This window comes from Medicago sativa, chromosome 3, assembly GCF_051527215.1.
Source record: "Medicago sativa cultivar Bolivia chromosome 3, Bolivia_mono, whole genome shotgun sequence".
NCBI classification, from domain to species: domain Eukaryota; kingdom Viridiplantae; phylum Streptophyta; class Magnoliopsida; order Fabales; family Fabaceae; genus Medicago; species Medicago sativa.
Window position 1 is genome coordinate 79113181 of NC_140751.1, and position 72089 is coordinate 79185269.

The 72089-nt window shown below is 30.3% G+C and overlaps 6 protein-coding genes and 1 pseudogene across 6 annotated transcripts; 3 read left to right on the top strand and 4 right to left on the bottom strand.

Moving 5' to 3' along the window:
* Window positions 1–11132: 11132 nt before the first annotated feature.
* Window positions 11133–12820, top strand: LOC146940586 (bidirectional sugar transporter SWEET4-like). The gene is made up of 5 exons (XM_085757979.1): window positions 11133–11297; window positions 11492–11528; window positions 11634–12012; window positions 12125–12244; window positions 12330–12820. Exons 1-5 carry the CDS (start codon window positions 11255–11257, stop codon window positions 12555–12557), a joined length of 807 nt encoding a protein of 268 aa, XP_085614105.1. The 5' UTR covers window positions 11133–11254; the 3' UTR covers window positions 12558–12820.
* A 737-nt stretch (window positions 12821–13557) lies between these two features.
* LOC146940587 (triacylglycerol lipase 2-like) lies at window positions 13558–15468 on the bottom strand (annotated as a pseudogene).
* Window positions 15469–16750: 1282 nt separating this feature from the next.
* On the top strand, window positions 16751–18813 carry LOC146940588 (putative E3 ubiquitin-protein ligase RHA4A). Its single transcript, XM_085754261.1, has 4 exons — window positions 16751–16826; window positions 16915–17201; window positions 17358–17443; window positions 18198–18813. The coding sequence occupies exons 1-4, from the start codon at window positions 16751–16753 to the stop codon at window positions 18493–18495; spliced, it is 747 nt and encodes a 248-aa protein (XP_085610387.1). The 3' UTR covers window positions 18496–18813.
* A 9731-nt stretch (window positions 18814–28544) lies between these two features.
* On the bottom strand, window positions 28545–31004 carry LOC146940589 (triacylglycerol lipase 2-like). The gene is made up of 9 exons (XM_085757980.1): window positions 30828–31004; window positions 30528–30635; window positions 30296–30436; window positions 30079–30189; window positions 29833–29976; window positions 29686–29726; window positions 29460–29542; window positions 29273–29368; window positions 28545–28889 (listed from the first exon to the last, which is right to left on the bottom strand). Exons 1-9 carry the CDS (start codon window positions 31002–31004, stop codon window positions 28570–28572), a joined length of 1221 nt encoding a protein of 406 aa, XP_085614106.1. The 3' UTR covers window positions 28545–28569.
* An 11235-nt stretch (window positions 31005–42239) lies between these two features.
* On the bottom strand, window positions 42240–45326 carry LOC146940590 (triacylglycerol lipase 2-like). Its single transcript, XM_085754282.1, has 9 exons — window positions 45099–45326; window positions 44820–44927; window positions 44451–44591; window positions 44192–44302; window positions 43957–44100; window positions 43575–43615; window positions 43371–43453; window positions 43155–43250; window positions 42240–42710 (listed from the first exon to the last, which is right to left on the bottom strand). Exons 1-9 carry the CDS (start codon window positions 45285–45287, stop codon window positions 42388–42390), a joined length of 1236 nt encoding a protein of 411 aa, XP_085610408.1. The 5' UTR covers window positions 45288–45326; the 3' UTR covers window positions 42240–42387.
* Window positions 45327–56298: 10972 nt separating this feature from the next.
* LOC146940591 (DCD domain-containing protein NRP-A-like) lies at window positions 56299–58858 on the top strand. The gene is made up of 5 exons (XM_085754283.1): window positions 56299–57036; window positions 57776–57876; window positions 57970–58053; window positions 58320–58430; window positions 58532–58858. The coding sequence occupies exons 1-5, from the start codon at window positions 56406–56408 to the stop codon at window positions 58601–58603; spliced, it is 999 nt and encodes a 332-aa protein (XP_085610409.1). The 5' UTR covers window positions 56299–56405; the 3' UTR covers window positions 58604–58858.
* A 6196-nt stretch (window positions 58859–65054) lies between these two features.
* On the bottom strand, window positions 65055–65456 carry LOC146940592 (uncharacterized). The gene has a single exon (XM_085749884.1). The coding sequence runs from the start codon at window positions 65454–65456 to the stop codon at window positions 65055–65057; it is 402 nt and encodes a 133-aa protein (XP_085606010.1).
* Window positions 65457–72089: the final 6633 nt, after the last annotated feature.

The window sequence follows — 72089 nt, forward strand, 5'->3', positions numbered from 1 at the left end:
TCAGTAATTATTTCACCCAAAAAGAGAATCAATTAAAAAAATATCACATCATTTTTAAATGTCTGATAAATATGTAATTTGTTAATTTAACATAACACGTCTACATTTTTATATTACTAGATCCCACCAAAAACCAAAAGTGAAGGTATTTAAAATAGTGGAGATTGGATAATTTTTTTCTTTCATGAAAGTGAACATTGAAAAACTTATATTTAATATAATAAAATTAAATTATGAAATCCAAAAACTAAAAAAATAGTTCATCATAGTGTTTGGAGTTTTGAGTGAGCTTATAATGGATTGATTATCACATTTAACTAACAGAAACCCCAAAAATGAGATTGACACTACATCTTCATCAAAACCTGAAAGACATTATATATATTGGTCATCTCACATTCATGTTTCTCAATATATACTTTTGCTTTGAATGTAGAAGTTTAACTCACACATGACACATAAACATATCACTATTATGTGTGAGACAATCCGTATTTCTGATCTGGCGAGAGAGCCAAAAAAGATCAAAGGCATAACATGTTAAAAAATGTGGGTTGGTAGTGGTTTTATAGAGAAATATTTTTGTTCCTTTCTTTCATGAGAAAAAAGAAAGTATATTAGAAAAAGAAAGAAGACGAAAAAGGAATTTGAACATGAGAGAAATGAAAAGAGAAACAAGTAAGGAGTTATTGTTTTTCTCTAAGAGTATAAAGTATATAACGAGTTACTGATACTTTTATACATTATTGAAGGAGATAAGAATTAATGTTCAATTAATTTACCAAAATATTAGACTCATAAAAAAAATGCCACGACAATTTAAAATGTCTAATAAACATGTATGTATTTTTTATGTCAGCAAAACACATCTACATTTTACTATTGTCAGATCTTATCAAAGATCAAAAGTGAATGAATCAAATATAACAGAGGTTGAATAATTTTTTGACATTTGAAAACTAAAATTTAAGATAAAAAATTAAACAAAACGACATTCAAAAACTAACAAATAAAATTATCACAACGTTGGAACTTCTGTGAGAGTCTGAGTTGAGTTGTATGCTAACATTAGGCTAGGGTGTTCGCGGTGCAGTTTGGTTCGGTTTTGAGGCTAAAAGTCATCTGAACCGCAAGATAAAAAAGCATGTGGTTTGGTTTGGTTCGGTTGACTTTTAAAGCACAATCCGAACCAAACCAAACCAAACAAATACGGTTTGAGTTGGATCGGTTGGTGCGGTTTTTTTGAGACAATACAATTTTTTGTTTACAACATTAAAATCGAGTTAAAAAGGTAACACACAACATATTTTCAGCAAGGTTCCAACAATGTTTTTAATTTCATTCCACATTAAATTTTCATTTTCACCAAACAACATAAACCAAATTAAAAATGTGGACAAAAATTAATTCTATTATGTAGAAAATGTAAAATACTTATATTTTATCATTCTCTAAAAGTTCAAGTAGAACATAAATACATTTTTGAAATAAAAAAGCAAAGAAGAAACTTAACAAGAGAAAAAATATGTCATTTATAAAAGTTTTCATTGAGTTTCTATGAGTATTGGTCTAGGTGACATAGATTTTAATTAGTGTTTTTATTATGTTGCAGTTTGGTTTGGTTTGGTTCGGTTGGTAAAATGAAAACCGCAAACCAAACCAAACCATGTGGTTGAGTAAAAAAGTGATCCGAATACATCCAAATCAAATGCAGTTTTTTGCAGTTTCGGTTTGGATTGGTTCTGTTTGTGGTTTTTGTATTGGATTGGTTCAGTTTTGAACACCCTTACATTAGGCTAAGAGCAATCACACGAGTGAGATTAACATCAAACCTTCATCCAAAGTCTCAAGGCATTACAACATGGATCATATTATTTATATGTTGTTCACATCTACTCTTGCATACAATATAAAATTTTAACTTACACTTAACACATTAACATCTCTCCATTAAGTTTCAGATTCTCCATGTTCGTGATCCACCACCTAGAACACTCCCTCTCCCCTACAACATTGAACCAGGATATCATACCACAGTTGGACTTTTTGGTGGAGCCAACAATAATGTGGATCAACACATCGGAGAAAGGGCAACAACACAGTGAAAATGAGACTACAGTTTCATCCAAAACGTTAAGGCTTAAGTATGAGTTTTTCACTCTTTTGATGTTCAACCTGCACTCTTTCATCTAATGTTGAACTTTAACGGACTTCTGCTACATCACAATATTATCTCCCTTAAGTTTGACGGAATTCTAGCCCGTGCTTGGCACGGGTGTCCATGCTAGTATAATACAAAAGCATACATCTATGAGCAATAGTACACGTGGCGTCTTCATATTCTCCATCTCATTTAATGTTTTTTCATCAACCAATCAAAATGGATCTTTACTCATTCATTTTCTATTAGCCAATCAAAATGAAACATATGACTCATTTATTTTTCATCAACCAATCAAAGTTGATTATCACATATTCTTTCCTATATATAGACAATTTGATTTTCATTATTTTCATCTACCTCTTTCTTTCATAAAAAAATCATTTCTTTCAACCCCATTCTCTTTTATTTTATTTATTTATTTATTTCTTATTTTTTATTGTTTTATTGTTTAATTTATTTAACATTTCTTATTCTTATGTTACATTATATTGTGATTTCTTATGTTGTTGTTTTCTTATTCATATTATCTCTTTTCAATTTTTTTTTGTGTTTATAAGTTTTTTGATTTTGACCAGATCTTTAGTTTGGACATGGAAGTCAATCAAGAGAAAAGAAGAAATGCATCACATATCAATCAAAAAATTTATCGAGGATTTTTATAACCATTTTGTTTTATTTTAATCTCTCGATACTCAACACCTTTTCTATATATTTATGTTTCTTGGTTAAACTTTTCTTATATTTCTTATGTTTTTATTTTACTTTTGATAATTCGCTCTTTTGTATTTTACTTTGGTGATTATATTTGATTTTTCTCTATTTTTCCTACTTTATAATTGAGATGGAAACCAAATAGACAAGAAGAAATGCATCTCATTTTCACAAAACAGGTTGAATTGATAGCTTTGGAGTGACATCTTTCAAATGATCTTTTTTGAGAGGAAAATGATACTTTTCTGTATATGTCAAAAAAGAAAATCGTTTTTATGGCATCTTTAATTTATTTTTTTGGGTAAAAAGTTCATTTTTCTTTAACTAAAAGGGAGCAAGGTGCTATCCTAAAATTTTAAGTGCATTTTAAAAAATAATAAACCCAGTAATCATTTATGTTTTATTTCTTTATCCAAATTAAATATATAAATGAATTCATACAATTATTAAAATTAATATCCTAATTAAAGATTATTAAATTATTATGTTTTTTTAGAGAAAAATATTAATTGTTTTATTCAAATCCATATTTTTGTATTCAATGCATTCATTCTATTATTAAAACTAATAATCACAAATGCTTTAAAACCGACTCCATATTTAACTCTTTCCATAATTTTCGCTTCATCCATCATTTCTACAAAAAAACAATTCTTTCACAACACTTCTACAAACTTGAAAAATTAAATTGATTTATTTTGAAATTGTAATTACTATAATTTAATAAAGTGAAAATCAGGTATTTTGGCTCAAGTCGTTTATTAACTCCATCAAATAAATAATTTTTTGAGAGAATCTGAATTTTAGTTACTTCGCGATTGAAATTTGAATTAGTAAAGTCATTTCTCCTAGGAACTGTAGGATTAACACACACAATAAAAATATCAAGACACATAAATACCAATTTTTTTAGGGAATAAATACTCATTATCTTTTTTCCTATAAATAATCAAACAATATGATTTCCACTAAACGTGCATTATTACTTTTCTAAGAATAATCAGATTAAATATTTCATCATATTTTACACCAATTCCTTTTTTCAAAAATGATATTGCAAAGGTATGTACTGCAAATTTGATTCTATTTAATGATGGTTTTTTGGTTCATGCTATCTAAACGTGTATTTTTTATCATGTAATATTTTAGTTTTTTTATTTGAGAAGTTTTTTGACAGACCACAAGAAGACATCTCTATTATATGCAAATGTCTTCCTAAAAATTAAAAGTACATCTGACATCTTCACATTCTAAAGAGCATTAAACACTAATACACCTCATAAAAAAGTTTACACATGTGATATATTTGACAAGATAATGTGTGTGTAAACATGCATTAATATTTTTATTAATTACCTTATTTATAAGCGGAAAGTTGTAGAAGTATTATAATTGACAAAACTAAATGAATTTTTGATTACTTATTAACCATGTTTCAATGGCAGCCATCAACTTATCATCATTTTTTGATTTCTCAACCAATCAAATGACGAAAGCCAAATGTAAATTTTGTTGGTAGAACAAATATAACTTCCTAACAAGCAAAATGTTAAATGCTTTTCCTCTCAACTTTCAACAATAACATAGCATGTTGACGTGACACTTTTTCCTTGATCTTTAATTTCCATTTTTTTCTTTTCTCAAATAAGAAATGTACAATTGATGTCATTGCAACGACCATTGATATGAGTCTATGTCATTGCAAGGACCATTGAATTGCTTATAAAATTGAATTAATTCAAATTATTAATGGTCAATTTGTTTAAAAAAAAACGGATCCTAAAATTATGTCAAATTATTCATTATACAATTGATTTAATTATAATGTTATGAGTAGTCTCATTTTATTGTTTTACAAAAGATGCAAAATCATGTTAGCATTTAATTGTAATATCAATTGTCTAATTCAACGTATTTATTGCTTTTCTTTGATTGTGTTTTTTCCATGATTTTAGAGGTGTATGGTACAAACTTGGACAAAGAAGAAAAAAATTAATTTTTTTTATAAAGAAAAAATTAATCTAACAACTAATCTCTCTATTAACAAAAGCCTTTCCATATTTCAAAAGTACACATGTCATCTTAAATTTCTAAAGAGTATTAATTATTTCTTCGTGTCATAAAAAACGTATAGCTAAAAAAAACGTATGTTTTAAAATAGATATTACGGGTATTTAAAAAAAACGTATAGCTAATAATTTATTAAATCATCACCTTTTATTATTTAAACTAATTCCAATGTAAGATGTGTCATTTTTATATAATAAGTCAATCAAATGACATGCTTTTGTATATTTGCATCATATTCTAAGTTATTACAAACATCATCACATAATTTCCTATTTTGTACATTATTGAACACGTAATTTTTTTTTTGAAGAATGAACACGTAAATTATTTTTCTTTACTCTTTATATAATAAACATTTTTCTTACTTCAAATCAAAAATATATGTGACATCTTCACATTCTCCATTTTATTTGATGTTTTTTTTTATTTGTTTAGTTTATGTAATTTATAAAACATGAAATGACTAAAAGAGAATACTAAAAAAAAATTATAAACTCATTCAAATCTCAATTCACAATAAATGAAAATGGTACACTCCTATAATACGTGATTTCTTTTATGGGAAAATTGATAACAATAAGCATCAAATAATATAAAAAATCTCACTTTAATTTGACGTGATATACATGGAACTTTTGTTCAAAAAAATTGCATTTATAATCAATTATCATTGATTAAGTACTGTTAGGTGAAGAAAAATGTCTTGATCATTTTTTTCAACCAATCAAATCAAACCATATATCCTTTGTTTTAATTTTTAACTGGTCAGAGTTAAGCAAATCATCATAAGTTTTTATATGTTGAATTGTACATTACACAAGTGAACCAATAAAATTATAGCATAATACCAATTTTAATATGTAAATCAATTAGAGTATAACATGCGTCACTTTTTATGTTGTGAGCAAATTAAACATTTTAGAATTAACCAATTTCACATCATATTTTTTATTTGTTTAAAATGTAACTTGCTTCCAATATTTTCCTATATATAGTATATGTTTCTTTCATCATTTTCACATGCATATTTCTTCCAAAGAATGTTGTCAAACTCCAAAAAAATGCCATTACACCAAGATCCGATAACTTCTCTGAGATCAATTTGGTCATAGAATCATGAAGCAAAGTTGTTCGAATCATTCATGCTTGGTTCGTTCATGATGCCATCTGTGACACACATCCGTTCTATCTAGATATGGTTCTCATGGATGCATCAATATGTATATTATGAATGTAATTTTATTTTCACTTTTTAAATTATTCTAATTTTTGAATTTTTATTTGAAATAATTTTTTATATTTATTAAAAAAATTAAGCAAATGGAAACAAAAAACTAGCAAACCAGTTCATCATAAAGTTCAGAGTTATAAGGGAGTCTCCAATGGGTTGGATCATTATATTTGGTTAAAAGAAACCCTAAAAAATGATATTGACAGCACGTCTTCATCAAAAAACTGAAGACATTAGGTATATTGGTCATCTTACTTACATGTTGCTCAATATCTACTCTTGCATCTAATATAAAATTTTAACTCACACATGACAAATTAATATCTCTCCCTTAAATGTGAGACTCTCTGTGTCTATGATATGGTGAAATAGCCAAATAAGGTGTCAGTACAACATGGTAAAAAAGTAAGAAGACGAAAGAAATGATGAGGGAAGATAGTAAGTTACAAAAGATGTTTTGCTCTTTTCTTTCATGAGGGAAATAAATGACGAGGGAAGAGAAAGTAAATTACAAAAAAGAAAGAAGACGAAATAAATGATGAGGCATGGTAGTAAGTTACCGGTAATTTTATATGTTTGTTGAAGGAGTTAAAGATTATTGAATAATTACGCTACCATAAAATCAGACTCATTAATAAAATGTCACATCAATTATAAATGTCTAAGAAGCATGTATTTTATCAACTCAACATAACACATATTTTGTCAAATTTCATATTGACATCACATTTTCATTTAAATTCTTTAGATCCATGTATGTTGATAATCTCACTTATATATTATTCAACATCTACTCTTTCATCCATTGTATAAGTTTTACTCAAATTTGACACATTAACATCTCACCCTCAAGTGTGTGACTCTCCGCATCTTTAATTATGTGACATAGTCAAATAAGGTTAAACGAAGAAACAACATGGTCAAAAAGGTGATTTGATTGTAATCGAATGGAGGGAGGTTTATGTTCTTTTCTTTCGCGAAAAGAGAAAATGAAAAATAGAAAAAGAAAGAAGATGAAAAATATATTTGAGATTGAGAAATATGTCTATTGAAAAAGAAACTTTAGATTGAGCGAATTATTGGTGATTTTATGGGTATGTTGAAGGAGTTGAAGATTTATGGGTTATTAATTTACCAAAAAATTAGACACAATTAAAAAAATGTTTGAACATTTAAAAATGTCTAATAAACACGTATTTTGTCAACTCAGCATAACACATCAGCGTTTTTATTTGGTTAAATTCTAACAAAGATCAGAATCGAAAGAATTTAAATAATAGAAATTGGTTAAAAAATGTTGCATTAAAACGGATGACACCCAAAAAATTAAATTGGATATAAAAATTAAACAAATGAAATCTAAAAACTAACTAAACTGTTCATAGTAATGTTCAGAGTTCTGAGGGAGCCTACAATGGATTGTATCATCACATTAGGTTAAGAGCAACCACACAAATGAGATCGACACCACATCGTCACCAAAAACCTTAAGACATTGATCATATCATTCATACATTTCTCAACATCTACAATTGAATCCAAATAAAGTCAAATAAAGTTAGACCGAGGCACAACTTGGTAAAAAAAAGGTGAGTTGGTAGCGGTTTCATAGATAAATGTTTTTGTTCATTTTTTTTTTTTAGGGATTGTTCATTTATTTCATGAAAAGATAGAAAGTAAATTAAAAAAAAGAGCAATAAAAAGAAATTAGAACATGAGAGAGAAATGATAAGGAAAAAAAATTAAGGAATGTTAGTTTCATTCGCGAGAGTATAGGAAATAGTGAGTTATTGGTAATTTTACAAATTTGTTGAAGGAGTTGGAGATTATTGGTATTTATGCTACCAAAATAGTATACTTATTAAGAAAAAAATGCCACATCAATTCAAATTATAAATAAACATGTATTTTGTCAACTCAGTAGAACACATTTACACTTTTCCATCGTCAGATCCTACCAAAGAACAAAAGTGAAGCAATTTGAAATAATAGAGATTATTTTTTTTTTTTGCATGAAAGCGAATGACATCCAGAAACTAAAATTTAAACAAATCCCAAAAACTAACAAAATAATTTATCATAATGTTGAGAGTTCCGTTAGAGACTAATGGGTTGCATAATCATATTAGGCTAATAGCAACTACACAATTGAATCATATTAGGCTAAAAACAACTACACAATTGAGATTGACATCACATATTCACCCAAAATTTTAAGACATTAGGTGTATGGGTCATATCATTTATATGTAGTTCAACATCTACTCCTACATACACTGGAATTTTAACGCACTTGATACATTCACATCTCTTTGTTAAATGTCAGACTATGTGTGTTCGTGATCCACCACAAAGAATCACGCCCGTGCACTCTCTCACAATGTTAAATTGAGATATCATACAATTGTTAGGCCTTCTGAAGGACCAACCACTGGTGTGAATCGACACATTTGAGAAGGTTCAACCACACATGTGAGAATGATACCACATTTTCATCCAAAATATATTTTTTTTGACAAACTTTTAATCCAAAATATTAAAACTTAAGTATGAGTTTTTTCATTTATTTGTTGTATATATTGAGCTTGAACTGCATTTGATATATCACAATATCCTCTCTCTTAAGTATGACAAAATTCTAGCCCGTGCTTGGCACGGGTTTCCATACTAGTTAAAATATAGGAGAATGCTAACTAGTGCCCAAGGGCATTAATTAAGCAACTAAAACAAGCAAGTTTTTAATAAAAATTAGTATAATTATTACTTGATCAAATGTAACATCTTACATTTCCAAGACAAAACTTTTACTTCTGGATTTCTTAACCATTGCCTTTAGGACACTGGTTAGCAAAACCCTAAAATATAAACCCAACTCTCCAAAATCCACCTCCCAAACATGTCTAATTTGAAATATTTGAAATTTGATTCATATTATTTGTCTTTTTATAATTTCTTTGTGTTTTTATAATATCAACAATAATTTCTACTACAAGGTCCATACCAACTGAGTTAAACTCGCGAGGACAGAAAAAACTCATTTAACTACTTTACTAATTTCTTCTTAAAAAACTACTTATTACTAATGACTAATAATAAGAGTATTTCAGTATATAAAACTGATTTCTTCTTAAAAAACTACTTATTACTAATGACTAATAATAAGAGTATTTCAGTATATAAAACTAATTTTTATCTTAAAAATTAGTGCACTAAATTTTTTTTCTTAAAAAATATATATAACCTCAAAACCACTTGACTTCACTTTATTTATTTATTTAAGGAAACCTCAAAAATTCTTACACTTGATTTGATATCGAGATATAATATCATTCAAGTGGTTCAAAATAAATGTTCGTATCAGCACGTACATGATAAATTTTCTTGAAAACGGCAAATGAGAGAAAATTAAGTTCTAGTGTATAAAAAATGGAAAATGGTAGAGTTTTTTTTAGGGGAAAGAATGGCAGAAAATTAATTGCGCTCAATTTATTGTCCTTATGTTGGTTAGTGGACTGAGAAAGAAAATAAATAATGGCTAGTGGACCCAAAACGAAAATTTTGTTTCAATAAAACGAGGTGTCATATTGAATTCCATCCAAATATTTTTAAGAAAAGTTATACTCGAAGCACACATTTCAATATTTTTTTTATATTTACTTTACTGTTAAAAAATTATGTAGGAGTCATATGAATTTTAATTAATAAAAAAAATGTGTTCAGATGTGTGTATTAGAAAGCATGTTGCTAACACTCTTATTTTTACACCATCAAAACTAGCTATGTCTCCTAATCTGTATTAGTTGTCGTTAGTTTTTTTTACGTTCTCTCTCTCACACACAGAGAAGTTATCCTCTAGAACAAATGCAAAATTGAAACAACAAAGATCATCTTCAAGGAACAAAGGTGTTCCATAGTTGGTTCCCCTATAAACATCTTATAAACATAGTATCATCTGCATATTATAGACGGAAAATTGTCAATCCCTCATCAACCGCCTTAAAACCCTAAATTTATTGAGAGCCTCCAACTTAAAGACCATCCCACTCAGACCCTATACCACCAATAAATAAAGAAATCAAGCAAGGAGATCATTTTGCATAAGGCCCTTATGGATGTTTACCTCCATTTGCGACACCTATTTATCGAAACACACGTTACATGAGAAAATGCAAGGAAAAATTCAAAATCGCAACATATCATCGAAGAAAAACCTACCCACTATGCAATTCAAAAACACCAAGCTAAATCATAGGATTTTTCGAAATCCACATAAGGGGCATTATAAGGTATTTAATGCGTATTTGCGACTTTTGTTTTAGAAGAACAAAGGTGTCCACATTCAACAAGAAAAAAGTCGCGACAGAGAAGCATAATCATGCTTCACTCATTTTAACATTTTAGAGTATGAGGTAAGATCTACACTGTCGACGCACCTCTTATAATAGAAATTCACAGTCTTTCTTATCGTTTCACTAAGACGATGACTTAATCAACGTTAATTTTTCCATGAAATTAAAGAAAAACGAATGAACGTTGAGCTTTTACGATTCGTTTTCTTTCATTTGTTTTTGGTAAACTAGAGCCAACAACTCATCATTTCATGCGTGGAGAAGGGGTGCATGTTTATACTTATGACGTTGTAGTATTGAACGATTTTAAGTATATAAATTCATACATTCTTTCAAAAAAAGTACATAAATTCATATATATAAATTCATATATTCGTTGGAGTATATTTTAGATTAAGGGGGAACGTAGCATATGCATAAAAATCAGTGCGAAAAACTGTGACAGCCATGTCTATGACTATGAGATATGGACGTTGGCGGCTCTATCCTAGTGGGTAGTAGTAGATCAGTATCTTAAACATAGTGCCAACTGCCAAATCTCAATCAAACTTTTCTCTATTTATAGGACGAACACCGTACATACTCCCTCACAATTAGTCACAAGTCACAATACATGCAATATAGATGATATACCAAATACTATATTCTCACGCATCGATAGTGAGAGTGTTATAGACTCAAAATTGCATTCATATATATTTGTAATTTCAGTTGCAAAATCTAGGAAAAATGAGTACTGCAGAAATTGCTCGAACAGTAGTGGGTATCATAGGTGGGTCATACTAATATGCATTTTAAGTTTTCAATAAAAAACATATGTACTCATTACTTCATGAATATTTTTTCTTTTTCTTGTAATTTACTTTTTGGTTATAATTTCCACCTTATTTTTGTTTTTTTGAAAAAAATAATTTCCACCTTATTGATTTATCACTTTTTGCATTTTTTTTCCTCTCTTGACTACAGGAAATGTCATCGCCGGATGCATGTTCTTGTCTCCGGTGTAAGTTTATTTCTCGATCTCTTCCCGCATTTTTCAATTTTAACGTAAAATTAACAATACCAACATTTGTTGTTAATTTTTTTCTTCATGTTCTTAATTATGCAGGCCAACATTTGTTGGAATATGCAAGAAAGGATCAGTGGAACAATACTCACCCGTACCATACCTAGCCACGTTGATGAACTGCATGGTTTGGACTCTCTACGGGTTACCAATGGTGCACCCTCACAGTTTCCTTGTGGTGACCATCAATGGTGCAGGATGTGTGGTTGAGATCATCTATATCACACTCTTTCTCATATATTCTGATCGTAAAAAGAGGCTCAAAGTCTTCCTTGGTTTACTCTTGGAGCTTATTTTCATTTTCCTTCTCTCATTTATTTCATTGACAATGCTTCACACCGTTAACAAACGTTCTGCTGTTGTTGGGACCATATGCATGCTCTTTAATATTGGCATGTATGCTTCACCTTTGTCTATCATGGTTAGTACTTAATATATATATCATGTTTAATTTTTTATTTAAGATAAAATTGGTTAATATGGATTGTTGAATTGGCTTAATCATATGTGATCTTAATAATCTATGGTTGCAGAAACTAGTGATCAAGACTAAAAGCGTTGAGTTCATGCCGTTTTTCCTATCTTTAGCTTCATTTGGAAACGGTGTTTCTTGGACCATTTATGCGCTCATCCCTTTTGACCCATTCATTGCGGTAAGGAATGCTTAATTCTTTGCTTAAAATTATTAAGTGTAAGTGTTAGACTAATATTGTACTAAATGGATTATATCTCAATCAGATACCAAATGGGATTGGGACAATGTTTGCAGTGGTACAATTGATTCTATATGCATCATATTACAAGTCAACCCAAGAGCAGATAGCAGCAAGGAAGAATAATGGAAAAGGAGAGGTGAATCTGTCAGAAGTGGTAGTTGGCATGAGTAACGCTACTGTCCAAGACCACCCCAGCAACAACAACAAAAAGATAACTGCTATTGATCATTCTTCTCCAAGTGTCAAATGACTATTAATGGCACTCATGCATCCTCTTCCTCTGCCCAACCCATTGAGTCATTAATTAATTATGATCTTATAGTTTTTGGATTGATTCTTGTAATCTTATTTCTATTTCCAGCTTAATTTTCAGTTGTTAGTTACCCTTGTTAGAGACCAACACATGAATGTATGTGTTGTTTTGTTACTCTTTGCCTTTTTATTTCTAGTCTATGTCACCAATTATTAGTCCCATCATATTTTTCAATAAAATTCCATTATGGTTGAGTTCTATTTTTCTTCTTTAATTCAAACCCTTCTCTCATTCTTTCTTAAATATTATTATTTTTAAATACAAAAGAGAAGTGTGACACAACACTTAATGGGGTTTTCCAAAATTTGCAATAGTACATAAAAATATAAAGGCTTGGGAAGGAAGCAAAGTGTGACACAAGTCATAATATCCTTATCATCTTAGCCTTACTTAACTGGGTAACATTTTGTTTGATGAAGTAATTAATAAAAAAAATTATACAACAGTTTACACCTATGGTTTTGATTTTAAACGAATTAGCAACTCCCTAACAAAAGCGCAACACAAAATTTTAAAGGGAAATGTTGGGACACTTGTTAACATTTTCTTAATAATATTTTAGGGTGAATTACACACACCTTACTTAAAGTCTCTTTAAATAACTCAAAGATATGTTCTAGTGTTTTACTCGACATTAACATCCCTTGTTTATTTCTTCATTGGACACTCATCCCTCTTGAAAGGATAACATGTTATAGTTTTATTAAGACAATCATAGTTGGACATTAGCATATCTTATTCATTTGAATTTTCCATTACATTACATCATTTGCGAATCTTTACTTGAAATATCATCTTTAGAAGCACCCATAATCTAAGATTCCTTATACAATTTACTTAAACATAATAACCACTAACTGGGGGCTCGGGTTAACAAGACCCATATTATTAATAGATAGATAGTAAATATATTTGAAGCACAATAATAACTGTAAACTCAATGAGCATTGAAATAAGCCATCGTATAGGATCATAAACGACTTGTTTAGCATTGATAGCCGCAATGAAATCTACATGTGCATAATTATCCTTCAACAACACCACTAGCTTGTTAGAATCATGATCCTTGAGGTCATTAAGCAATAGATTCACATCTTGCACATCAGATAACATATCTTGCCCTCCAACACCTAGAGAAAGAGAGAATTCGGTAAGGATTTTGGTAATGTCATAAGTTGGAGGAGTTTGATGTCCATAGTGCAGTAGATTTTGTGCTTGATGAACATAATCATACTTTGCGATTGTTCCGATTCTTGACACTACTCATTTTATAATACAAAAGTCAATAAAAAAATTATTAGTCCTAATTAGAAATGCATAAAAATGATATTGAGATTAATTTCTATACAGTGATCATATAAATTTTTGATACATGCATCCAATTAAATTATACCATAATGAGACGTAGTTGTATGTATGTATAAAATTGTATTACACATATATATTGTACATACAAATTAAATCCAATGATATTTAGTCGCAGTAAGCAAACACAGTTAAAAATATAAGTGTTAGTATACTTACTTTGAGAGAAATGGATCAAATTCTTATTGTGGTACATGTCCAAGATAAACATCCATTCTAGAAGAATTTAAGCAACAATTCGGACCTATAAAATTTTAAGATAGGGAACACAAAAATAAAACCATTAATTGTGGTAATCTTTTTGATATATAAAATTTACTAATCATTCCATCAATCAATAACATATAAAGTACCTGTAAACAATGCTAAATGGTTTGTGAGGTCGAGGTTTAGAATGTTACATATGTCATTCACAAATTTTGTTGCAACATACATGCTAATCATAAAAACATGTGATATTATTACTACAATAGTTTTTTAGTTTTACATTTTTATTTTGCACTAAAACATTTTAGCAAAGATATAGTAAAAGTAGATAAAAAGATTATTTATTCTCTTACACGTTAGGAATGAATTGATAAAGGACCGGTCAATATACTTCCTGTTATATTAAAAAAAGAAAAACATTTTCATAATTGCATTCAATAAATATTCAATACATATTACCCCAAAATTATAGTTAAATAGAGTGTTATTTTTTTCGTGTGTCTCACATTAGCTAAAAAGAGGCCAACAACAAGACTTATTTCCTTTGAAGGATTTAGATTCATATAAATAATTGGACTAAATAATGCAGCTGATCTCAATGTATTCAAAAGTTTCCCTTGAGGCAAAGCAACAAAGCCATCAAAGTTCCCTGAAAAACCTATAGCATTGTTACACACTAAAAACATAATAATAATAATAATAATAATAATAATAATAATAATAATAATAATAATAATAATAATAATAATAATAATAATAATAATAATAATAATAATAATAATAATAATAATAATAATAATAATAATAATAATAATAATAATAATAATAATAATAATAATAATAATAATAATAATAATAATAATAATAATAATAATAATAATAATAATAATAATAATAATAATAATAATAATAATAATAATAATAATAATAATAATAATAATAATAATAATAATAATAATAATAATCAATTAGGAGTGAACTAACCTGAGAATGACCTTCATAGTGGATTTTTTACCGGTATGATTGTAAACATATTGGACGGAAGCATGAAGATCATAATTAGCCAATTCATCCCATGATCAATCCCAATAACCCTATATACACATGATATAAATCAATAATTAGTTATAATTTTTTTATCAAAATGTTAATTAAATTCTAAAAAACTTTTTTAACCGGTATGGTTGTAAAAAGATATTATCACTACTCTTAACCTTGGTTTAGCTAAAAGATCACTGGTCGATTTTTCTTCACAAATAATACGACGAAGAGTCATAACATCTTGTAAAAGCAATTTCACATGTTTTTTTTTTGTTTGGTAAATTTGGTATTTTCCGCGAGTAAATGTGCAAACTAATCATCCGAGTCTTATATCTAAAAGGAAATTTGGTATTTTCCGCGAGTAAATGTGCAAACTAATCATCCGAGTCTTATATCTAAAAGGAAATTTGGTATTTTCCGCGAGTAAATGTGCAAACTAATCATCCGAGTCTTATATCTAAAAGGAAAAATTTAAATGTGTTGCATACTCAAGTATAAGTTCGAGTGCAAAGTCTTAAAGATCCGTCCCAATCCAAGGGTTTCTCAATCAATTTTCTCCCAATTTGATTAATCAATGAAACATTACATAAAGGGGTGTGCCACAACCTTTTAGGGAGGTTTTATTCCTTTTCGAATTCACGAAACTTAAATTTCGCGAAGATGATCTCATTGGAACAATTTGATTGAGTTGAGCAGTTGTAGCAGTAGTAATAACATATGCACTTAATTAATTAATCAATTTTTTTTACAAAAAGTTAGCACTAGGAACGAAGTAGAGAGAATGCAGCCCAGATTTTTGGCCTACGAGATTACAAACAAGAGAACGGGCTTACGATGGTTGACGTGAGGCTATATCCTCATAGTGGAGTGGAGGATCAATGGATTATGGCCTTGTCCCATCATATGAAAAAGATAGAATATGTACCACTGCCACTTTATTAATTAACGATGCTAATTAATTGCTATACAATACCCCTCTCAATCAATCACTAATTAATTTTTTTTATTTTATTTTTAAATCTATCGGCAAAACTCACACATTAAAAAAATTAGGGTTCGAACCCACGTTCCACCTAGAGCTATCAATTTACGCAACCCTACAAGTTTGTCCTCAATTCATGAAGCCCTTGACCCAAATCCACAAAAATAAACTAACATAACTAGCTAAGGCAAAATAATGTTCTTTCAACGGGGAGTCATAATTAAAGGACTTAGCAAGAGGCTTAACGTGTGTTTGGTTTCCCGTTTGCAATACACAAAAGTACATTTGTATGCTTTCCACTACGTTTTTGCTGTGATTTCCAAAAGCTTCAAATACTAGTTTCTACGCTAACGTGATTTTTTATCGTAATTTTCATCAAATAAACACGCACTTAAATGAGTCATAAAAATTTGAGGCACTTAAATATATTCCATATTTTGAATGTCTATTCAGTCTTTTATGGAATAAACAAATTTAATCAATTTAACAAATAACAAATATAAATATTCGAACACACAAGTTTACTATACTATATATGATGTTTCTGTCTCTTTTGGGAAGTTGGAGCAAAACTATTTGTCCTGTTAACCAAAGAAACGCGACACTGTTTGGTAAGCATATGCATGCCTCAACTATAAAGTTTCATTCATCCAAATATATTGGTCTTGCTCTTATAACTTGTATTTATATATGAGGCAGTGGCAAAAGGAATAATAATTATGAATGTAAAGAAATATGATGTGATGATGAGTAGTGTTCCACAAATTTCAAGTTCTCCTCCTACTCTTCCACATATGTATTCAGAAGAACTTCAACTTAAGCTTTACCAAGCTTTCATATTCTCAATTCCTATACTTTTTTCCATTATTCTCTTTCTCCTTTTTTACTTGTTCTACCTCAAGAGAAGAGCTTCTTCTTTCTCTCCACACTTACTTCCAAGGATCAATATTCCTCCAACTACCTATCGTTATTATTCATCTTCCTCAGTAAGTTCTTTCATTATTACTTTTCATTTGGTTTATTTAGTTTCTAATAATACCAAAGTGGAAATATTTTCATGTTAGGTTTCTTTCTTGCTTAGTTATTTCTTTGCACCATATAAATTAATTCAATCATCTTATATGGTTTTAATAATCTCATAGCCTCGTCGATTGGATTTGACCGTGCAATTCTTGGACAAACTTCCTAGAGTTTTGTTTGATGAGGATTTACAAGCAAGGGATTCACTGTAAGTTTGTTTTTTCATTTTGTTTGAATGTTTCTCTGGATTAAGGAGTTTTGTTTGAACTTACTATGCTTTTATCTTTATCCATTCAGAATATTTTCTGTAGATATAGCTTTGTAAATTGGATGTACTACATAATATTTTTGAGTTGTTATAATTTCATAAGTTCTTGGTTTGTCTTAAAAATTATACATTCAACGAATGTTTGCTCTTTTTGACGAAACGAATGTTGTTCTTGAAGCTGAAAAACTGTTTAGAGAATCTTCAATTCATGAATTACTGGTTAGAATATATTTAATGGCATCCACTATTTTATTTTATTTTTTAAAAAAAAAAAAAAGGTGCTACATGAAAAGAAAGGTAGTAAAAAAGATAACTAGAATATAACTAATGATTTTGCTTTTCTTTTGACATTAGATAAAATAACGGATACTGTATGTTGCACATGTGACCCAAGTTGATAAGAATCAAAATTAAGCAAACAAAATTAATATGATAGAACTTCATTTATTTTTCAAAAAAAAATATTCAATAAAACCAAGCAAACAAAATTTAAGGCCTGAAGTCTTTTTCGGTTTGGGACACATATAGCACTTTGGAAGGTCTAACTAACTTGGAATCCACATGATGGGCCCTTTTATATGGTTTGAAAAATTCCAATATTCAATCTTTGACTTCTATTGATTTGATATGATATACTATACTGTATGATTGTTGGGTTATAAATATGAAGCTAATCAATAAAATGTTGAAACAGATGTTGTGTTTGTTTGGGAGAATTTGAGGTGAAGGAAGAGTTGCTTCAGATTCCATATTGCAAACATGTGTTCCACATTGATTGCATACATCACTGGCTACAATCAAATTCAACTTGTCCACTTTGTAGATGTTCCATCATTCCCACTATCACAAAATTCCTTAATCCTGCACCCCCTATTAATATTATTATATCAGACCCACCTCACCAAGATGCTATCAATTTGGATTCTCCATTACCAAATTCATCATTGCCAGATCAAGCTGGTGCTTCCTCAAATATCATGTCAAGGGAATGATACATAATTCTTTTATTTTAATTATATATGGTCTTTGATTTGAAGGGATGAATTTAATTAGCTATTTTAGCTGTTTAATTTCATTCAAAAATCAAAAACCAATAAATTATGAAATAACATTTAGTCCTTCTAATTTGTAACTTTGAAAATTCACTTAGTTTGTGGAATGCAAACACAATTTCTACTTGAGAATTGTTCTTTTTTTTTCCTTTATAAGAAAGGGTAAACTTGTGAAGTGTACGAGAACGAATAACATGTGCAAATAGAAAGGGATCATTCAGTTTTGTTATCAAATAGTACTATTTGTACTATATCAAATGTATGTGTTTTTTTTTTTTTTAGTTCTTTGACTTCTTTCGCTTATTATCTCATGTAAGAATAACACAAAATAATGGTTGTTTAAAAAACTAGACATCGTTCTTACCACTTTATTGAGTCCTAAGTTACAGTAGTAATCAATAAAAATATGATTTACGAAAAATGTTCTTCCAGCTTTGATTGAACCTTAATTAATTATGGGAAGGGTAAAAGGAATTCGTGTGGTACAATGTAAAAAACCTCTTTGGTGGTATTATTGCATTGGATATCTTGTTTACCCGTCTGATTTCACTGACAAACCATAATTTTAGTCTTTAAATGTGTAATGCGCTATTATATCAATCTCTAACCCACACAAAGATACAAAATAATCATCTCGTATTCACTTTGTTAGTCATTTTCATCCCTAACTTAAGCTTGGACGTTAACTCTATGAAAATTGTTGTTGTGACAATTTGAAGGGCAAGTAACTCTATATGTTTTCAGGGACCAAAATGAAAAGAAAGAAAATTGCCTTGAATCTCTTAAAACCGCCCATAAGAAACAGAAACTTTGATTTCTTCTTGTTCCATTCCATTGACCTCTAATTTTGAGGCGTTAAAAGACACTAAAGTGGGTACATATCCCAATCGTTATTCGAATTTTAATTTGGCATGGTGTAGAAGTCCAACCCCTTCTTATAGATCCAATCCATGTTGTTGTATATAGTTAACCGCAATGAAAGTGTGAGGTTAGTGAAAAATGGTAGAATTCAACCGATCTAAGTTGAAAAAACAAGACAACTTTTGTGATTAAATATGGAGAAGAATAACACATTCTATATTCTTTTTATTTTAATTTTAATTTTGACGGAAATCTAACATATACTAAGTTGAGAAAGATCCTTTCCAAAAAAAAAAAAGAGAAAGAAAAAAAAACATTCAAATGAATCTCAACTTAATGAAAAAAAAACTACTACTATATACTACAATACATTATTTGAAGTACAATATAATGTATTATTAGGAAACAAGAGAAAATGAAGAGAAGTGTATTATTATTGATGATTGAATGAGTACATTGGTTATATATACACATAATAAGGAGCACCATATCCTAACATGAACAAGCTATAACATATAGTAACCCTAATATCTGTTACTTGCATGACAAGTAAGAGAGTTAAACTAACTATTCTCATCAGATGTAATAGCCCCCCACAAGTTGGTGGTTGATAAATGTTAATCAACCCTAACTTGGATAAAAGAACATTGAAAGTCTTGGGAAGCAATGCTTTTGTAAAGAAATCAGCCACTTGATCTTGTGAAGACACTGGCAGAAGCTTGAGGATGCCTGATTGCAGCTTTTCTCTGATCAAATGGTAATCAATTTCTAGATGTTTGGTGCGTTCATGGAAGACAGGATTGGCTGCAATGTGAATAGCACTGTGATTATCACAATATAACACTGGCAACTTAGAACATGTAATGTGTAAATCTCTGAGAAGATAAAGGATCCACTGGAGTTCATAAGTTGCAGATGCTAAGGCTCTATACTCAGCTTCAAAAGAGGATCTGGATACAGTGATTTGCTTCTTAGTTCTCCAAGAGATCAAGGAATTGCCTAAAAAGAAGCACTGACCAGAGATGGATCTTCTTGTATCAACACATCCAGCCCAATCTGCATCTGAAAATCCCTGTAAAGTGATAGATGAACTTCTGGGAAAGAACAAGCCTTTGCCAGGACAACTCTTGAGATATTTGAGAACTCTAAGAGCTGCTGAATGATGAGCTTGTGTAGGTTTGGAAAGAAATTGGCTCAACTACTGAGTAATAAATGTAATATCAGGTCTAGTATTGTTAAGATAGAGCAATCTTCCAACCAATCTTCTGTAAGCAGGAATATCTTCAAAAGGGGCACTGGAATCTGAATGAAGCTTGATGGATGAATCACAGGGAGTAGATATAGGTTTGGAACCCAGAGTGCATATATCATCCAGTAAATCCAAACAATATTTTCTTTGGCATAATGAAATTCCCAATTTGGAATGTGCCACTTCAATGCCCAAGAAGTATTTCAATATGCCTAAGTCTTTGATTTTGAACAATGAATCCAGAATAGACTTAATGTGATCAAATTCAGTGAGTGAATTTCCTGCAAGGATGATGTCATCCACATATACCAGAAGGATGGTGAATGATGTGGAAGTTTTCTTAACAAAAAGAGAGTGATCAGATGCAGCCTGAGTATATTGTTGATCATAAAGCATTGAAGTCAGCTTCTCATACCATTTTCTGCTGGCTTGCTTTAAACCATAAAGGGATTTGGTTAACTTGCAGACTTGATTAGGTTTGGTGGGTTTGATGACAGGAGGAATCATCATATACACATCTTCCTGCAGATCTCCATGTAAAAAGGCATTATTTACACCAAGTTGATGAATATGCCAATTATGAATTGAAGACAAGGCAATAACAAGTCTGACAGTAGTTAATTTGGCAACAGGAGAGTATGTATCAAAGTAGTCCAAACCCTCAATTTGATTGCACCCTTTTGCTGCTTGTTTTATCTTGGTTTTCGGGTGTCAAACATTGATTACGTTTGAACCTTTTTAACCGGTGATATCTCATTTTTTCTTGGGAAGGGAAAAAATAAGCAAAACCCTTGAGAATCGAGGTCCGGGAGTTGTTTTCGCTATGGGAAGGTGTTAGGCACCCATAACGACTATAGTATCCTATAGAAACCGTCTTTACTTTCTACGCGCGCGCTTTATTTTTAAATGCTATTTTGAAAGTGTTTATTTAAACCTAAGAGTTTACTAAGTGAAGAATTGGAGGGAGAAGAAAGTGTTTGAATTTTTATTTTACTTGAATTGAAGGAATTTTGATTCCTTGCCTACGTACCCTTTTAAGGGATCAAATCCACCGTAGTTCTCTTCCAAAAAATGTTTTTGTTTTTTGTTGGTTGATTTTAAGTTTGAAAATTGGAGTTTGAAGAATGAGAGAAAGGCCTTAAAGGCATGAGAATTTAAGAAAAGGTGAGGTTTGATTAGTTATTTTGGAAAAAAAGTCAAGTATGATTAATTTTCATTGAAATTTGATTAAGAAAATAAAAGAGAAAATGCAATGGGATTTTGATCCCAAGGTTTATTTGGAAAAAGGTTTTCAAGTGATGTTGTTCAAGTTTTTTGGAAAATTGATTTTTCTAAATGTAAATCCTAAACATTCATCTAAACATGCAATCCTAAACATACATCTAAACATGCATATCCTAAGCATATATCTAAAGTAACCATGTGAGGTGTGTGCTAGTGTCGGTGCTCGTGTCGGTGTACATCATTAGAGTCCATTGTCCTTTACATCATGCCCTAATTACATGCTATGGTCTTGCAAGAATTTAAAATTGCATAAAAGTAAAGTACAAAAAAAATCCTAAGTGTTACATTCTAATTTTTGCATGAACTTTAAAGTGTAAGAAAGATAAAGACTAAGAATATAAGATGGAGGATGGGATGCCTTATGGAATGCATGAAACATGAAGTAAAGTGGTTAGTGATAAAAGGCATAGTATGGTAAAAAAAAATTGGCAAAGAAATAAGGCATAATAACATAGTAAAATGGCAAGAAAAAGTGGCAAGAATGCACTTAATAGAATACCAAAATTCCAAAGCAAGCAAGAGACCCATAACTCTCACATTTTGACATTTTTCAAAGGGTTTTATGTTCAGCCCCAATGTGAGAGTTATGAGAAACACAAGTCAAAGACTATGGCATTTTATTAAGCCTATTTTGCACTAATTCACATGTTAAAGAATCAAGTAACTTGCCATATAAGGAATCAATTATCACATATCACAAACCAGCACCAAAACACCAAATCAATCACCAAACAATACTCCAAAATTATTCAACAAACCACAATTATTATGAACCAAACAATTAGCATTAAAACATGCAAAAAACTTCACAAAATTGGACAAAACGACACAAAATTCAAACAATTTCTCCATGTATTTTCTCTAACAATTTTCATCATACAAAATTAACAAGAAACAAACCTAAATCAATCAACACAAATGCAAAAAGAACTCACCAAATTTTACAAGCTTTTCATCAAGATTTTTCAACAAAAAGTAAAAGAAAAAGCATTAAACCAAGGCAAAATAATTTTCTAGTATTTCTTGATCAATCTTGACATGCAATATATCAAAATTGATCAAAATATACTAGAAAAATTATAGGAATTTTCTTGGAATTTTTCAAAGAGATTTTAGGCATGCAAATGTGTATTCAGCAGGAAGTAGCGTAGTAAACAGCAAGAAAAACATAGGAAAATAAAGTCTGTGTAGAAAAGAAGCCCAGGCCCAAGGTGAAATGGATCTTGGATCATCCAAACGCCTTAGGAGCGTTGGATTGATCCAGCTAGATCTAACGGTTGAGGAACAAGAAGAAGAAACCAAAATGAACCGGTCCGATTCAAGCGAACCGAACCGGTTCGTTTACACCTATAAAAGCCATTTTCGGTTCAATTCTCTCATAATTCCTTCTTCTTCCTCTCTCTACAACTTCTAGTGAGAGAAGGTTTGCAAGTGCAGCCTTCTTCTCCGGTCAAGCTCCGCCGGTCCGGCGCGGTGGCCGACCACCGCGTCGAAATTTTTTTTTTGCCCGATTCAATTTTTTTTTAGCTTTTTAACAATCCTTTTTCGTTCTAATCACGAATCCGGGCTTAGTTTTTCAAGAAAATCGACGGTGAAGCGTAGATCTAAGTTTGAAGTTTGAGAAATTTTGAAAGAAAAAGTGACAAAAAAGATGGTAAAAAGCTTCTAAATCCTTACCTCAAGTGGAATCCGATTCGCAAGCGTTCTTCCCTCTCCGGTTAAGCTCCGACCGCGAGTTTTTTTCCCCTCCCCTTGTGGTTGCCGCGCGCGTCCTCCTCCTCTTGTGGTGGCCGAAATCGGCCTTGCACTTGTAGAGGGAGATGAGTCCGAAAATGATTTTTCCGGCGGTGAATAGTGATGAACAGTGACGAGTTTGTTATGTATGAGTGATAATGGTGTTGTTTGATGATGATTTTTGTGGTTAGTGTTCTTGGAAAATTAGATGAAAGTTTGAATGTTCATGTGAAACTCATGTGATATTCATGGTGTTCTTGGGTTTTTTGTGACTTTGATCCAAAATTTTGGAGAGAGAAAAGTGAAAATCTGTTTTTTGTGTGATGTGGCAGAAAATGAATAGTGAATTGTGACTCAATGATGAGTTGGACTGCTTTTATAGGTGCCATGCAGTAATTCCTGACCAATGAGAAAATGCCATGTGGACTACAAGTGTAACAAACTTTGACTGATCTCTAACTGCTTTGACTTTTGGGACTTTTCTGCAAAAAAGGAAAAATACAAGGACTGGACTGCAATTTTAACAAACTGGACTAAAAATGCAATTTTTAGAAACTTTAGGACTAAAATAAAAATAAAAAATAAAATTGAATTAAAATTGGTAAACGGAAAATAACGTAAAGTGAAACGATTAAAAATAACAAAACGGACTAAAATGAACCAATTACTGAAATGAGGTACTTCAAAGTAACCTCTCTCCGTCAAAATTTCGTGTGAAATAACCAAAATGCCCCTAGGGACTAAAATGACTCGAAACGACTCAAATGCAATTTTAAAATGATTTTTAACAAGGAACTAAAGCAAGAGTTTATACAAGCAAATTAAAAGACTCAGAGACAATTTTTTTAGGGATTAAAAGGAATCTTAACACAGGAAATGACTAAAATGCCCCTAGGGGCTAAACTGACTCAAAACGACTCAGATGCAAATTCTTGAAATGGATTTTAACATGGAATTAAACAAAAAAATCATTCAAACCAATTGAAAGGACTTAGGGACAATTTTTCGAAGATTGAAAGAAATTTTAACATAGGAAATGACTAAAATGCCCCTAGGGGTTAAACTGACCCAAAATGACTTTAAACGTAATTTTTGAAATGGATTTTGACATGAGATTGAAACAAGGACTTATACAAATCAAATGAAAAGACACAAACAATTTTCAAGGACTAAAATGAATTTGAATGCATGAAAAGACTAAAATACCCTTCTTCATGAATTTTGCAACTAACATTGAAATAATATGCAGAGAAAAATGCAATTGATCAGAAACATATCAAATGACTTAAAATGCAAGAAAGATGTTCTGAGCTAGTGTTTTTAGGTCCAAAATTAGGGTATAACACTGCTAGTCTGGCCTTATATCTTTCAACAGTACCATCTGCATGAAACTTTACTTTGTAAATCCATCTGCAACCAATTGGCTTCACATTTGGTGGTAAATCCACTAAATCCATCTGCAACCAATTGGCTTCACATTTGGTGGTAAATCCACCAGTTTCCAAGTACCAGTTTTCTCAAGGGCCTGACGTTCAACTTGCATGGCATGCTTCCAACATTCATGCTTGCTTGCCTCAGCATAGGTTTTTGGCTCAGGTTGAGTATGGAGAGACATAACAAAAGAGGAATGACTGTTAGATAAATGATGATGAGAAACATAATGTGATATAGGGTATGTAGAAGCATGCACATTATTACAAATATAGTCATTAAGATAAGATGGAGTAGTAGTAGTTCTAGTTGAATGTCTGGGAATATTGAGTGGTATGGGTGGTGGAGGAGAGGGAGGGTCAGATGAAGGTTGAGTAGGAGCAAGAATATCATCAATGATGGGTGGAGAATGATTAGTGGTGTCAACAGGTGAGGAATGAAAGTGTGAATAATACTGCCAGTCAGGAGAAGTTGAAGAAGGAGAATGTGGATAGGGAAGGAAATTTTCATGGAAAGTGACATGTCTAGAGATAAAAATTTATCTAGAATGAAGGTCATATAGGGTGAATCCTTTGTATCCTGACTGATAACCTATAAAAATGGATTTTCTAGCTCTAGGATTCAATTTGGTTCTGTGAGAATGTAAAGTGGATGCATAACAAAGACATCCAAAAACTTTGAATAAAGAACTATCAGGAAGTTTGTGATGGAGGACAAAATAAGGAGACTGATTATTGAGAGTAGGTGTGGGGACTCTATTGATGAGAAAAACAGCATGTTGAATGGCATAGAACCAATATGAAGGAGGAAATTTAGACTGATATAGCAAAGCTCTACCAACATTGAGGATGTGTTGGTGCTTTCTTTCAACCCTACCATTTTGTTGGGGAGTCTCCACACAAGATTTTTGATGAACAATACCATGTGAAGAGTAAAAAGAAGATAACATGAATTCAGGATCATTATCAGTTCTTATGAATTTGGGAGTGGTATGAAAATGGTTTTGAATCAGGGTGATAAAGTTCTTAACATGAGCAGAAACTTCAGCTTTGGTTTTAAGGAGAATGATCCATAGAAATCTGCTATGATCATCAAGAATGGTTAAAAAATATCTGTGTCCATGAACAGATGCAGTAGAGATAGGCCCCCAAATATCAAGGTGAATGAGTTCAAAACATTTAGAGGCATAAGAAGTGCTAGAAAGAAATGGTAAATGTTTATGTTTAGCAAAATGGCACAAATCACAAGCATGTTTATTATTATCAATCTTGATAGATGGATACAACAGAGACATAGTATGTTGTCTTTGAGAAGACAAATGCCCTAATCTGAAGTGCCACAAGGCATTAGAGGGAACAAAAGATTGAACTTTATTACAAGGGAAAGATAACATAGCATTACAAGCTTTATTATTGAGACTAGAAAGTTCTAAATTGCATTCACTGCTAGATGGATAAAATTTGTATAAGCCATCCAATTGCTTAGCAAAACCAATCATCTTCAAAGATTGTTGGTCCTATATGAGACATTTGTCAAGAGAAAAATGAAAGAAACATGTTAAAGACTCACACAATTTGGCTACAGAAATGAGGTTTAGCAAAAAAATGGGGTGAATAAAGAACATGATTAAGATAAAACTTGGAGTCAAACTCAATTGTGTCAGCATAATGAACCAAAACAATATTTCCATTAGGCAAAGATACATGGACAGGTTTAATCTTATAGAATGATGTAAAACAAGTGGAATCACAACAAATGTGCTCATTGGCACCTGAATCAACAAGCCAATATGAAGGTTTTTGTGTGGAAAGAGAGGAAATAGATACAGGTATGCCTGCAGAAGATTCAGTGGCTGAAATGCTGGTAGAGAGAAGAGGACTAGCAGCAATGTGATTGGAAGTTGCTTGGGAAGTGGAAGATGCAGGGACAACCAAGTTTGTCTGTTGGAGCATGGATACAAGTTGAGACAACTGGTCCTGAGAAAAACTGATATTGGAAGTTGCAGAAGCATGTGAACCAGTAGAGGAAGAAGTAGCAGCATCTGAATCTTCTTGTTTAGTAGCATTAACACGAGGTTGATTCATACGATTATTCACATTGGGATACACATGTTTCATGTAGCAAAAATCAACAGTGTGATTGGTGCGGTTACAAAAGGTGCAAAACCTAGAAGGTTTAGTTTGTGAAGAACTCTTTCCACGCCCTTGAGGTCTTCTAATATCAGTAGCATTAATTTGAAGAGAATTATCATCAGTAACACTTAAAGATGGAAGAGAACCATGATTACTCTCTTCTTGAACAACCAAAGAGTAAACCTTGTTCAAAGAAGGAAGAGGATCAAGGATAAGCACTTGAGTGCGAACCACAGAAAACTGATCATTTAAACCAGTGAGAAACTGCATTATCTGGTCTTCATTCCTATGATTCTTAGCAGTTCTAGAAGCAATACAACGACAAGGATGAACACAAACGCAATTTGGAATTGGTCTGTGTGACGATAATTCCTCCCAAAGGGACTTCATTTCAGTAAAATAATCCAAAACACTCTTAGAGCCTTGCTTCAGATTATTGATAGATGAACGCAAATTAGCTATGCGAATACGATCAATTTTTGAGAAACGTTCTTTCAAATCACGCCAAACCTCAAGAGCTGTATCACAGAAAACAATAGTTGGTGCAATAGATTCTGAAACAGAATTGATGAGCCAAGATTGCACAAGATGATTACACCGTTCCCAAGCTGCACGGTTCAAATCATCCTCATCGGGCATAGGAATAGAACCATTGATGAAACCTTGTTTATTCTTCGTTCCTAAAGCACGTTCAACTGTACGGCTCCATGCAATGTAGGTGGAACCGGTGAGTTTGGGAGTAATAGAAAGAGAATTAGGATTCTCACTAGGATGAACAAATTAAACTGATTCAGTATCAGGAGATGAATTACGAGGCGCCATAGAAATGCAGAGAAGAGTTCAGGTAGTAAAACAGAGTATGAAAAACTTCAACGAAGAAGATGAAGTTAAGCAAGAAAATATGGAACTATAAAGAAAACAATGGCGAAAAAGGTTGAATCAACCACAAGAAAGCAAGAATCACGGTGGATAAACAAGAATCAACACCGGAAAACAAGAATCAATGATCAAAAAGGTGATCGGAGAAGAAGGTGCAGCGGAGAAAAACGGTTACAAAACCGTTATGGATCGTAACAACCTTTCCCTTATTGAGAGAAGGCGCTCTGATACCATATTTGGAAACAAGAGAAAATGAAGAGAAGTGTATTATTATTGATGATTGAATGAGTACATTGGTTATATATACACATAATAAGGAGCATCATATCCTAACATGAACAAGCTATACCATATAGTAAGCCTAATATATGTTACTTGCATGACAAGTAAGAGAGTTAAACTAACTATTCTCATCATTATGTAATATGTATCGTGGTAGTAAAATCAACGAGAGTTGAAAAAAGCTATCATGGGATCATAAACGACTTCTTTAGCATTGTCACCCGCTATAAAATCAGCATGTGCATAATTATCCTTGAACAATACCACGCGGTTTTTAGCATCTTGATCACCGAGATCATTGAGCAAAACCTTCACATCTTGTACATCAGATAGAAAATCTTTCCCTCCATAGCCAAGAAAAAGAGGGAATTCACTTGGGATTTTTGTCATGTCATATGTTGGAGGAACCCTTTGTCCATAGTGTTGTATATTTTGTGCTTCATTAACATAATCATACTTTGCTATTTTTCCTCTTCTAATCACTGCTCGAATTTCATAGTGTATAAGAGCCAGGTCAACAAGGAAAATAATTCAATTCATAAGTGCATGAAAATAAAATGAAATAAAAATTGTTTGGTACTATCGAAATTAAGTAAAAATGTACTTCAAAATAATTAAATATAAAAAAATAACATGTTATTATTGGATATTGGGTAGGATATCCAACAAAACTCTAAAGTGCTTGAATATTCACCTTTTTTTAAATGAAGAAGAGAGAAATTATTATTAATTAAAGTGATATTTATGATTATTTTACAACAATTTAAAGGAATTCAATAATACTCTTACCACTAAACAGACACCTCGCGTACAAAAATAAAATATATTTATTCACAGATAAAAATATTGTTTTCAGTAGACTTACTTTGAGAAAAATGGATCAAGTTCTTTGTCGATGTTGGATGTGGTTCGTTATCAAGATAGAAATGTATCTTAGAAGAATTTATGCAGCAATTCGGACCTAAAAAATAATCAACAATTGTGGTAATAAATATATATACATTAAAATTAAGTGAAATTTTCTCATCATGCCATTATTAACATCTAAGTACCTGTGAATAATGGCAATAGGCTGTTTGCGCAATTGAGGGATAGACTGTTGCATATGCCATCCACAAGTTTTAGTGCAGCATTCCTGCTTATTAGAATGAGCAAAAATATATATTATTTCTACTGATATTTTTTTTTTGTTGATGCAGTTTTACCATTTTATTTTGCTCTCAAATATTTTTAGAAAAACATAGTAGAATTAGAGGAAAGAGTTATTTATTCTCTTACGCGTTAGGAATGAATTCACGAAGGCCTAACCAATATAGTTCCTGATATATTAAAAAACAAAAGGAAATCATTTTCATAATTGTAATCAATTAATAATTATATACATATATAGTTTATCTAAATAGTGTTTTTTATTCTATCACTCACATTAGCCAAAAAGAGGTCAGCAGCAACTTTTGTTAACCCTGCAGGAACTAGACTCATATGAGCAATTGGACTTAGTAATGCAGCTGATCTCAACATATTCAGAAGCTTTCCTTGAGATAAAGCAACGAAAGCTATTAAAGTTCCCTGAAACATTTATATCATTTATTTTTTTTATATTACATTTATATCATTTATTGTTACACACACATACACTGATTAAAAATATACAAAATAAAACCAACGCACCTGAGAATGACCTGTATAGTGAATTTTTTGACCCGTATGGTTGTAAACATATTGAACTGAAGCAGGAAGATCATAACTTGCTAATTCATCCCATGACCAATCCCAGTAAGCCTACACGTATAATGAAATAAATCAACTATAATTACTATTAAATAGTGAAAATTAAAAAAGATTGAAATATTGCATATGTACTGTGTATATTGTAAAGTACACAAACCATTTCATTAGAATTTAGTGATGTGTGCATGGTGCTATATTTTGTGCCGCGGCCATTGACAAGCCACACATCAAATCCAATGTCTGCTAAAATAAATCCTAGTGATTCTTCTGGAGAATTGAACAACCATATTGCTGCATCCTGAAATATATATCATACGAGTCAAATTAATAACATGCTGACTTTGCATATACAATAATATTATAATTTGCATCCGTAGTACAAAACTTACACAAAAGAGACCATGTTGGATTAACACGGGTGGTTTGTCCGCTTTCTTACCGGACCGCCCTGTTGGGATCCTCTGGAGGCTCAAGATGTAGCCATCCTCAGTTGTAACCTGAGTTAGCACAAAAACATTGATGGCAACCATTTTATTTTATAACCGAGGAAATTTAAAATTCATTAGAGCTTACAATTTTATTTTATTTTTGACAAAAGAGGTTACAATTAATTTTTGACAAAAAAAAAAAAAAAAGAGGTTGCAAAATGGCATGTGGAATGCAAACATGCTATAGTAAATATTATTTACCTTATGTTCTTCACATGGGTAACCTTGTGGCTCAGCCAAAGTCTTGCAAATGCCATCACCGGTACCTGGAGAGACTGTTGAAAAATCATTGGTTGTGTAAAGTGTTTTTCTTCCTTGTGTTGTTGTAATGCAAAGCAAGACTATTGAGATAAGACTAATTAGTACTCTGCTAGCCATTTTGACAATGTGGTTATGCCTCTCTATAGAAGATGAAACTAGTGGTATTTTATAGATTTCTATGGAGGGCAAAGACAAATTGTTGAGGATAATATTGCATTTTAATGCATGGTCGTAACAAGGTAATTGTTGGTTGTGTTTCTAACATATCTGAGTGTTGAAAGGTTATTTGCATTGATAAGGTAATTACTAATGTGATTTAATTACAAGTAATGAGCGTACTAATGTGATTTCATTACAAGTAATGACCGTTCAAAGAATTTTTTGTAAACTTACAACCTCATTGGAGTAATTACTAATGTGATTTTTTTACAAGTAGTTAATAGTATTTGTTAGTCTTGGCAGATTGATTGGTCTTGGAGAGTTTGATTTGTCTTGGAGATCAAATTAACAGCTTCAGCATATCTCCACTATTATAGGACTTTGATATATTACTTCATAAAATACTTCTATATATAAATTGAGAAATGCTAACAAGTGCCCTAAGAGCACTTGTTAAGAAGACCAAAGAAAAAATTTTGTCTTGAAAATGGTGCATTCAATGCATGGAAACTTTAAAAAGTAACTTTTTTTACTTTAAATTTATCAATTATTTCTATTTTTGCATCCTTAACAAGCAAGACCCATATAAATTAATCTATGTGCAATTGATTGATGTCATTAAAATTTTGATGTGGTGATGATTTAAAGCTGGCATTCTTAATTTTGATGTGGTGGTGGCTTAAAGCCCAAAATTAAAGAACCAAATATTCTGCATTTGATTGATCACATTAAAATTTTGATATGGTAGTAGATTAAAGCTGATATTCCTTTTTTTTTAATGATTTGAATCAATGGATGACTTAATCCGTTGAGATGTTGTATTGGTCCTTGTCTCCTTGATGACTTTAGTTTTTGAATCGCTTTGGCTTTTGTTGTAATGTAAACTAGTATGGACACCCGTGCCAAGCACGGGCTAGAATTTCGTCGTAATTAAAACATTGGATGAAGATGTATTATTCTCATTTATGTGGTTGCTCTATGTCTAATGAGTAGATTAACACCAGTGTTGGCTCTTTCCATAAGGCCGAATGATGATATTATAACTCGGTTCGACTTTGCGAATGAAGCATGGGTGAATCCCAGTGACAAATGTCGGTTGCGGAGAGTCTTATACTTAAGTGAGATATGTTGATGTGTTGACTGTAAGCTAAAGTTTCACATTGGATGTGAGAGTAGATGTTGAGCAACATATAAGTGATATGATCCATATACATAATTTCATAAGGTTTAGGTTATGATGTGGTATCAAACTCACGTGTGTGGATTATCTTTGTATGTTGAGATGATCAAACTCAATGTAGGATTATGCGAAAATCACAATATTGTTATCAACCGGTTTTTTAGTTTTTGGATGTCATTTGTTTATTTTCATCTTAGAGTTTAGTTTTTATATGGCATTCTCTTCCATATGTTTTTTTTTCATTCAACATCTATTATTTCAATTTATTCACTTTTGGACTTTTGTGGCAGGTGAAAATGGTAAATTGTTGATGTGTTAAGTTGAGTTGACAAAAATATATATTTATTAGACAATTTAATATCATGTAACGTTTTCCTTAAAAAAAATCATGTGACGTTTGTTTAATTGAATCTAATTTTTTGGTAAAATAATTACCCAAAAATCTCGGACTCCTTCGACCAACCCATAAAATAACCAGCAACTCACACTATTCTCTATACTCTCACAAAAAAATGTACAATACTTATTTTCTTTCGCCTATCTTCCCTTGTGTTTTAATTCCTTTTTTGATTTTTTTTTTGCTTTTAATTTTCTTTATTTCTTCTCATGGAAGAAAGAAACATAAACCCCTCTCCATGAAACCACCGCCAACCAATTTTTTTGAACATTTTGTGATTTCAATTGACCATATTTAAATGCGTCATGTAAGTGTGTATTAAAGTTCTGTATTGGATGGAATAATAGATTTTGAACATCATATAAATGACATGACTCCTGATGCCTAAAGGTTTTGGACGAAGATATGATATCAATCTCACTTGTGAGGTTTCTCTTAATCTAAGATGGTGATCAAACTCTATGCATAATCCCGTAGAAGTCCCAAAATCATGATGAACTGTTTTGTTAGTTTTAATATGTCATTTGTTTAACTTTTTTATCTTAAATTTTAGTTATTGAATTTCATTCACGTTCATTGTTTTTTTATTCAGCATTCCTTATTTCAAATTCTTTGACTTTGGTCTTTTGTGAATTCTGATAATGAAAAAAGATAAATGTATTATTTTGAGTTTACAAAAATATATACCTATTAGAAATTTTAAAATGATGTGACGTTTTTTAATTGAGTCTATTTTTTTTTCGTAAAGTAATTACCCCAAAATCTCCTAATCCTTCAACATACCTACAAAATTGCAAGCAGCTCAATCCATTTGCTATACTTTAAATGTTAAAGCACACACCCCTTACTTGTTTTCCTTACCATCTATCTCATGTAAAAAATTCCTTTTTCATGTTAGGTCTCAGTTTGTCCTTATAATTTGGATATGTCACCATATTACACATGCAAAAAGTCCCACATTTAAGAGAGATGTTAATGTGTCATATGTGAGTTAAAGTTTCACATTGAATTCAATGGTAGATGGTGAGGAAAATATAAGTGAGATAACTTATGTACATAATGTCTTAAGATTTTAGATGAAGATGTGGTGTGAATCTTACTTTTGTGGTTGATCTTAGCCTAAACTAATTATATAAAAAAAAATAAATAGGCTCCCTCCGAAGACACAATATTATGATGAACTATTTAGTTAGTTTTGGATATCATTTATTAAATTTTTTCATCTTAAAATTTATAGTTTAGGGATGTCATTTGCTTTGATGCTGTTTTTTTTTATTCAATATCTATTATTTCAAACCATTTTACTTTTAGTTTTTGGTGGGATCTAAGAATTGAAAAATGTAGAAGTGTTATACTGAGTTGAAAAAAATACATGCTCATAAGCTCATTAGATATTTTAAGTCGATATGTGGTGTCAATTTCCATTGTGTGATTGTTCTTTGCATAATATGATGATCAAACACAATATAGGCTCCCTGTGTCGTCCCAACATTAAGATGAACTATTTTGCTGGTGTTTAGATGTCATTTGTTTATTTATTTTTTAACTTAAATATAGTTTTTGGATGTCATTCGCTCTCATGCCATTTTTTATTCAACCTTTATCATTTAAAATTACTTTAACATTTGGTCTTTAGTGGGATGTTACAATGGAAAAATGCAGATGTGTTATGTTAGTTGACAAAGCACATGCTTATTAGACATTTGAAAATGACGTGACGCTTTGTTAATTAAGTCTAATTTTTTTGTAAAATAATTACCCAAAAATCTTCAACCCCTTCAACAAACCCATATAATTACCGGCAACTCAGTTTATTCCCAATAATTTTTCGGATAAAGCATGCTACATATATTTTTTTCCCTAATCATTTTTATCATGTTCAAATTCTTTTTTCGTATTCTATTTTTTCTTTTTAATTTCCTTTCTCTATTATCATGAAATAAATAAACATAAATTTGCCTCCATGAAATCACTATCAAACTACCTTTTTGAACATGATGTGCTTACAATTGACCTTATTTGGCTATGTCACATATTTACGGATGTGGATAGTCACACACCTGATTAACATATGTTAATGTATCAAGTGTGAGTTGACGTTCTACATTGGATAAAATAGTAGATTTTGAACAACATATAAGTGAGATGACACATATACTTAATGACTTAAGATTTTTTGTGAAGATGTGGTGTGGCAATCTCACTTATATGGCTGCTTTTGACCTAATATGATGATCTAACTCAATGTAGGCTCATCTGAAAGTCTGAACATTATCCCAAAATTATGATAAACTACTTTGTTAGGTATTGGATGACATTTATTAATTTTTTATCTTAAATTTTAGTTATTGGTTGTTATTCACTTTCATGCTATATCTTTTATTTAACCTCTATTATTTCAAATTCATTCACTTTTGATCTTTGGTTGGATTTGACAATGAAAAATTGCATGTGTTTTGCTAATTTGACAAAATAAAGGGTTATTGTATTTATTATTAAAACAATGTGACATTTTTTATTTAGTTTAATTTTTTGGTAAAATATATACTAAAAAATTTCGAACTCCTTCAACAAACTCGTAAATCACCAGGAATTCACTCTATTTTATATACTCTCATAGACAAAGCACAAACATTTCTTTTTTTCTTATCATCTCTCTCATGTTTGAATTTCTTTTTTGTCTTCTATCTTTTTCTAATTTACTTTCTCTCTTCTCATGAATGAAAAGAATAAAAACATTCATCCATTAAATCACCACCAACCCACTTTTATAGCATGTTATGTTTTCTCTAATCTTATTTGGTTATGTTACCAGATTACAAATGTACAAAGTCTCACACGTAAAGGAGATATGTTAATATGTCATATATGAGTTAAAACTTCATATTGGATGCAAGAGTATGTGGTGAGAAACATATAAATGATATGACTTATATACCTAGTGCGTTAAGGATTAGGACGGAGATGTGGTGTCAATTTCATCTTTGTGGTTACTCTTAGCCTAATGTGATTATCCATGAGAAGACTTTTGGTATTTGCTGAAAAGTAACCATGGAAAAATATTGATGTGTTACTTGAGCTGATAAATTACATATTTATTTAACATTTTAAATGATGTGATATTTTTTTAATTAAGTAAAAAAGAAATGGTAAAAAGAAACATCATATTAAACATTCCCTTAATTAAGGGGTGTGATCGTAAAAAGAAGTGGTATACTTATTCAGTCATTTAAATTGAAAATAAATCATATTTACATCAAACTGAAGAAAATATTTATATTTACGATGATGTGTATTATTTTTTTTTTTTTTATGAACGATGATGTATATATACTTGTTAGTAAGCATTCCATTAAAGTTCACCAAAAGAAAAATATGCTTGTTGGTGGACATATTCAAAACTACCAAATACATTTGAAAAAAATAAAAGAATATATTTTGCATTGCGGATGTTTTTCTCACAAAGAAAACTTGTTATTTTTAATTTATTTATTTTTTATAAGTGAAATTTTAGTGAGTCAGACTCCAAGGGCTCATCTGAATTAGGATAGATTTTGAGATTTATCGATCTCTAATCGAGATACTTACGTACCACCCATCAAGAAGTTTTCACGTTAGTAGTAAAAGCTAAACTCACGACAATTGAACCAAATCTTCATTGAGCAAGAATATATGTTTTTGATACTAAATGGGAGAAATCCATAAATTAAAAGTTGAATTAGGAAAACATGTTAGTACCACTTGAAAGACATTTATTTAACAAATTAGTAAACACCCACAATTAACATATATCGGCATAACTTGACCCAAAAAAAACAAATATAGACATAATTGATTTTTTGTGTAAATGCTGATATAAAAACATTTAATTTAGAATGGTACCATAATCATCATGGACAATTTTAAATATTTATTTGAATATTTTGTTTTATAAAAATGAAATATCATAGCATGAAATGAGGTAGGAAATGAGAGATCCTCATGTGTACTTTATATGTAATGTAAGACAAATGTTTATTATAAAGATAAAGATAAAAATATAAAGATCTGTAGTGTGATTGAGAATGTGCTTAAATTGTCGATATATGTCGATTTAGTTGATAATAAATTGACTCCAGCCCCCATTAAAGTGTGAGTACAATTCTCAATACCAGCGTTAGGACATCCTCGATGGATAATACATTGTAATCTCTTTTTGATTCTTGAGGTTTTCTCTTTGGACTCAACTCACCTAAATAAAGAGAGATATTGACCAAAAAAAAATCTCACCTAAATAAAATTATTAAAAAAAAAAAGAATATGTTTTTTAGAGGAAAAGATAGTATGTTTATATGAGTAAAAAAAGGAACATACTTGTATGGTGCGCTTTTTTCTTGTGCTATTTTTTATTGTTATAAAAACATTAAAATATATTAATTTCCAACTTTTATTCTGATGATATAATTCAATGCAAGGTTTTTCCTAAATAATTCCTTTCCATTTGGAAAATACGTACACTTGATTTTATCAATGTCTATGATTGGCAAAAAAACTGTGAAGACCAAATGTTGATTGCAATTAAATTGAAGAAATCAAATAAGAAAAAGGGGACAATAACCTTTACCGGTTTTCATGGAAAATAATTTCATTTCTTTTGCATAATGAGAATAACACACATTTTAATATACATTTTTTAACACACTCTTTTGATTGGTTAAAACTCACTTGAGTTCCACCAAATTTATATGGGTCTCACATGATTTGGTGGAACCCGCGCGAATTGCAACCAATAAAAAAGGTATGTTGAAAAGTGTGTGTTGCTATCATTTCTCTTTTTATAATACTACCTTTATAGAGGTTTTGAAAGTTCATTTCACTCATTTTTATAGATAGTATACGATTTTTTTCTTAAATTTCTAGGCCTTCCATATTCTATACAACTTTTTTGGGTTCAAACATGCGTATTCATTCGTTAGTAGTAACAAAAAACAAAATAAAAATTTCGTTAGCAAAAAAAAAATGCATATTCATTCAATAATAATAAATGGTTTTAGCAAAGAGCACATACATTAATATGCATGGTTTTGATTATATATATATATATATATATATATATATATATATATATATATATATTGCATTTACTATTATTTTGTTGCATACATTGATATACCATAAAAAAACTTGTAATATTCGGAAAAAAGAAAAGAAAAGAATATTGTAGATAAATGCTAATTTTTTTTTACATCTTGTTCCTTTTTAAAGTGTTTGAATCTGTTTGGCTTGGAAATTATCATTGACATATGTTAACATTTGACTGACTTATAATATAAGTGATGACACATATAAAGTACACCCTCCGGTCACTAATATAAGCAAAGGTTTAATTTTTAGATTCATTTATTAAATGACGTATGTAGTCTATAATAAAGACTACATACGTCGTTTAATGAATGAATCTAAAAATCAAACTTTTGCTTATATTAGTGACCGGATGGTGTACAAATGTCTTTTTCAATTATTCATAACACATTCATAATAATATCCTTTATTTATTTGGTCAAACAAATAGCTTCCATATTTATCTTGCATGATTGATGCATTTATGTGTATCATTAATTATTTAGTAACAAAAGACATTTATCTTGCATGATTGATACATTTATGTGTATCATTTATCTTGTTATTCATAGACTTGTTTAAAAATATAGTGGAAAAAATCTAATATGTTTTTTTGTTGTTGGGGTTAACCCTCCGGTCCCAGAGGAAAAGGACCCGGGTAATTCTAGCAAAGAGGAAATTAAAGTCTTAACAAAAATTATTTTTCTTAAATAATTCATCTTTTAGTAGAACTCATTAACCACTTTGAGTCCAATTAATTGTTTCAAAATTACAATTGTTTAAAACAATATTGGAGTTTTCTAAAAATGGTTTCTTTTTTGTACTTGTGTAAATAACAAATGATCAAGTTTATCAAAGCCTCATTCTTTAAAAAAAAAAAAGAAAAGTTTATCAAAGCCTCCATATAGATTGTACTACCTCTTTAAGATCGAAAATAATGTTGTGATGAAAAAACTAATCCGAACAAAATAAAAGTATTATACATATAAATGACATAATAAGAAACACCAAATCAATATCTGAACTGAAATATCTGAAGGTACACTATTCACTCTGCATAATTTCATTTTTGTGTTAAACTAAAAAATTTGTTTGTAGTCATGTTTCGTTGTTTGATAAGATCCAAGATTTGTAGCCCAACACCAAAGTAGACCTTTCCTTCCTTCAAATCCTTCTCAAATTTATAATCATATTTCTTCATACAATAGCATGAATTTTGTTACCCTGAAAATGCAAATAGTTAATTAGAAGAAGAAAAAAAAAAGAACTGGATAAAAAAAAATGAAGGAAAACTAAATACAGAATTTTCACACCTACATGCTATAACAAAAAGCACATAAATACAACCACAATGAAAAATAATCATAAAAAATATACTCGAAACCTAAATTATGGACACAAAATGTCTTTTATTTTATGAGAGGAAGATGGTAGATGAAAATAATGAAAAACAAATTGTCTATATATAGGAAAAAAATCATGTCAAGATCAATTTTGATTGGCTCATAAAAAATAAATGAGTCATGATCTATTTTGATTGGTTAAGAAAAAAATTATGAGTCATGATCCATTCTAATTGGTTGATAAAAATATTAAATGCAATGGATACATAATACATAATTAAGTCAACTTTCTTGATCAAAGGTCTAATGCATTGCAAAAAATTTGTTTGAGGAGCATTAAATGCTAGAAGCAAAATGAGGCGCCACGTGTACTTATGCTCATAGAGGTATCCTTTTGTATTATATAAAGATAATGTTAATTAATTTATTTTTGAGCAAAATATTGTTAACTTTTTTATTTAAACATGTCTTGTGCTTAGAATAGTTTTTTAATGTATTTTTTCGGGCTTCTTAAAGAAAGTGTTTCATAAAATTACTTTTAAATTAATAGTTACATGAGATATTATGTAATAAAAACTACTTAATATCATTAATCAAAGGTCTCCACGAAATATCATTAATCTATTTGACAAAAAAAAACACAACCAATCTGTCAGCTAGTATAAATATGATCATTTCACATTTATTTACACCGGATAGCACTTGAGTGACATAGCACTTGGTGACATTGATGATATTGTTCATATCTCTCTCTAAATCAATCATTCTCTCTCATCTAAATAATTATTTTTAATCATTCATCTATCATTCTCTCTCATCCAAATGAACTAATGTCACTAATGTCACCCATAAACTATATCACCCAAGTGCTGCCCTATTTACACCACTATGCCGCTCAAAAAAAAGTTGGTGAGATGTTATGGTGACCATTTATATAATGACATGACCACACTACTACTGTTGATTTAATCTCCATATTTTTCATATCTTATAGTATATTACTCCCTTCGTTCCGGAATAACTGACCCATTTTTTTAAAAAAAGTGTCCCAAAATAACTAACTCATTTCAATTTTCAATACAACTTTCATCATTCCCAATACAATATAACACTAAATAATACTACTTTTATCATTCCCAATACAATATATTCCACTTTCCCCTTTATTTATACACTTTTCTTAATCTGTGTAAAAAACTTGTAAATAACTATTGAATAATTTCCCACAAGCTTAACTTTGTTAGTGGGAACATTGCATTATATATGTAAGGGTTAAAGTTTGAATTCTATACACCTCACTTATTCATCTTAAAAGATAAATTTTTAACAACTAAGCTACGTGACAAAAAAAATATTGAGCAAAAACAAATTAACTAAATGTCTAAGAAAACATACTACAGGATAATGTCAGCAACGAAAACGTACCATGAGCAACATGCGAAGATATAAAAAAAAAGCATGAAAATATAATCGATTAAAATAACACAATATTGAAGTAATTAATGAAATATAATTTCAACACGTTTGTTTATCTTAAAATTTCTAAAAGATCATCGGGGCGGATCTAGACATTTGATACATGTGGGGGTAAAATAATCTTTCAATGTATCAAAATTTTAAATTGTTTCTGATTGTACACTTCGTTAATCAAAATAGTTCCTAACATTAAAATACTTTATTAATATTGTTATATTAATTATTAGTCCTTCAATATACTTACTTATTGTCACTTCAGAAACTATTATGACTACTTATTATATATTCAAGAATCAAAATGATTATTATCATTTTTATAATACATATAAAAAAAATAGGAAAGTGGCGTGTAAGCCCCACATAGCCATCAAATAGATCCGCCCCTGGAGACCATTGATGTAGTGTTTGTACAAATAAAACTTTACTTAGGCTTTGTTTGCGAGTTTGGAGGAGAGGGGAAGAGAAGGTTTTGAGGGGTGGAAAATATGAGGGAAAATGGAGAAATTTTTCAAATTTTTTAAAAGAGTAGTTTTTTAGAGAATGATAAATTAATGTATATGATTAAATATGAAGATTTCATATAAACCCTCCAAAACCCCCCAAAACTCTCATCCAATACAATTTTTTAGGTCCCCCAAATGAGGAGAGTTTAGTATTATGAAGAAAAGTTAACCCCTCAAAGCCCTCCCCTGCCATTTTCCTCTATTTCTTCCACTTGCTCATTCCTTTTTTCCCAAGTCTTCCCCTCCCTTCCCCTCCAAACTCGCAAACAAAGCCTTAGAATCCCATAATTTTCTGTACGATTGAAATATACACGACTTCCTGTAGATACGATATAAACAATATTTTGATTGTCACTATGAGACTATCATCTAACACATTGGAATTCATGTTTACCTGTCTATTTTGATGAACAAACCACCATTTTTGTCTTTAAAAGTGCAACATGTGTCATACCATTAAGTAGGTGTAATTTTTAAAACCTCCACTATTCATTATCTTAGTAATTTTTGTACTCAACCTAAGTAGAGACGTTAAACTCTTTGAAAATGTGACAATTTTAAAGACAACAAACTCGATGATGTGTCTTTCGATGCCAAAATTAAAAGAAAGAAAAATATCTTGACTTTTTTAAATCCTTCATTTTTTTTTGGTCAGATAGTCTAGTGCTAGAATTCACCTTATAAGATGAATAATAAATGGGGTGTCCGGGGTTCGAACCCCGGCCCCTGCATATAATAATGCATTGTTCTACCTACTGAGCTATGCTCACGGGACAAATCCTCCATTTTAAAATATAAACTTTAATTTCTTCACGTTCCTTTCCATTGAACTCTAAATAATTTTGAGGTGTGACATGCATTAATGTTGGTACATCTTTCCGTCAAGATTCAAATTTGAATTTAATATGTTGTTGAAGTTCAACTCTTCCTCTAGACCCGATCCTTGTTGGTGTATTGTTAACCGCAGTGAAAGTGTGAAGTTACTAAAAAAAAACGGGGTAATTTTACTGTTCTAAATTGAGAAATTTGCAGACTTATACCGGTGAATGAAAAATGCGAAGATGTATCTTATGTGTTAGGACTTTTTTAATTAACCAAAGAAAAGTAAAGAGTAGGCATAATATTGGATTCAAAAGAACAATTGCAAATATGAATTAATGGTATTTGATTAAATATGAATTATATGATTAAATATAGAGAAGAATCTAGCATACACCACATTCTTTTTGTTTTAATTTTGACGGAAATCTAACATACTCAAATGAGAAGGGAAAAAAGCACCCACTCTAATGAAATTCAACTTAATGAGAAAGCTACTACATACAGAATAATCATCGTAAAATCAATGAGCATTGAAAAAAGCTATCATGGGATCATAAACAACTTGTTTAGCATTGTCACCCGCTATAAAATCAATATGTGCATAATCATCCTTGAACAATACCACACGGTTGCTAGCATCATGGTCATTATTGAGGTCATTGAACAAAACCTTCACATCTTGTACATCAGATAGAGTATCTTGTCCTCCATAGCTGAGAAAAAGGGGGAATTCACTAGGGATTTTGGTTATGTCATAAGTTGGAGGGATCCTTTGTCCATAGTGTAGTATATTTTGTGCTTCATCAGCATAATCATATTTTGCTATTTGTCCTGATCTGATCACTGCTCAAATTTCATAGAGTCAGGTCAATATGAAAAAATGTTAATCCTGTTCATAAATGCATAAAAATCAAATGATAGAAGAATTATATGATGTTCTAGAGTTTTGTTGAGTATTGTACCACGTAGAGAAAATTAATTTTAAACTTAAATTTGTTAAAAATAAATAAATATAAAAATGACATGGCATTAAAAAAATTGAATTTTAAGTATCATACTTAACAATACTTTAGGATATTTAATTGTTCACTTTTTTAATAGAGACAGAGAAAAATATTATTAAACAAAATCACATTAATATTCATTTTACACCTGCTTTTGAGATTTGAACTGTGTCTTTTGAAGTTATAAAGTCACACTTACTAAACTAAAATCTTATTGACAAAGATCAAATTATATTTAGTCATGGAAAAAATTAAGAAAATATTGCCTCCTTGACAGACTTACTTTGAGAAAAATGGATCAAATTCTTTGTTGCGGTTGGTTGAGGTTCATGATCAAGATAGGAATCTACCTTTGAAGAATTTATGCAGCAATTTGGACCTATAAATTTTAAAGGTAAGGAAGACAAAAATAAGACCAATAATTGTTGTAATTAGTATTTATACATGAAAAAATAAGTGAAATTTATGCATCATATGCCATTATTAACATCTAAAGTACCTGTGAATAATGGTAATAAACGGTTTGTGCAGTTGAGGGATAGAATAGTGCAGATGCCATCTAGAAGTTTTATTCCAATATCCCTGCTCATTAGAATTAACATAAGATATATTATTTCTACTGTTGATCAGTTTTACCCTTTTTTTTGCACTCAAACATATTAACAAATAGTAAGTAAAAAAATAGGGTTATTTATTCTCTTACGCATGTGGAACGAATTCACGGAGGCCTAACCAATATATATCCTGTTACATTAGAAAAAAGGGAAATATTTTCATAATTGTATTCAATTGGTAATTTAATATTGAGAAATGATATTTGAACATCTATTTAGTGACAACTTTTGCAACAACTTTCTCTCTTATACTCATATTACTTTTTACTTTATCTCTCTATTGTTATGGTTTCCGTGCCAATACCACTTTTTTCTCTCTCTATTGTTATGGTTTCCGTGCCAATACCACTTTTTTCTTTGTAAAATAAGACTGTCAAATAAGTTGTCACCAAATTGGTTGTTAAAATAACACTCCTCTTTAATATTATACATAGTTTTATCTAAATAATAATTTGTTTTTCTGCCACTCACATTAGCTAAAAAGAGTTCAGCAGCAATTTTTGTTAACTCGGAAGGAATTTGAGTCATATGAGCAATTGGACTAAGTAATGCAGCCGATCTTAATACATTCAGAAGCTTTCCTTGAGATAAAGCAGCAAAAGCTATTAAAGTTCCCTGAAAAATTTATATCAATAGTTGTTACATACACAAACATGGTAGTTATTAAAAATATAATAAATAAATAATCAATTTGAAATTAATTCACCTGAGAATGACCGACATAATGCATTTTTTGACCAGTATAGTTGTACACATATTGTGCCGAAGCAGGTAGATCATAACCAGCTAATTCATCCCATGACCAATCCCAATAAGCCTATACAAAATGGAATAAAAAAAAAATTTATTATAATTTATAAATCAACTCATTTTTTTTTTGAATTATAATAAATTATAAATCAACTCATGAAAGTATGAAAATTGAAAAAGTGAAATGCATGTATATATCATAAATAAGAATTAACCATGTCATTGGGACTTAGTGATGCGTGGTTGGTGCTATATTTTGTGCCTCGACCATTGATAAGCCACACATCAAATCCAATATCTGCTAAAATAAATCCCAATGATTCTTCTGGAGAATTGAACAACCATACGGCAGCATCCTGAAATAAATCATAGGAGTCAAATTAACATGTTGACGTTGCACGAGAAACTCTTACACGGTAATAAGATTTTGGCACACTCACAAAAGAGAAAATAGGTGAAAAGAATTAATAATGTGTATTTTTATGTATGTCCAAACCTTGTGACCAAAATCTTGTGATCACTCAAATATTTTTCCACTTTACATATACGATATTGAAATTCGTATCTGCATCAATAAAACTTACACTAAAGAGACCATGTTGGATTAATACAGGAGGCTTGTCCGCTTTCTTACCAGACCTCCCTATCGGGATCCTCTGCAGGCTCAAGATGTAACCATCATCTGTTGTAACCTAGGTCAACACAAAAATAAATATTGATGTAAAATATGTGATATCAATTGAAGTGGTATTAATAATGGTATTTTACAAATTCGTTTGTTGATCTGTACAATATTACTTGATGCTACATATGTTACAATTTCAAATAGTACGTGGAACGCAGCATGGTATAGTAATATTTACCTTATGTTCTTCGCACGTATAACCTTGTGTCTCTACAATAGTCTTGCAGATACCATCATATTCATTGGTAACCGGAGATGATTGTGAAAAACCATTGCTTATGTGAAGTGTTTTTCTTCCTTGGGCTGATGCAATGCAAAACAAGACTATTGAGATAAGACTGACTACTACTGTGTGTGTGCTAACCATTTTGAGAATGTGGTTATGCTTAACTAGTTATGCCTCTCCATACAAAAATAAAATAGCAGTTTTTTATAGACTTCTTTGGAGCGTAGCAAAGAAAAATTGTTGAGGATAATATTTGCACTTTAAGGCATGGTTGTAATTAATTTTTGTAACATGGTAATTATTTATGGTTTTGTTCTTCTAAGTTTTTTTAGTCAATAAAAAAATGGTCCAAATTAATAAACGATTTTCTTTTTTTGAAGGGAATAAACAATTTTCTTAATCAATCAATGTAGACATAATCTAAACGTTCAAAGTAGTTGGCATTGATAAGTTGATTACTAAGATGATTTTATTTACAAATAATAATAATTAATTAATATTTGTTAGATAATTTTGGTAAAAAAATTATTTGTTAGACAATTTGGGTTGATGACATAACTGCCATGTTATCTTGCTAGCTTGGATAGAGAGTTGATTTATCTTAAAGATAGATGGATCAAATTATCAAATTAACAGCTTGAACATATATAACCAAACTTTTTTTTTTGTTACATATAACCAGACTTTCTGAGATCACGTTACAATCAATATACAATTTCATACGGTAAAATGAGGGTGGGCCTTTTCACCATGTTGTTATCAACTGACTTAAGTTGTCATACTACTTTCATTGTACAATAAAAACTGTACATGTAAGGAATTATTGACTCATAAAAAAGAATCCTAAATATTAATTTATTTCTTTTTAGTGTCAAAATAGGATAATTTTATTTATTATTTTAAAAAAGGTTTACTGTTACCAATACCTTTTTAAGAAAATTGATTAAGTGATTAAAATAATGATTAATTAAAATTCTTTCTTATTATAAAAAGTTTTACGCGTCGATTCAATTATAACTCATTATTTTCATTTCATACCATAAAATAAGTGGGCTTTTTTAGAATGTTTTTTTTACAAAGGGAAACTAATTCATTTCATTCAAAACAATGTTTTTTGAATCAAATTGGAATATATTAATACCGCAAAGCTATCCTCTAGCACAAAGTGTGCCGAAGAAATAGGCAATAATTACAACAATGTTTCACGGACATGATACTGACAACAAAGACGGTTAATCAATACCCAAACAATAAAAGGGATTCTGGCACCAATCATAAAAATTATAATAATCATTCAAAACAATGTTTTAGTTTCAATCAGGTTTTTTAATATTTATAAAAAGTTCCTGTAAGATTATGAACAACATAATTGTCTTATCTCATTATAAACTCAGCTTCAAAATTGTAAATCTCATTGGCTTTTTACATTGTTGTTATCAATTGACTTGTTAAACTTTAGTGATGATATTCTAACTTGTCAAATGTTATCAACTGACTTAATTCATATTTCTTTCATTGTAATTTCAAAAAATATAGGATCATGTTAACCAGTGTCCAGGGCACTGGTTAACATTACTTAGTGATTCATAAAAAATAATCATAATATTAATTAGATTTAAATAAATTTTTGGTCCCTATAAATATCTCAAATTTTCATTTTAATCTCTCTAAATTTTTCATTCCACAAATATTTTCCGTCACAACTTTTGATCCATGTTTTTTTTAAAGGATTTTGATCCATGTTTTTAATTATATATTCACATGTATCTTTCAAAATTTTTTTCCAGCCATGTTTAATACATTATAGAGAATCTCTCTCGCAAAAGTTTATTTCTTTTAAAAAAAGAATTAATTCAATTTGAATTTTAAACTCATATTTTGTTCAAAATTTTAAATGTTTTTGTAAAAATTCATTTAAAAATATGAATGGTAGTCACGAGTTTACTAAAATACAGAGATCAAAAATCGTGATAGAAAACATTGAGGACCAAAACTTATCGAAAATTTTGAGAGTCTAAAAAAGAAATTCCAAATTTATTTTAGGTATCAAAGATTTATTTAACCCTGTTAATTATTATATGTTTCATGCCAAAAAATGAGAGTGAACCTTTTACAATGTTTTTATCAACCGACTTAAGTAATACCAATCTCATTGTCATTGTTTTTTACTATACTGTTTTAAAGTGATATATTTAAACCAAATATGGGAAAAATAATATTAAAAGACATTCCATATATTAATAATTATTTATAAATAAAAATGTAATCATAGTATGTCATAAATTAAATCACATTAAATAAATTTTTACATAATGTTGAACTAATTGAATTTATTTTTCTTTGACTAAAATTAATTGAATGCTTTTAAGTATTGAACAAAGCTACTATGGAAAATAAAAATATTAAGGATGGAATATTTATTAAAAAATTAATATTTACTTGATTGAATACGAAAAATTAAAATATATGTCTTAATTTTGTCAAAAAAAAATATATGTCTTAATACAATAACACAGGGTTTCATGTTCAAAAATTAAAATTTTCATTTTTTCATTAGTCCAAAAAATTACTCCACTTTTCATCAGAAATTAAATGTTAAGAAGAAACTAAAAACAAAGAATACAAGAATAAAATTTAAAAAATTGATACCCCTATGACTATACTTATACCGTGACAAATTACTAAAAATACTTTTTGTGCCATGTAACTTTTTACACTTTTATTTTTCACATGTATTTTCAACCTTTTCGAATTCAGTATGTGTTCGTTTTCACATGATATTTTCGGTATGTAAAATAAATTATGTTTTGTTAAATTTTCCAGAAAACTCAAATAATCATATTCGGTTTGCAAACATTTTTTTGAAAAACATAATTTTACTCTTTCAGTTTGTATTTAGTTTTCAAGACAAATGGATATAAACTTTTATGGAAAACTTATATTACCAACAAGCTGATCCTAATTTTTTTCTCTAGAGATTCTCTTTTTATTTTTTTCATTTAGGGGTGGTTTTAGGACAATTTTTGACCAGAAATCATCCATGCTCATCTTTTTCTCTTTTTTTCATTTTAAATAAGTGATTTTTACATAGATATAGGTTTTTTCTTCGTTATTTCGTCGTTTAAATCCAACACTGCGTTGTTCGTCGTCTTGTGCGTCATTATTTGATTTTCCGTCTTGTTGTGGTATTCATTTGATTCCTAGTGAAATATTAGCTGTTCAATCAACGATATTTGAACGTCAACAGATCCAATGAAATGAGTATTTCAGTCATTTGAATTTTATCATATTATTTGTAGGTATTTTGTCGTCGTATATTATTAATTGGATGTTGTGAGTTTGTTTCGAGATTCATCATTTATGTTTTTAGCTATGTTGAATGATATAGTCTATCATTTTGATTGAATGAATATTTTTGGTTTTTGTTAAAAAAAAACTATTACATTAATAAACAGTTTATCTAACTAGTTTTTTTTTTTTTTTTTTTTTGGGTGTGTGTTCTGTCGCTAACTCAGCTAAAAAGAGGTCAGCGGTAACTTTTGTTAACTCTGAATAAATTAGATTCAAATGAATAACAGGACCAAGTAATGCGTTGATGTCAGCATATTCACAAAGCCTCCCTTTGAGATAAAGTTAGCAATAGCTCTTGAAGTTTCCTGAAAAATTTATATCATTATTTAATCAATTAGGAATTAACTCACCCCAAAATGACCTACAATAAACATAAGGGGAATTAGTCACTTTAGTCCCTGAATGGGGAACGATTCGTCAATTTAGTCCCTGAATGCAGATAATATGCAAAACAGTCCCTGCATGGTTAATTTCAAGGACTAAAGTGACTAACGAAGTCTACATTCAGGGACTAAATTGACTAACGGAGTCTGCATTCAGGGACTAAATTGACTAACAAAGTCTACATTCAGGGACTATTTTGCAATTTATCTGCATTCAGGGACTAAATTGACGAATCGTTCCCCATTCAGGGACTAAAGTGACTAATTCCCCATAAACATAATGTATTTATTTGACTAGGGTTGTACACATGATACAGGAATGAAGCACGAGGATCATTCCTAACTGGTTCATCCCATGACATAACCAATTCCAATAAGCCTGTAACATAATGAAATATAGCAATAATAAATCAATTATAATTTCTATGTCAACTAGTGAAAAACTCAAATGCAATTAAATCATAAGAACCGTGTCATTAGAACTTAGTGATGTGTGCATGGTGTTATATTTCATGACGTGATTATTCACAAACCACAAATCAAGTCCACCGTCAATCTTAATGGTTCTTCGGGAGAATTGAGCAACCATATTATGGAATCCTGAAATGAATCATAAGAGTTAATTAACTTGTGTGTGCTGCAATATTAAAACTTATACAAAAGAGACCATGTTGCACTAGAACAAGTGGCTTGTTTGCTTTCTTATTGGACCGCCCTGTCGGAATTCTCTGTAGGCTCAAAATGTAGTCATATTCTATTGTTTCTTGAGTCAGCAAAAAATAAATATTGATGTCAAATAAACTGATGATAATGGTAAAACTTTGTTAATAATGAAATGGTATGTGGAATGCAACATGCTAATATTATATACTCCCTCTGTTTTAAAATGAGTGTCACTTTTGCCAATTGCAAACATATTAAGGAATGAAATGAAATAATCATTAGATATAACACTTTTACTAAATTGCCCTTACTTTATAAGAAAAAGACAAACTTAAAGTTGCATTGAAAATTGTATGAGAGAAAAGTTGGAGTATTTATTGAAGGTAAAGTTGGAAGAAAAAAATTAAAGTTGTATTGGAAATGTAAAGTGAAATTCATTTTGAAACAATTTTTTTTTTGCTAAAGTGACACTCATTTTGAAACCGAGGGAGTAATTTACCATATATACTTCACACGTGTAACCTTGTGTCTCTATAATATTTTTTTAGGAGAATCGTGTCTCTATAATCTTCTTGTAGATGCCATCATCGATAAATGTTGACAATTTATTATTGGTTGTGTAAAGCGTTTTTCTTCCTTGCGCAGCAGCTCTAATGTAGATCAAAAGTATTGAAATAAGGCTAACTATGCTATCCATTTTGACAAAGCTATTGTCCTTAGCATCATAGAAAAATAAAAGGTGGGTTAAATATTTTTTTGTCCCTACAAATATACCAATTTTTCGTTTTAGTCCCTCTAAAATTTTCCTTCAACTTTTTGTCCTTATAAAATTTTCAATCACTACTTTTGGTCCCTATTTTTAAGTTAATTTTAGTATTTTTTTAATGAAATTGTGAAGAAATGTGTAAAATATTGTAAAAATCTTTCCCAAAAAAAAATTAGAATTTTTTAACAAAACATGAATTTAATATGAATTTTTAACCATAAAAAATATATAAATTCATATTAAATTCATGTTTTGTTAAAAAATTCTAAATTTTTTTTGGAGAGATTCTTATAATATTATCAATTTTTCTGCAAAATTTTATTCAAAAATATGAATTCTACATATGAGTTTGCTTTAAAAGAGGGACCAAAAGTGAAGATAGAAAACTTTTTAGAGACTAAAAGTTGAAGGAAAATTTTAGAGGGACTAAAACGAAAAGTTGGTATATTTATAGGGACCAAAAACATATTTAACATATAAAAGGTTGATAGTGTTTTACCCCCTGTAATATAGGACATTTCCGGTTTTTTCCCCTGTAAAATTTTCTTTTTGGATTCCGTCCTTGTAATTTGAAGTTTTTTGGTTTTGAACCTTCATGAATTTTGACTGTACAAAATCGATGATATGGTAGGGGGTAAACCGAAATTTCCACAATTTATAGGGGGCAAAATTTTTCATGAAGGTCTAAAACCAAAAAATCTTCAAATTACAAGGACGGCATCCAAAAAAAAAAATTACAGGGGGAAAAACCGGAAATAACTTATATTACAGGGAGTAAAACACTATTAACCCAAAAAGAAAATAATGGTTTTTTATAGGCTTCTTTGGAAGGTTGAAGATAGTATTGTACAATTAATGAATAGTTAATTGGGTTAAATATGTTTTTGGTCCCTATAAATATACCAACTTTTCGTTTTAGTCCCTCTAAAATTTTCCTTCAACTTTTAGTCCCTATAAAATTTTCAATCACTACTTTTGGTCCCTATTTTTAAGTTAATTTTAGTATTTCTTAATGAAATTGTGCAGAAATGTGTAGAATATTGTAAAAATATTTCCCACAAAAAAATAGAATTTTTTAACAAAACATAAATTTACTATGAATTTTTAACCATAAAAAGTATAAAAATTCATATTAAATTCATGTTTAGTTAAAAAATTCTAAATTTTTTTGGGAGAGATTCTTATAAAATTATGAATTTTTCTGCAAAATTTTATTCAAAAATATGAATTCTACATATGAGTTTACTTTAAAAGAGGGACCAAAAGTGAAGATGGAAAATTTTTTAGGGACTAAAAGTTGAAGGAAAATTTAAGAGGGACTAAAACGAAAAGTTGGTATATTTATAGGGACCAAAAACATATTTAACCCTAGTTAATTATGTGATTTAATCACAAGTACTAACTACTAATATTTGTTAATTTTGTCAATTTGGGTTTATTTAACTATCATGTTATCTCACTCGACGGAGTCTTCACTTTGCTGATTTTCATGAATGAATTAGAGCATGTTTGATCCGCAAAAGATCAATATTGATCAAAACACTGTAAAAGAATTTAGAGTGGTGATATATGTACATCCATTTAAAGACAATTTTGATGACAACCTTTTTTTTTTCTCTCTTCTTATTGGTCAAAAACAATGCCGAGAGAAAAAGAAAAGGAGAGGAAAAGAATAACATGTGAGTATGATAGAGAAAATTGTCTAGAAATTGTCACATAATGGTTGTACAAATATCATTTCTCAAGAATTTAACTTCCGAGTAACTAGACAACTTTTTGTCCTATATACAATGTCTACCATGGACAATGGACATCACAGACAAGATAATATAAAATTTACTATAAAATATTTTATGGATATAAATATTAATAGAGGTGAGAAAGTGTGAGAGATACACATAAAGTGGTAGGGATATATGAAAGGGAGGCGATACAAAGAGAAAAGAAAATCGTCGACATATAGAGAAAGAGACGCAGGGGTAGAGGGAGAAAGAGAGATGAGAGGGAGGAGAGAGATTGGGAGGGACATAAAGGAGAGAGGATATATTTATGTGTGGAGAGAGAGGATAGAGAGATATGGAAGAGATCAGAGCATGAGAGAGAGGAGCGACAAGGGAGAGAGATAATATTTTTTGAGTAGAAAATAAAAAAGTATTTCTATATTTTAAACAATTTGTACTTGAGACAGAAATTGCATTATGATTTAATGAAAAACAAAAATCAGTTTTTCAAATTGATATTTCTTTGAATTCACCTATTTGTCATATGTTTTTCAAAGATTTAGTTTAATTACTCATACAAGAATTTTGGTATTGTTTGGGTTAGACTTATCAATCAAGAACGTTACCCGCTGCAAATTTTGACAATTTTTGAATTGTACGATCTATTAACCCCTCTAGATAGAGGCTATTCACCCCTCTAGATCGAGGACTTAAAGTCTAACAACTTGGGCTTGATTGAAAATGAATCTGACCCTAGACTTGAAAACAACTTGATTTCTGCTCTCCCCCAGCACAAAACGCTCGCGCCCAGCTGAAATGCCGAAAATACCCCTGCATTAGTTAAGTAACGCAAGTGTTAAAATCAGCGCATCTTAACATGCGCTGCGCAACTTAACTCACGCTGGAAATTAACACTTGCGTGAGTTAACTCACGCTGGAATTAACACTTGCGTGAGTTAAATCACACTGCGTTACTTAAGTAGCGAATGGATAAATTGGTAATTTCAGCTGGACGCGAGTGTTTTGTGCTGGGTGAAGAGCAGAAATCAAACAACTTTGACATAATGTTCAGCCAGAGTTCACGAAGGGACTTAAAGAAAATGGTTAAATTTGTATGCAAAGAAGGTGATGACCGGATGCCTTAAAGATTCCAAACCATTTGTAGAAATGATTTGAAACCCTTGTTTAGAGTCATGCATCATGTTCTAAGACACTATGTGTTACCTACTACTCACAACTTGTCCATCAACAAGGACAGATTAGTATTGATATATAGCATGATGAAGGAAATCCAAGTCACCATAGGAAAGATCATTCAAGAGGTGATTAAGAGGACTGCTCACTTGGCACAATGGAATTTGATGTATCCCTCCTTTGGTCGCTAGCTTATGCAAAGCGTAAGGCCTGAAGTTTGGAGATGGTGACATCAAACTAGTTAAAAAAAAAAAGGCATTGGTTACAAGAGGTGCGTCAACATGATTAACAAGAATGCTGCAATAACTAAGGAGCAAGAAGGAGAGAAAAAAAAAGTGTTGGGGAAGAAGAAAATTAGTACTCAAATTAGTACTACAACAATAACCACTACCACAATAACCTTCTACTTGATCACTTCACTTTTTGTTTGGTTTGTTTGGTGTGATTTGGTTCTTCTGTCTTATTGTTCTTCTCTGTGATACGTCTCTATGCTGGTTTCTCTATTAGGCTGCTCGTCTCTATTGGTTATGATGTTAAATAATTTACTCCCTCCGTTCCTTTTTAACTGTCACATTTGTTAAAAAAATTTGTTCCTAAATAAGTGTCACTTTTAGAGTTTAAGATTGTAATATGTCAATTATACCCTGAACCTCTCAATTACTAAATCTGCCACATTAATTGCATAGTATTATTTGAGCCTAATCCAATTCCTCTACTCCATCATAAACATTTTTACCGAGGAAAAGTGAGCCATGCATTTACTGTATGTAGTGAACGTGAGCCATGCATTTGGAGTACCAAGGAAAAGTTACACTAAAGATACTAAGGGTAGAAAAGGAAAAAGAGAGTTAATTATGATCTGCCTTGGTTGTAGCAAATTGAGTAAAAGCGACACATATAAAGGAACAGAGGGAGTAGTTCAGTATCTTATTTTTATGGTTAATTTAATCTGTAACAAACTTAATGTTTGACAAACTTTAGCTTTAGGGAGGGTTTTAGAATATTAGATGTTTTGAGTTTATATTACGTAGTATTTATTATTGAGTACTTATATTTTTGTTTTTGATTGAGAAACTCTATATGCTTCTTATCAATGCATTGTGAGTTTGAAGATAGATGTTAGATAATTGACTATTGAGTTTATGATATTGGTAACCCTTAATTTTCATAAATTATGCAATCCCTGCTATTGAAACTCTAATGTCTCTCTACCACTGAAACCATTACTATATATTCTCTTTGTAACCCTTATATTTATAAGTTACAGAAATACTAACAACACACATTTTAACACGTATTTTTCAACACTTTATCTTTGATTGATTAAAATTTACATGAGTTCCATCAAATTTATATGGGTTCCACATGATTTGATGGGACGCATGTGAGTTTTAACCAATAAAAGAGAGTGTATTGAAAAATGTGTGTTAAAATATGTGTAACATTTCTCTTATAAGTCAAGAGAAATGATATCTGTATAACTAGTTTTTGACAACTTTTGAAACAATTCTCTCTCATACTCACATGAGTTTTTTTATTCTCTCTCTTCTTCTTTCTCTCTCCATTGTTTTTGTCCAATCACAAGAGGAGAAAAGTGGTTGTCACCAAAGTTGTATAATATTAGTTGTATAAATATCACTCATCTAACTTAATAGTCTAGTACTTAACTTCTAGTATATATTCTCTTTGTGACCCTTATTTTCATAAATTATGCAATCCCTACTATTGAAACTCTAATTTCTTAAAGCTAAAGTTCTTCCGGGTAGAGTTCCTTCCCCTATTTTATCATCTCTACCGTTAACAATCACTCCTAATTTAGTGTGAAAAACCGATACCTAAGCCATTAGAGATTAAATTTGATTGGTTTAATTTGATTTAGACCGAACACGAAAAATAATCGAATTAATTTTGTTAGTTTGGTTGGGATCTTCATATTCATTAGATAATTAGTTTGGTTCTACACGGTAAGTGGCACTTGACGAACCTAAATTGCCTTCAGTTCAATTATCACACACAGTTTTCCAAAGTTTTACATTTTATCCTTTAATTAAAGATCAAACGGTTTATATTACATATTAAAATATCAATTATACATGATCTCAACCGTTAATTTTAAACCAAACAGCTAACACGCGTAGCTACGTGACACATTAAGCATGACACAGTTACTGTGTTAAATCCAAATCTGGGACTTGACTTAAACTCTTCCACATCTTCTAGAATCTAGGACTATAGCTCGAAATGGATACAAAATCAAACCCAGAAATTACCAATTGCCCAAGTGGGTCCCATACCATTTTACTTTCTTATGTCGGCATCATCTTTTCTTTTGTATACGCGGTTTGCTTTAGTCAATAATCCCTACCTAACTAAGGAAAATAGTGACAATATCTTTGAATATTTTTTATTATCTATCTCATTATGAAAATAAATTGAAATAAAGTAGTTTACAATGTAACTATCAAATCAAATCACACAATTGTTACCAAAAACAAAAATCAAATCATACAAATTTTTAACGCGTTTTTAGATTAGTTTTTTAAAAATATTTATATAAATACAAAAAAGTTACCAAATCCCTAAAAAAAGTTACAAAATAAAAACCAAATCAAATCATATGTATAAAAATGGTTTTAGAGTACCGACTTAATTATATTATAAATTAAATTTATTATTTAATTAAATACAAAAATGTAGTATAAAATATGATTGTATTAAAATAAGTCATCTAATATTCATTGAATTGAAAAGTAATAAAAGAAAATAATTTGATTTAGTCAATATAATTGTATTAAAATTAGTCATCTCATATTCATTGAATTGAAGAGTAATTAATACTAGAAAAAAATAAATTGATTTAGTCAAATAAAAATAACTTAATGAAATTTTATTTATATAACTTTTTTTTCCTCTAAAATTCCGTCCATCAAATCAAAAATTAATGACAAATTCCATTTCAACCTTGACAATTACACACGCAATACCCTTCACCTGCCCTACTAACTTTCCACGAAGCTTCATTCCCTTCAATTCAATCTTTATTTAACACACTTGTCCTCTATATACTCCATTTTAATCTAACATCTCTTCTCAACTCTATACCTTATTTATTTCGTTAAATCTTATACCATTTTTCAGAATCTTGCAACTATAGTGAAATCATTTGAAAGAAGAATCAACCATGGACATCAATAACAACAATGAAAATTCTTTTTGGCAATTTAGTGATCAACTAAGGCATCAAACATCAAATTTGGCTAATCTATCTCTAAATGATTCAATTTGGAGCACCAACGTGACCAAAAGACCTGATCAAAGAAGAAACTTTGATGTCAAAAATTCTGATATCAACAACTCCTTCACTAATTTCAACTCAAAACCAAGTAGTGATCTCAATGATGGATGGAAGATGATGAACAATTCCAATGGACCACTTTTTTCCATGCCACACAATAACAACTCCTCTTTCGCAGGATTCAACAAGGGAATTTATTCATCTCCTTATGTTAACAACAACCTTAACAATAACATCAACAACGTTAGCAACATCAATCTTAATGGTTACAAGTCAGGTTTTAAGGTTGGTGATGAGTTTCAACTACCTAACAAAGGTGTCAAGAAGAATATCAACAACAATAACAACATCAATAAGAAGCATGGAGATAACACTGATGTTACCAAAACTTCTGCTGATAAGAAATTCAAAACTTTGCCACCATCTGAGTCCTTACCTAGGAATGAAACCATTGGTGGCTATATCTTTGTTTGCAACAATGATACCATGGCTGAGAATCTCAAAAGACAGATCTTTGGTATGTTTTATTTATCTATGAGATCATTGTTATTGTTTTAATAATTTTTCATTTTTTACATATGTTTTTTAGGTATAGGGATTGTGAATTTTATACAATAGGTTTTCTTGTTTTTATTTTCATATTTGTGGTGTTGAGCATGATTATCAGATCAAGATTTAAATTGTTATCCGAAAGATTTGTTTTTTGAACCGTGAATCGAATCTTATTATGAATAGTTAATTTTACCAATAAAAATTAACATTTTTAAGTAAACATAAGCGACATAGCAGACTTATAAGCTAAGATGTTATTTACTAATAACAAAACAGTTTTAGATTCAAGTCATAAATCAATGATAAAAACCTGACCAGCTTTGCAAAGTTCAATGAAAAAAAATGATTGGCTATACTAAGTTTAGGTAGTAATTCACTATGATGAATCGGGATCCATCATAGTGAATCGAGATTCATCATAATGAATTTGTATTTAAGATGAGATTCGTGTCAAATACAGACACACACTAAAGATCGTATCGATTGGGTTCAGTTTTGTTCTGAATATGATACATGTGAGTGTGACCATGGAACTGAGATCTTACAAAAAAAGTTAACTGAATCATCAATAGTCTTTGGTGTTTCTTCCATGTTGAAAATTAGAGGAAGAAACTTAATTTTTTTTCAGTATTTTGTCCCTTCCTATGAAATTTAATTGTGTAAATTGGTCTCTAAATTATTGGTTTTCTTGGTAAATTTTGTAGGTCTGCCTCCAAGATACAGAGATTCAGTTAGAACAATAACTCCAGGGTTACCCCTTTTTCTGTACAACTATTCCACCCACCAACTCCATGGTATTTTTGAGGTATGTATCATGTTTGTGCATATATCTTCTATTATCATATTTGGAATCAATCTTCAAGGGTAATAATATTAATATTTGATGGTGTTTGTTTAGGCTGCAAGTTTTGGAGGAAGTAATATTGATCCAACAGCTTGGGAGGATAAGAAGTGCCCCGGCGAATCTCGCTTCCCTGCTCAGGTATAATCTCCAATCCAATTATTGTCATTCTATTTGATCGACTTATTTGAGTTTATCTTCTGGCATAAATGCTTATGAGACTGTTTGACAGAGCTTCATGGAAATAAGTTATGACATGTCCATTAGTTGTTCGACTTACTTCCATAAGCTCTTCAGGATAGTTTCTTTTGTTATAGATATAGCTTATATGATAAACACTTACGGTATAAGTGCTTAATTAAACTGTTTGTCTAAAGCTAATGAATTTGGACACATGATGTTTGCAGGTACAAGTGATCACTAGAAAAGTTTGTGAGCCATTAGAGGAGGATTCTTTTAGACCAATTCTTCATCACTATGACGGTCCTAAGTTTCGTCTTGAACTGAGCGTGTCTGAGGTATAATTTCATCATCAACTTGCACAATATTGATCATTCATATAGTTTTTTTTTTCTTCTTTAAATCTCAGAATTAAACTGTGTCTTAATTTTTCTTTCAGGCACTGTCTCTTTTGGATATTTTTGCTGATCAGAATAGTTTCAATGATATTTTCAAAGCTATACCGGCATAAAATGGAAGAAAATTAAAGAGAATACAAGAACATAAGTTATGAAGAAAATAGAAAATGAAGATTGTGGACCTGTAGAGAAGGGTCCTAAGATATGACAATGAATATGGTGGAGGAAGATTTGATATTGAGCCTATATATGTGTAAGAGCTATGTTATTATTTGTATAGAGGTTGTTATGCCTAATTTCCCCCCTTTTTATTGTGAGTGTATATGAACATCATTTAAAAGAATACAATAAGAATGAACTTATATAAACATAGCTTATGGCTGTTGTTATGTACTCTAAACTATAAATTGAGGCTTAATGGAAGGAAAAGGCATCCATTTTGCAGCTTTATATTAATAGTGGGGATTTGAATCCTAGACATTATTGTCAAATCCATTCGTGTGTCGTAGCTCAACCACTTGAGCCACGCCCAGGGACAGATTGAGAAATACTTCAATCACTTGAGCTACACGCTCGGGGACAGTTTGAGAGTTACTTGAAAAAATAGTTGGTCTGACTTACCAGTAGGAAAATGGTAAAAAAGAACATAATGATCTGGTTTGGTTACCCAAACCAAACTACTTAGATCAACCAATGTTTGTTAGTAACATGTTGTGTTGATTAGCCTACACCAAAAATCATATATCCAGACGTGTTTTGCATAGAAACCACACCAAAGTCACTGTAATTCACAAAAACTTACAAAACAGTAGAAGCATGACATGACAAACATACAAAATGTGCATATTAGAAAAGTAAATGATAAGAAAGTTGCGAATACTTAGTAGTGCTCATACAAAGGTTGCACTGAACCTGCCATCTCTAACTATTCGCAGTGAAAGATATACAATACACAATGTGCATAATGAAATGACTTTCAAAGGAAAAGATAATACCATAAATTGAAAATTTAATTGGATTTGTAACATAGTAGTTTGCAAATGACATTTTTAAAATTTAACTTGCAAAAGTTACATAGATAGTTAATAATATTTTTTTATAAGTTATGCATGTAGGAGCATTAGAAAGATAATTAAAAGAGTAAAAGAAAAAAATCAAAAGGACAACTAGAGCTGGACAAGATTTATAAAACATGAAGTGAAAACCGAAAGCAAGATTATGTGTTCAATTTCACTCAATAATATAACACACTAATTACTGACATTTACAATAAAAGAATTGCATTGCAAAAAATATTAATAGCTTAGCCTGTGACAACAAGCAGGAAAAACTTTTTTTTCCTTCATCTTACTGATTTCTCGCCCTCCCTATGCAGTTATTATAGAATTTGAACGGCATAAATTCCCCCATAAAAACCTTCAAAAATCGTTGAAACATTTCAGATTTTAAAATTCGAATAAGACGCGCGAGAAATGGGTGGGAAAAGCAATAGCCTTAGGAAAATCTAGAGGGTCAAAATAAGCCCATGCGGAAAAGTTCCGGATGAAAAATCTCACAAAGCACCATGGAACTCTTTAGCTAGCAGGTTGCTCTCAAACACCCCAAAATTATAATTTTACACTCAACAATTGTTAACTACCGCTCGGCACTCGCTGTCTACGCCAATTATTTTCCGTTTTAGACATGTTACATAATTCAGACAACTTTCTTCCACCTACACTATTCACTCACCAAATTTCTTCCCTATATCCCATCCATAATCCAAAAAGTTCAATTTTTTTTTTTTTGCAAAATCTGTCTCAGATCGTTGAAAATGATTGCTAGAAGGTTTTAACACTCAATTGACGTCAAGAAACATGTATTGCATCTTTTAACCCATTTACATTGTTGCATTTTTCTGTCAGGTTTTTTATGGTCAATATATCACTAACGGTGTATAAATATATGTCTTTGGGTTAATTAAGTTTTTAGTCCCTATAAATATTCACAGTTTTGTTTTTAGTCCCTACAAAATAAAATCACATTTTTTAGTCCCTATGACATTTTCCTTAAGCATTTTAGGGACTAAAAATGCTGATGGAAAAATTTTATAGGGACTAAAAATGCTGATGGAAAATTTTATAGGGACTAAAAATGTTGATGGAAAATTTTATAGGGACTAAAAAGTGTGATTTTATTTTGTAGGGACTAAAAACAAAATTCTGAATATTTATAAGGACCATTTACTTAATTAACCCCATGTCTTTTATGTTTTATGTGGTGGACAAAGCGCCGACAATTTATGTGGACAATATTGCCCTGACTTTTATATAAATATATGTCTCCGATTAATCTACAATTCATTTTATCGTTTGTTTTATTTTATTTATTTTGATATTTGCTCTTATATATACTTCTGTCAAGTGAATCATGTCTCAGAATGGGAAAATTGAAGCTCATGTCCGATAAGAAAGCTTTCAAGCGGATGATTAAGATTTTTTTTACCCAACCATACAAGTTTGATGAGTGGAAGACACAATTTAACAAATATTTTGTTCATCTTGGTGAAAATGAAACAACACGTCATGTTGGTGTACAAGTACCTTGCATGGATCTAGGGGCCAATAACGACAACATGAATACTATTTATCGTCCTGAGATGCTTCTAGATAATGGCGATGTAACATCCTTGTTTTTCCTAGATGATTGAAAATAATAAGGTCTATCTTTGTGTTTGTTCGAACTACAAGTGCCCAAATTGTTAGTAGAGTTTTGATGTCATGTTATGGAGTTTTAATTTATTTGATGTAGTAATGTGTAATAAATTGTCAATTTTCGTAATGTTAGATTGTTTTTTAATTTCAATCGTTTGTGTATTGTTAAGGTAATGTCGAACTGGTGTAATGTTATTGAATTATGAATGATAATATTTTGTTGTTGATTATGAGCAATAATTGTTGTTGAATTGGTGTATTGCTTGTTGAATGGTGTCTGAGGTATAGTTGTTTAGACATGCCGTTTTACGTCCTAGTTGTGCATTTAAATGCTGCAAATTGTATTTATCAAATGATTGGTGGTTAAATGTAGTAGGTGACAAAGATAGTTAATTGTGACCAAGAGACGGTAGTTAACCGCTGCTGGAATTATTTTCGTCACTTTAGGATGTTTGAGAGCAAATGATGAAACCTAAAGAGCAATTTTCTTAAGAAAATCAATGATATGCTTTAAAGAATTAACTTAGCCCACTCTATAATTTAAAGAATGAATCCTGAGTAAAGTAAGCAAATCAATGATCTTGTTTGGTGAACGATTATTATTATTTTAACAAACTTGTGATTTTTATGATATATTTACAATATTCACCTTTGACAAGTTAATCAATCAATGATCTATAACACTCACCATGTGATTGTTCATTTTAGAGGAAATAAATGCTAATTTTATGAGTTTAATTATGATATATATTATCAATTTAAAACTTTTGCACTATTAATAAATTACAATCAAGCATCCCTATGTGTGATTTTAAAATTATTACAATTAAATTCAAATATTTTTTTATTATTTGACAATTGACGGTGTAAAAAAATCTTTACACAAACCATCTATAAGAATTAAATTCATTTTATATTTAGGCCAACTAACTCTAATAATACATACCTAACAACTTGAATTATTTTCATAAATGAGCGACACACAATGATGACCAAGGTAGCCAAGACAAACGGAAACTAACTCACTTCAATAAAATTACAGAAGAACCAGGAAAACAACAAACTAGAAATTAAGTAGAAATTCGTTGAACATAATGTTTTCCACCTATAAAATCCAGCACCATTCGTTGAACATAATGTTTTCCACCTATTACAATTTATTATCAATGTTTAAAATTTAACCCATATTGTTTTGGATGAACTAAGAGTGTGGTAGAACATCAAGGGGAGATCTGGACATCCCGACTAGGTCGGCATCCTCAAAAGACTCCTATCTTCTGCCACTTACTTATAATATATAGATGAGGAATGTTATTTGAACAACCATTTTATAAAACAATTTGTGAGACAACCAAAATATATAAAAGAATGTAGGTCTTGACACAAACTAAAGCAGTAAAGAGAGAAAATGAAAACATAATGTGGGTATGAAAGAAAATTGTCACAAAATGGTTGTTCAAATATCATTTTTCTATATAAATAGATAGAAGGAGGAAAAAAATATGTATAAAAGGGAGCAAACCAAATCGCTAAAAAAAGACCAAAAATAAACCAAAACAAGAAGAAGAAGAAAAAAAGGCCCTACATAAAACGAAAATTAGGAATAGCGAAACGGTCTCTAAAGAAATCATCCATAAGAAAAATAGATAAAGGCTCGTAACACCCAAAAAAGAGCTTATAGCTTATAGCTCATAGCTTATAAACTCGTCTGACAAAAAAAGCTCTGTTTGGTAACGCTTTTTTACAACGAGCTTATAGCTTATTTCAGGAGCTTATAAGCTATTTCAGAAACTATTCCAAGTAGCGTTTGAGCTTATAGCTTATAACTTATCATCTTTTTTTCCATCTTTACCCTTAATATTTTAATTAAAACCCATATTTACCCTTTATAATTTATTATACTTAAAAAGAAAATAGAATGCTACTAGACGACATTGCACTGCAACAACGGTAGTGACATACAAGTGACATATGATTTTCACAAGTATATATAAGATTACGTATCTTTTTTTTTTTTTTTTTCTTTTCTATTCTTTTAGGGTCCGTTTGATGGTCAGGATATGATAGAAGCATGATATGATATAAAGCTGTATAGAGATGAGATATGATAAGGACATGATAAATATTACTCATATCATGTGTTTGATGCTCACATGATAACAAACATGATATCATTATAATTAAATGAAAAAATTGCTCTCATAATTAATTAAATATTATAAAAATGGAATGTTATTAATTATAATAGAAAATACATGCTATCATTATTTTAAAAATGACAATATTTTAAAAATGACAGAATATCAGGATAATAAATAAAGAATGATCTTCTAGTCCTATCAGGATAATTTCTAACCCAGCCTATACTCGGGATAGAAATACAAAAGAAAGTCAGGATAGGATAGGAAAATGGTTTATTTTATCATATCCCTTTGGTGCATCAAACATGAGATTTAAGCAGGATATGATTAATGTATCATATCATGTCTCCATATCCTGACCATCAAACGCACCCTTAACACTTTTGTTGTTATCATTTTTAATCCTATTGATAGATTATGTTTTTACTTTGGCTATAAAATAAAATTTTATACTTTATTCATTCATTAAGTATAGAAAATGAATGAAATATATTGATTAAAACAATAAATTCAACCAAAAAAAATACTTTATTGATTAAAATAATAAATTTAAATGACTAAATATCATGATATTTATGACCATACATCCTTAAAAAAAATGACCATACATCCTTTTTATGTAAAGCCGTCCACTTTTTTTTTTTTTTATACAGGGACAATCATCTATTGTTAATAATACACGTGCTACATGCTCCATATTTTGGTTGATAATAATGCATATAAGTTGTCTTAGAAAAAAGTTGTCTTCCAAAAATAATATTACACATAAGCTTTCTTGAAGAAAAAAAAATACATATAAGCTATAAATATCCTTCATTAATACATTTAGATACCCTTCCAAAAATAATACATATAGATAATAATACAATTCCTGTAATAAAAAAGATGATAATAATACATTCCATTGTTACGTTTAATTTTTTAAGGATAAACATTTGAAAATAAATAGAAAATAAAGTTTAATTTTATAATATATAAAAGATATATTAAATCCCTAAAAGAAGATATATTAAATTAATAAATTTAAATGAGTAAATTTTAAATACTTAAAAACTAATATATATAAATTTTGTTATGAATTAAGAATACCCTTTTATGTCATTTTACATTTATCAGTTAGTTGAACTGCTAATTTTACCAAACACTTCAATTAGCTTATCAGCTATAAGTCATCAGTCATCAGCTATCAACCATCAGCTATAAGCAATCAGCTAGCTTATCAGCTATCCGCTATTTTTACCAAACAGAGCCAAAGACTCCGACCATATTGTTTTATGAGTAGAATGTCCATGGTTAACAAGTTTATCTGCACACCCATTGTCCGCTATTTTTACCAAACAGAGCCAAAGACTCCGACCATATTGTTTTATGAGTAGAATGTCCATGGTTAACAAGTTTATCTGCACACCCATTGTCCTTTATGAACCTGAGAGTTAGAGATATCTATACCCCCAAAATTCCAATAGAGGAGCTTCATTGAAAAATAGATGAAGGTTCACCCTTAGAACGGGTTTGATAACAGTTGAGTATATAATAATGTCATAATTTTTTTTAGAAGTGTATTATTTTTTGTTTTTCACATTTTCCTCCATCGGAGATAATCATGGTCAATGTCTTCTCAGACACAAATTGTGAATAACTCTTTCAATCAAGATCATTTGAAACTTTTTTTTTTTTTGATCAAGCTAAAAATGCATTAAACCACCAGGAGATGCCTGAACCCAATTACATCAAAAATCCAAAACAAAAACTAACAGGAACCAGAACCTAGATACAAACACTAAAACAGAAAGGCAAAGATCAATCAGTAGCCAATCTATAGTGGCTGACCCTGTGCTATCCCTATCAAGAAGGGGGAACAGAAAAGATGGTGGGGCCTGCCACCATTGAGAGGAGAACATAGCTACGCCCTGACCATTCTTGACTAGTGCATCAGCAACTTGGTTGCCATCCCTTAACACATGCAGACAAGAACAAACAATGCCATTGCAAAACTTCCTGCAATTAAACCATCTAGCTCTCATCCTCCAAGGAATCTTAGTGTCCTTATTAAAAGCATTCACCACCTGCAAAGAATCAGATTCCAAACAAATATTATTCAGCTGCATCTCTTTTGCCTTCTCAATAGCCATCATGCAAGCTGAAAATTCAGCTTCAGAGGCTGAAGCATGCCCAATGATAATTTCTCAGGTTGTTAAAGATCAAGTTGTGTATTTTTTTCATTCCCTGACTTGCAAAAAACAATAAAAAATTGATATTGACTATACTAAATAGTAAATGTTGACAAAAAAAATGTTAGTGAGTAGCTATGTTGCTAATTCACCTCATAGGTAATGAATGTGCTTTATTTTGGAGCAATGATATTTGAACAACCATTTGGTACAACCTATTTGACAACCTTCATTTTCTCTCTTTTCATTGGTCAAAAACAATGGAGAGAGAAAAAGGAAGAGAGAGAGTAAGAATATAATGTGAGTATGTGAGAGAAAGTTGTCTAAAAGTTGTCACAAAATGGTTGTACAAATATAATTTCTCTTATTTTGTGCAATTTAAATTTTGTTGTACTATGATTAGGAATCATGCATATACTCTCGGTCTTTCCTTGTTAGAGTGGCCAGAACCTATCAAAACAAAAATAATACTATATGGACCATTTAAATGTGGAGAAACTCTCGGCTAGACACAAAGATTTGGACTCTCTATTTGGTCACACACATATAAAAAGGAAAAAGTAGAAAAAATAACAATTAAATAATTATTAATTTTCAAATGATTTTAGCATGTTCACTTTTTTGTGTGTGTAACCAAATAGAAAGTCCAAATCTTTGTGTCCATCCAAGAATTATTGTTTAAACGTGTTAGAGACACCAGCTTCAGAACCGTGTAGAAAAAGCAAGGCCACTCATCCTACAGATAAGTCATCAGATAAAGCCAATTAAGTTTTAAAATATGGTAAAGCAAAAGGTATTGCAAATAATTAACTAAGAAAAATATAGATACAACAATAATGGCATTTTTTTAGGGGCAACAATAATGACATAGAAGTTCCTTAAAAAAAAAAAGGGTTAAATATGTTTTTGGTCCCTATAAATATACCAACTTTTCATTTTAGTCCCTCTAAAATTTTCCTTCAACTTTTAGTCCCTATAAAACAATCACTACTTTTGGTCCATATTTTAAAGTAAAATCATATGTAGAATTCATATTTTTGAATAAATTTTGCAGAAAATTCATAATATTATAAGAATCTCTCCCTAAAAAATTTAGAATTTTTTAACAAAACATGAATTTAATATGAATTTTTATATTTTTTATGGTTAAAAATTCATATTAAATTTATGTTTTGTTAAAAAATTCTAATCTTTTTTTGGGAAATATTTTTACAATATTCTACACATTTTTGCGCAATTTCATTGAAAAATACAAAAATTAACTTTAAAATAGGGACCAAAAGTAGTAATTGAAAATTTTTTAGGGACTAAAAGTTGAAGAAAAATTTTAGAGGGACTAGAACGAAAAGTTGATATATTTATAGGGACCAAAAACATATTTAACCCAAAAAATAATGACATAGAAGTAGAACATACTATCTTGATGTATTCACCCAAACTCATCAAGTCCACTGTCACTAGGGAACAAACTAAGGTTGGAAGAAGTAAATACATACTCACTCCGTCCTAAAATTTAAGCAAAAATGAGTTAATATAAGTTGATGTATTTGATACAAATTTTGAACTAAATACATTAACTTTTGTTGACCAATTTTTGCTTATATTTTGGGACGAATGGAGTATTATACTGTATAATATAAATGTATTAAACTACACAACTGATAGTTGTTGTAAATTTAATATATATTTCAAAAGTTTCAAATATTTTGTGTCCCATATTTTTAATTGAGAAATGTAGAAAAGTATTTTAATTAAAAATTATTATCATATGAGTAATTATTGTGTTTGACTTGGTTTTCCAGACATGCTTTTAAATCCAAATTTTTGTAACTGCCTTTCCTTTATATCTCTTGAATGTGGGAATATTATTGTTCTTTTTCTTAACTATTTTATTTGAGCACTTATTTGCCAAGTCAAAGTATAACGTTTCTTTTAATAGCAATTTAGAAGGAATTATTCTTGCTTGACTTAACAATGATATGGTGCATATAAAATGAATTCACGTATTGCATGGATAAGTGCTTTTGATCACTTGGCTTTGAGCTTTATCAAAAAACAAGAAACTTGTCCCTCACTTTCTATTGTCTTTTGGGTTACATCTTCCTGAAATTATTTTTCTTGTCAGTTCTGTTTCCTCGATTTTACATCGAGAAGGGTCTGTTAAATCCTGGGGGATTAGCGTATAATTACGCGGAAAATCCTTAAGGACAGTGCGATCAGCACGTCTCAGACTACGTCCATCGTTTGTTCATCTTGCAGTCCTCTTATCAAATTGATGTTTAAAGATGCTGATGAATTATGTAGATGGTCAATTCTACAACAATATCAAGACAGATAAGTTTAATTGATCTTTCTCTTTTGTTTATTCTCATCAATATAAATTGATTATTATATTTATATATTGTTTATTATTTATAGATATAATATTATGCCTAATTTTACAACAATCTTAAGGATTTACTTTCCTAATGAAATTTGTTTGTGCCCTAATTCTCAAATCCACCACCATGATAGGTTTTGATCAAAGCACATAAAATTAATTGGTGTAAGATTTGATTATGGTGTCTGGGAAATGATTAGTGAAAGATTCAGGCTGGCAAAGTTTCCTCGTAAATGAAAGTATTCCATTGGGTTCGATGATGGTAAGCTTCCTAATGAACCTGGTGAGGTTGTTGATCAACTTATTGATAATGACAATGGCAAAGGTACATTCAATCCACTTTTGCTGCAACGTAAAATATTTGGGTAAATGAATGCCATGATGAATAGAATTAATTGAGTTGGTATGAGAAAAATTGACTTTTGTAGTCTGTGGAATAAACTGCATAATTATTGTTTTGAATGATTACGGTGAAATATCAATCAAGGTTTTATATTATTAGTATTGTATACAAGTTTATCAATGATTTAATTTTTTGGTTTATTAGGCCTATTATTGATATGGTTGCTTATTAGTACTAAGATAATATTTTGTATATACTTTGATAACATCTTGGTATGTGTATTAATCTAACATAAGTGATTAGAAATTCTTTATTAAATAGGAGAAATTTTATTTTGTGATATATAGAAATACTCCTTAAATTATAAAAGTAGTTTTGCTTGAGTATTAACTTTAATCTCTTGTGTATGCTGAAAGCTAGTAGCGATACATATGTTGAAAAGCAGTTTTGTTATATGAGAAATTTTATGACAGCTCCTTTTAAAAAGTCTTGAGATAACATTTGTGGATGTTTATTTTGTACTGTTTGGCTTTTAAAATGAGGGTTATTTCTTGTGTTCCAGTACTTGTGATTGGGTTCTTGTGCATGTCACTTGTAGTTGATATATATATATATATATGCTATCAATTTTTTTTTTCTTTGATAGTTCATGTTATTCTTTGTTGTTTAGTTAGCAAGGACTATTTGATTTAAGAGTCTATTTTATGACTATTCAGATTGGAGTTTGGATCTGAATTGTTGAGTATTACTTATGATGCTAACACTTATTTAAAGAAAATTGAAGAGATATTTTAACAACATATTTATGAAAAATATATTATGGATTATCCATTGTATTTGAACAAGACAATGATGTTTATATTTATGAGATTTATTTTTCATTGTGGAATTGTTGTCACTTGAAAATTATTCAAGTAGACCTGTATAATAAATCTACTCATAGAGTTATATTTTCCCAATGTGGGGGTTTGTCACTTAGAATTTATCTAAGTAGACCAGATGAAGTATCAAGGAAATCAATTTGAAAATATATGAAATACATTGCTTAGAGTTGATGAACCATTGCATCAAAATAATGCAATGATGTTAATTGAAATTGAAATCCAATGAGAATAAATCCAAATGTACAATTATGTTACTTATTGTGGGAATGTTGTCGCTTGAAGCCATTCAAGCAGACCTGTATAATAAATCTACAAATAGATTTATATTTATCCACATGGATAGTGATGTCGCTTAATAATAATGTAAGCAGACATGTATAAAAATAATTATAGAGATCAAGTTTATTATTATAGACTTTGATAAATATATGAAGTTGATTGACTTTGAGACGTCTTAGTCAATCTTATATGATGAAAGAAAATTGTCTTCATCATTTGTGTATAAAGTAGCTACTAAACAAAGCCCCTTGGGATGAAATAAATTTGTGTGCATCGAGGGGATTGGGACTTAAGCCATTCGAAATTAATAAGTGATGGGAACCCAACCTTTGTGATTGGAGATCCCATGAATAAGGTTCATATGGGTAAGAACAAGTCACTTATTAGTTCTGCTAGCACCAAAAATTAGTTAATTAATTTTTGTTTTCGTCCCTTTCCTATGGTGTGTGTGAGAAGTGCTAGACATTGCATTATTGAGAGGATAAGCCTATAAAGCTTTTAATGAATTTCATATCCCTTATGGGTGGTGTATGATTTGCAGCATACACTTGATGAAATCACCTATGTGAGTGTCAAGTGGGGCCGCTTGTATGGGATCTTGGCGAAATCTCTGGAGCACTCATGAAATAATCCAGGCACGCGCACGGCCTATTCGCGCACCACAGCGCCAACGACAAGAATTGTGGGGGTGTGATGCGAATGGTATACCGCTAACATACATCAAGTGATTTTGGTTCATATAGCTTGCTACACCAACTTCACTGTGTGTTAAGTATTATCATTCTAGGGCTGGTTCATATAGCTTGCTACACCAGTTTGATGCATCACATCTAGGATGTTAACCCAGGAAGTCCTTTTTCTAACTTATTTTAAACTTTTGAAATATGTGGGGGATTGTTGTAAATTTAATATATATTTCAAAAGTTTCAAATATTTTGTGTCCCATATTTTTAATTGAGAAATATAGAAAAGTATTTTAATTAAAAATTATTATCATATGAGTAATTATTGTGTTTGACTTGGTTTTCCAGACATGCTTTTAAATCCAAATTTTTGTAACTGCCTTTCCTTTATATCTCTTGAATGTGGGAATATTATTGTTCTTTTTCTTAACTATTTTATTTGAGCACTTATTTGCCAAGTCAAAGTATAACGTTTCTTTTAATAGCAATTTAGAAGGAATTATTCTTGCTTGACTTAACAATGATATGGTGCATATAAAATGAATTCACGTATTGCATGGATAAGTGCTTTTGATCACTTGGCTTTGAGCTTTATCAAAAAACAAGAAACTTGTCCCTCACTTTCTATTGTCTTTTGGGTTACATCTTCCTGAAATTATTTTTCTTGTCAGTTCTGTTTCCTCGATTTTACATCGAGAAGGGTCTGTTAAATCCTGGGGGATTAGCGTATAATTACGCGGAAAATCCTTAAGGACAGTGCGATCAGCACGTCTCAGACTACGTCCATCGTTTGTTCATCTTGCAGTCCTCTTATCAAATTGATGTTTAAAGATGCTGATGAATTATGTAGATGGTCAATTCTACAACAATATCAAAACAGATAAGTTTAATTGATCTTTCTCTTTTGTTTATTCTCATCAATATAAATTGATTATTATATTTATATATTGTTTATTATTTATAGATATAATATTATGCCTAATTTTACAACAATAGTAACTCACATCACATAATTTCGCATTTCCAAAACCACATATATAGTTTAAGGGTTTAATATGGTTTGTGAATTAATCCACACACAAAAAAACATATATATACTTGATACTTTATTTATTCAGATGTGATTTGCTTAGTGACCACTCTCATATCATGTCCTTGTAATTCACACACATAAGTACAAAATAAGAAAAGCATGAGTCGTAAGACTTGCATAAAAAAGATCTTGTTAACGAGTGCTTCTGGGGTACTATTTAAGTATCCTAAATTTAGTAATTATTCTTTTAAAAAATCAACTATTACAATTTCCGATGCATTCAATACACAACTTTTCATTAAAAACTTACCATTTAAATTGCTTAAAGAGTGCCCGGGAGACACTAGTTAACATTTCCCTATAAAAAATCATCATAGAGCCATCAGCCCATCACTAGCACCATAAGCAGAGAGAGGATAAGATTACTTCAATTTGCATATAAGGAAGGATATATTACTTAGAGCAATGCTATTTATCAAGAAAGATTTGATCAAGAAATTGTTCCGAAATTAATGTTAGCCAATAAAATCTCAGTCTGGCTGAAAATCATGGGGTGGTGGGTGTTATATATATATTTTTTATGAAACTTTAATAAATAAGATTAAAATCTGAGGGTGATTATTCTGCCATGTCATTCTTGAATTCATCAAGAAAATCCATTCTTGATATCTAGCATTTTCCTATTACTTATATCCTTACTTCAATTAGAGCTGCCATTCAAGTTAATTTCACAAGAGACACGCAATTAATAGCACCCAAAACACCAACTTATGTGCCGGCTTCTTATTACTCCTCCGTCTTATATTATGTGTTTTTTTAAAGGTAATGAACACTTCTTCATAAGATGATTAATTATTTAGCTTTTATATGTATTTAGTCCTGCAAATGGAGGTTATTTAAAAAATGATCCATGTATTCTTTAATCCTGACATTTTGCCCTGCCAAAATTTAATCACTTAAAAATTGGTCCCTCAGCCCAGTTAATTACTGCC

What these genes read in the sequence shown, in the direction of transcription:
- LOC146940590 (XM_085754282.1), bottom strand. Translation starts at nt 45,287, where the DNA reads ATGGTTAGCACACACACAGTAGTAGTCAGTCTTATCTCAATAGTCTTG. An exon ending in TTTATTACCATTATTCACAG is followed by an intron (nt 43,251 to 43,370) that starts GTACTTTAGATG and finishes TAAAATTTATAG; the next exon opens with GTCCAAATTGCTGCATAAAT. An exon ending in TTTGATCCATTTTTCTCAAA is followed by an intron (nt 42,711 to 43,154) that starts GTAAGTCTGTCA and finishes AAATTTGAGCAG; the next exon opens with TGATCAGATCAGGACAAATA.
- LOC146940586 (XM_085757979.1), top strand. Translation starts at nt 11,255, where the DNA reads ATGAGTACTGCAGAAATTGCTCGAACAGTAGTGGGTATCATAG. An exon ending in AACAGTAGTGGGTATCATAG is followed by an intron (nt 11,298 to 11,491) that starts GTGGGTCATACT and finishes TCTTGACTACAG; the next exon opens with GAAATGTCATCGCCGGATGC. An exon ending in CTTCACCTTTGTCTATCATG is followed by an intron (nt 12,013 to 12,124) that starts GTTAGTACTTAA and finishes CTATGGTTGCAG; the next exon opens with AAACTAGTGATCAAGACTAA.
- LOC146940592 (XM_085749884.1), bottom strand. Translation starts at nt 65,456, where the DNA reads ATGGCTATTGAGAAGGCAAAAGAGATGCAGCTGAATAATATTTGTTTG.
- LOC146940589 (XM_085757980.1), bottom strand. Translation starts at nt 31,004, where the DNA reads ATGGCTAGCAGAGTACTAATTAGTCTTATCTCAATAGTCTTGCTTTGC. An exon ending in ACCCATGTGAAGAACATAAG is followed by an intron (nt 30,636 to 30,827) that starts GTAAATAATATT and finishes GTGCTAACTCAG; the next exon opens with GTTACAACTGAGGATGGCTA. An exon ending in CTTGATCCATTTTTCTCAAA is followed by an intron (nt 28,890 to 29,272) that starts GTAAGTCTACTG and finishes AAATTCGAGCAG; the next exon opens with TGATTAGAAGAGGAAAAATA.
- LOC146940591 (XM_085754283.1), top strand. Translation starts at nt 56,406, where the DNA reads ATGGACATCAATAACAACAATGAAAATTCTTTTTGGCAATTTAGTGAT. An exon ending in TCTCAAAAGACAGATCTTTG is followed by an intron (nt 57,037 to 57,775) that starts GTATGTTTTATT and finishes TAAATTTTGTAG; the next exon opens with GTCTGCCTCCAAGATACAGA. An exon ending in AACTCCATGGTATTTTTGAG is followed by an intron (nt 57,877 to 57,969) that starts GTATGTATCATG and finishes GTGTTTGTTTAG; the next exon opens with GCTGCAAGTTTTGGAGGAAG.
- LOC146940588 (XM_085754261.1), top strand. Translation starts at nt 16,751, where the DNA reads ATGATGTTTCTGTCTCTTTTGGGAAGTTGGAGCAAAACTATTTGTCCT. An exon ending in GTTATTATTCATCTTCCTCA is followed by an intron (nt 17,202 to 17,357) that starts GTAAGTTCTTTC and finishes ATAATCTCATAG; the next exon opens with CCTCGTCGATTGGATTTGAC. An exon ending in TTACAAGCAAGGGATTCACT is followed by an intron (nt 17,444 to 18,197) that starts GTAAGTTTGTTT and finishes ATGTTGAAACAG; the next exon opens with ATGTTGTGTTTGTTTGGGAG.